Source organism: Balaenoptera musculus, chromosome 5 (assembly GCF_009873245.2).
Source record: "Balaenoptera musculus isolate JJ_BM4_2016_0621 chromosome 5, mBalMus1.pri.v3, whole genome shotgun sequence".
Classification (NCBI taxonomy): domain Eukaryota; kingdom Metazoa; phylum Chordata; class Mammalia; order Artiodactyla; family Balaenopteridae; genus Balaenoptera; species Balaenoptera musculus.
Window position 1 is genome coordinate 99,734,256 of NC_045789.1, and position 72,089 is coordinate 99,806,344.

The following is a 72,089-nucleotide window of genomic DNA, read 5'->3' on the forward strand; positions in this document are numbered from 1 at the left end:
AGAAGGAGAAGGACATCTGGGCAATGAACTTATCAACAAGTGTGAACAGTATGTGGTGCCGGTGCACCTGGTGTGTTTGAGAGGCTACAAGGAGGCCAGTGGGGCCAGGTGGTATGAGCAAGGGGGGGCAGAGTCGGAGCAAGTCACAGAAATGACAGAGGCCAGGACCTGTAGGCCTTGAAGCTCACTGTAAGGCCCTTGGCAGGTAATGAGTGACCTGTGGCCCCCAGAGGTTTCTGAGCAGAGACGGACATGATGTAGTTACAGTGTTGAGAAGAGATGGTAGAGATGGATTCAGAGGCCATTGCAATAATTCGGGTGAGAGACAATGGCATCAGTGGAGGAGGTGATGAGAAGGGGTCAGATTCTGGATATTCAGTTTCACCTCACAGCATGAATATTCAGTTTATGACTTTTCACTGCAAAATCTCGTGATCTAGAATCCCATTTTTTTACATGTCTCCTTTTTAAAAAATTTATAGCTTTTTTACTTAAAAATAAACTAAGTAAATGTGTTATAAGTAGTGATATTGCCACATTACATTTCAGGCAAAGGCAAGCTCAACATTTACTCCACCAGCAGTCTCTAGTCAGAATTACCCTTCATGTTTGCTGATGTGTGAAAGAAAGAGAGGAGTTAAGGATGGATCCAAGACTTGCATACTGAAAGAATGGAGTTGACCTTAAGTGAGATGAAGAAGGGTATAAAAGGAACAGGGGGAGTGTGGACAGGGAGGTGATATAGGGCCTCATTTATGGAAGCGTTAGGTCTCAGACATAGATAGATGGATGATTAGATAGATAGCTGGATAGATAAAGATATATGTTGAGTGGACAGTTGGATAGGTAATCTAGAGTTAAGGGAATTGGTCTAAACTAGAGATATAAATTTTGATGTCATCAAATATAGATTAAAGCTATGGATCTGGATGGAAGTGGAGAAGGGAAAAGCAACTTTGAATGAGCCCCAGTGCTTTCCAACGTGAAGAGACTGGGAAGATGGAGAGGTGACAGCCAATGAGACCAAGGAGCAGCAGTTGGTGAGGGAAGAGGGAAGACAGTGAGGGAAGATGGTTCCGGAAGATGTGAGCACCCACTGCTGTTGATAGGCCAAGGAAGATGAAGACTGACATTTAAACATCAGATCTAACAACTGGGAGGACTGATGGCACTTTAACAAGTTAGTTTTGGAGAAGGTGTGGGGGTGAAAGTAAATTGAAGTGAGACTATGAAGACATACTCAGAAGAGTACAAATGCTTTGATTCTATTTATAGGATGTTCTAGCAAAGGTAAATCTATTGGGACAGATCACTGGTTGCCAGCCTAGGGGCAGGGGGAGAGATGACTACAAAGGGGCATGAAAGGATTTGGGGGATGATGGAGCTATTCTATATCTTGTTGTGGTAATGGTTATACGGTTATGCCCACATGTCAAAACTCACAGAAAGGTACCCCCAAAAGAGTGAATTTTACTGTCTGTGAATTATAAATAAGAGATACTGTGAATGATCAAAAAAAATAACAAGTAGAGAATCTAGAAACAGTGAGCACAGACACTCTTTTAAGGGGTTTTGCTCTAAAGATGAGCAGAGAATTGAAGTCAAAGCTTGAAAAGAAAGTAAATTCAAGGCAGCTTTTTTTTCAATTAGACAAAGGAAGGCCCTGGAGGAATTTGAAGTCTATGGGAATAATCCAATAAAGACAGGACATTGATGGTGTGGGGGAGAGAAGGGAGACTTGCTAAAGTGATGTCTTTGAGGAGGCTAGAAGGATGAGTTCCAGACTCTGGAGGAACGGAAGCTGGCCTGAAACGAATGCTGGGATTAGGTAGACATGGTGGGAGGCAGGGGGCATGTACAAAGTCTCTTCTAACTGCTTTTATTTTTCTCAATGAAATAGGATGCCAGAAAGTGAGGAAGGGAGAAGGTTTTGGGGTTTTGAGGAGAAAGGAGAAGATAGGAAGTGGTTGTCTTGGAGGCTGGGAAATGGATGGTAGGAAAATGTACTGTGATCCCCGGGACATTGGAGCTAGGAGTTAAAGTGAGTCCAGGGGACACGATTCTGTGATTTTCTCTAGCCACTGAGAAAGGTGAGAGCTGGGTAGAACCTGGGCTGAGGCTTTGCTAGGTGAGTACAGCATACAGTGAGATGTGCGAGAAGTTGAGGGTGACTTCAAGTGGGTGATTTTAATGACTGACTGGCTTCTACAGCTCCAACTGTACTAGTCTCCTGCTATGGACTGAATTGCATTCCCCGAAATTTATGTGTTGAAGCCCTAACCTTTCAATGTGATGGTATTTGGAGATGGGGCCTTTGGGTAGTAACTAGGGTTAGATGAGGTCATGAGGGTGGATCCCCAGTGATGGGATTAGTGACATTTTCAGAAGAAACACCAGAGAGTTTGCCAAGTGTGGATGTAGTGAGAAGGGGCTGTCTGCAACCAGGAAGAAAACTCTCACCAGAAACCAAATCTGCTGGCACCTTGATCTTGGACTTCTAGCCTCCAGAACTGTGAGAAAATATATTTCTATTGTTTAAGGCACTCAGTCTATGGTATTTTGCTACAGCAGCCCTCTCCTATTTACCAAACATGCCAAGTATACTCCTTCTCATGACATCTGTTTTTTCTTGCTCCTTTGCTGGGAATGCTTTCTAATTCAGTCATCTGTATCTCCTTCAAGTGTGTGCTCAAATGTAATGTTTTCAGTTGGGTTTTCCCTAGTTATCTATTTAGAATTGCAGTCTCCTCCCTATAGGATATCTCTGTATTTGCTATCTCCCTTACCTTCTTCTCATAGCATGTAAACTTCCTAATATTCTGTATACCTTACTAATTTCATTTTAATTGACCATCTCTTCCCATTAGATTATAAGCTTCATGAAGGCAGGAGTTTTGGTCTTTAGCATGTTGCTACATCTCTAATATCTCCAACAGTGCTTGGCATATCACAGGCACACAGTAAATATTTGCTGAGCCAATGAATGAAGTCAGGACATTTTTACTATTTGACATTATGTCTGAATTGGAAATTAACATTCAAACATTCCACACTGTTGTCAATGTCTCTGTTGAATTTTGGTTTCTCTTCTTGGGTCCTGAAGCGTTCCTTGCCTCTGCGGCTAAAGTCTCCTAGGTATGATTTGAGGTCCAGACCTCCTAACTTCTTAAGGCTGTATATTGAGACAGTATAATATGTGGTTCCTGTACAGAGCTCTCATTAGAGAGAGTATCCAGGGTTCAGTTGATTCCAATTCCATTTTCATCTGTGGTTCTTTCTTGCAATTCCAAACCTGAGGTTGACTTTGGAACACCATCTTTCTTGAGTTCCCACAATATTTGCTCTAGACTAATGAAAAAATGAATGATCATAAATATAATTACTCTGAAGGCCTGAGGATATTTTTGGTACACTTGGAAGGAAGATGGGTTTGAAGGAAAAGTAATTGACAGCAGAGGACTTTAGGTATTTTTTCTCTGTTGGAACTTATAGGTACTGAAAATAAATAGCATTTTTGCATCCCCATTTAGGTTCTGAACAAATGGAGAAATAAAACATAAGGAATATGACATGTGTGGGTCAAAATATTACCTTAATTACTGTTAAAAGTTGAGGGGATAGGTTAGTGTGAGGGTCAAAGGGGTCTGCACAGGATGAGCTAGACCTTAGCACACTACCGCTACAGCGGGCAGAGCTGGGCTCCTCCTTCAGAGGGGGGCGGGGGTGCTCCCCTGGTGACGGCCAAGGCCACTGTCTCCCCACAGTCAGCTTGCTCCAGAGGAGAAATAAGGAAGGCCAGGGCTACTACACTCAGGGAGCTCTCAGGATATTTCTTTCCTGTGGAGGGAGCATTTCCCAAACTTATCTGTTCATGGGATCTTTTTATCATGTAGAATCTCGTGGAGCTGGTAAAGCGAGGAATGCACTTTGAGAAATGCTGGTATGGGTAATTGTGGTGGCTATATCTCTGAATATCACATAAAATAGCAGGGGTGTCAGTTTAGTTCTCTTTGTGACGTTGTATTGATTCTTCCTATTGGCAAACATTTAATGAACCCCATAATATGCCAGGCACTGTGCTAGGCATTGATCAGGTAAGGATAGGAGAGAGGAAGTCACAAAGACAAATAAGACAAGCCCTGGCTTTCAAAGAATCTCTAATTTAAGTGGGTGAGGTGGATACATAAACTCGTAAGACCCCCTTGGACATAGTTAGAAAAGATATTACCATGCGATGTGAAGGATGCCTCCGACTTTAGGTCATGGGCTAGATGACTTGAACCAAGGGGAGAAAATTTTCTTGAGTTTGTTTCTTGGTATGATCTTGACTCTAAAAATGGAAAGTAACATTGGAAAATATCCACTTATTTAGCTGTACCAGTGAGTTGAATTTTACTTATTTAAGATTTTTACCAGACTGAAAAAATAATCAGATGGAAACACCAAGTCACACATGGGCTCCAACTCTTGTAATATGTGAGCCAAACTAATGTAGAATAAACAAAGGAATCTGAGTTCAAATTCGAGCTTCACGAATAACTGGTTATGTGACTTTGGACAAATCACTCAACCTCTCCGCAAACTTTGCTTGCTTATCTGTGAGATAGGGGTAATTAAGACAAGAGCCTTCTTATCTCCCAGCATCCTGAAGGGCAGGTAGGAAAGGGATGTGAAATTTAGCCATTAACTGTAATATGCTAAAGTAGATATATTATTATACGCTTATGAAATTTTCTGGGAGTGGGGTGGGGAGTATCTACAGCCTATTTAATATCCTTGATTCTGAATTGTGATACAGTCTGCAAATACATAGATAGTACTCATCTCAGCCAAGTTTCATTTCTCTCCTAAATTTTGAGGTAAAGTCTATGACTTTTAATGAGATGCCTCTAATATGTGGATTATTTGAAAAGCACAGAGAAGATCACACTAAAATCCTATGAGAAAAATCTTTGTTTTATGCCCAATTTTATAAATTCAACTTTTTAAATGCATTAATATTAAAAAAACAAACCACCAACAACTAAAAAAGCCTTCTGGAAGGAGAGATATTTTACCCAAAATATCAGTATGAAGAGATTTTTATGGCTGGTTTAAAAACCCTTTAAATTAGGGGGTCGTAATGGAAAGTCTGACAGGCTTAAATAAGGCAGTTCAAAAATATATTCTTAACACTTAACACATACCATACATGAAGTGTATTTTTAATATGCTATATGTTTATTACAGGTTAAATACTTAAAAATGGAGAAACAGCCCAAATGTTTCTTAAATATTTGTTTAATATAGTCAGAACACATTGAGAATTGTAACCGTGAAGGGTATGTGTTAAGTGTTTAACTAACATCAAATGCAATAAAATGTTTCATTTGAAATGTTAAGCAGGTGATAAAAATGTCATGTGCAGCAATAGATTACAGTTTCACCCCAAATTTTCTCTAATTAAGGTGAAACTATGGAGAGACACTTGGTTGGCTAGCTACAAGTCCTGAACTTGTGAATATCTTGGGCTGATTTTGCCTTGATCTATTTCTCCTCTGAGGGACTTGTTTACAATCATCTGAAACATTGCTTTTCTGTCAGGATGTTGCCTCCTCTTGTTGCCATTCCTGACTGCTTTCAGGAGAGGTTAGGCACATCTTTTCTGTACCTTGTACCAATCTGTGCGACGTTATATGGTAACACATTTTTATCACATTAAGTTGGACAGAGAGTGTTAACTCTATTGTTGCTAGTTGTGTGACCTTGGGCAAGTTACTTAACCTCTCTGTGCCTCAGTTTCTGCTCTTGTAAATTGGAGATGATCATAGGACCTTGTTCACTGGGTTGTGAGGATGAAATGAATTGAAATGGGCTTAGAACATGTTCCAGCACAAAGTGTTAGTTCAATACTTAACATGTACTCTTCATTCTAAAATTTGCAGTGTGTTCTGGTTACAGAAAGCAAACAGTTAAGAAATACTTGGCATTCCCCTCATTTTAAATTATTTAATGTGCAATAAGCATATAACATGTTAAAATACTTTTTAATGTACATGTTAAGTGTTCGGTTTTTTTTTAAACAGTTTTGAGATTATCTGGTTAAAAGTTCAGTTCATCTCCCCCAGTAGAATGTCATTTTCATCATGATATTTTCTTCCTGTATTTCTGTTGGTAGTAAGATGTAGGAGCTCAATTACTGTGTACTGAAAAGATAAGTGAATGAATGAATAAATGTAGACACCCCACTAGATACATATTTACCTAAACAATCTGACTAGCTTCCTTTTTCTTTTGCCGTTCCTAGAGCTTCAGAGATTCCTGATTTTTTTAATCAGAGGTTCCTGATTAAACACCATTAATTAGAGAAACCACTTCCAAATTGCAAAAGGCCTGCCTTTTTGAGCAAAAAAACCAATGTAATTAACATGTCCATAAATCGATGTCTCAAGCAAGGCACACTGAAATGAGTTTTGGCAACTGATGCAGATATTGGGAAAATACTTCCTTATCCTGTGACTCTGGGCAGTTATATAAATCCACTGTGCCTTCATTTCTTTATCTGCACTGTGAGAGTAATAAAATATCTAGTATACAGGCTAAATGAATTAACGTGTAGCAAGTGCTTAAAATGGTGCCTGCCATGTAGTAAGTGCTCAACCAATGTAGGGTAATGTTATTAAAATGAGCATTATAATTACTTATAATTCTGTAAGTAGTAATTATAAGTAAAATATATTAAATACATTACTCCATAGTGCCCTTACTATTGTTTAGCATACTGAATATACTCTGTCTTGGTTTTGCTCTTGTATATTTTCATACTTGTTTTCCATTTCTGTCTTTGTCCATATGCTCCTGGAAGGAGAGGGACTGTGTACTTTAGTCTCACTGATAACTCTCCACAGTCCATCCCCACAATTCTGATCAGCATAGCTTCTTGAAAGGTGGCTACGTTCCCCTGTCTCCTCCACCCCCTGGACAAATACTGCCACGGAGTGAAAAGCCAGAATGTCATCTTCTTAGATGAAAAAATCTTCTTAATATAACTGATGAAAATTCTGCCTCCCTTTTTTTGAAGGAAAATATTGGTGGCTTAGAAAAATTAAAAATGAAACAGGTAATTGAGTCCAGCTGGCTCAGCTGGCAACAAAAGTCTGTCTCTCAGAGTAACTGTGGCTCAGAGCACTTGGAAATTAATTGTGTGGAATTTGAAGTTTACAGCAATTTTGTACACGAGTGCTTTTAACACTAATCTCAAATTTGGAGATTGTTGTCATTGCCTCTGACCTCATCCTTTTATCTCTGCATCACTAATAGGTCCATTATTTTATTTAGAAAATTTCAGGATTTACCCTCATTTTTGATAAATGATCACAGTTTATAACTGAACCCTTTCTTTCCTCAAATTCCTGTGTTGTTGTTGTTTAATTTAAGAAGATTTTCTGTGCCTTTATTTCTTTATCCTAAACATGTTAGTGATTTCTAGGACTGTGGGCAAAAAGTCAAACAGTTTCTGAAATCCAACTAATAATTGCTCCAACTTGTCTGCTTTTAAGGAAAATATAGGGAAGGCTGCGGGCTTAATTTTAAGCACTTTACCTAATACACACTTGATGCAATTAATGAAAGACCTTTGGGAACTATGGAGCATATACACGTCCCAGATTTTTTTCAAATAACAGTTTTATTGATATATAATCATATACCATAAAATTCACCCTTTTGAGGTGTACAATCCAGTGGTTTTCACTCTATCCACAGAGATGTGCAACCATCATCATTATCTAATTTCAGAGCAACTTCGTCACACACAACAGAAACCCCATGAACATTAGCAGTCACTCCCCAGGCTCCTCTCTCCGAGCTCTTGGCAACCACTAATCTATTTTCCATTTCTCTGGACTTGCCTTATTCTTGACACTTAATATAAATGATATCATACAATATGTAGCCTTTTGTGTCTGGCTTTTTCACTTAGCATGTTGTCTAAGTTCATCCACAGTATAGATGTCTCAGTAACTCAATCCTGATTTTCATTGCTGAGTAATATTCTGTTTGACGGATATACCACATTTTGTTTATTCATCAGTTGATGGCATTCAAATTCTTTTCTTTCTTTTTTTTTGGCTATTGTGAATGACGCTATTGTAAACATTTATATACAATTTTTTTTCTGTGGACTTACGTTTTTATTTCTCTTGGGTAAATACCTAGGAATAGAATGCTGAGTCAGATGTGGGAGACTGAATATACAGACAGAAAGTGTACAGAACATATATAAAAACAGAACTCAGACCCATAACCTTTAGCAATCTGCCCAGGAAACCAATCTCTTCAACAACAATAAACAGCTCAGAAAGCCAGCCTGATCTAAGATGCTAACTGTAGCAACAATCTAGGAAGCTAAATAATAACTTCTGTAGTAATCAACACCAAACAACCAGGACTTGATTAATAGCTAACAACTACCCAATTGTTTTCCTGCCTTACGACGTAGGACCAACCAGAGAAAGCCGTATTATGACCCTGCCAACAAATCACATAGACTGCTAGGCTTCTAGTTATCCTTCCTCCAGCTTCCCCATGTAAACAACTTCCGATCAGGGCACACCCTTTTTCCACTATAAAGCTTTCCCACTCCTCTGCCTGCCTTTGAGTCTCTGCCAAAACACGAGTGATGGTGGCTGGCTCCCTTGGTATACCAACCTCGAAATGAACAGCCTTTGCTCTTCCCATTTCGTTGGTCTTTATTTCCATATAGGTTAACTATCTGTTTACCATTTTGAGGAACTACCAAACTGTTTTCGAAAGTGGCTGACACGCCACAGATTTTAATTCTCCTTTGCTTAATTATTGGTGCAAGCAAGGGGCGAAAGAGAAAGAACGCAGAGTGACCGAGTTTGCTGGAGCAAATGGTTTTATCGTGGTTTTGTTTCATTCATAGGTGGAAAACAGAACTGGTGTCAGACTTGGGAGTCATAGTGGAGCCTTGGGGAGCTTCAGGTGGAGACCGTTAGGAGTCAGTTGAAAATTCAGTATTGGAGTTCAGAAAAATAGTCCAGTGTGGAGAGAGTCAGTATCTTCTACATCTTTCTTATAGTCACATTTGCTTTTCCAAAATCTTTCCTTTTGCCTCTCACACCTTTTCCTGGAGAGTCTTCCTTGTTGAAGGTCATTCTTTCAATATACCTTCCTCTTGGCTCACTAAGAATTGTAATAAGCCTTCTTTTTTCCTTAATAACTGAGTACAAGTAAAGTGATTTGCAGCTTTTGGTAGGAAAAGTCGGGGACAGGACAATAAACCAGGGAGATACCATGGCACCCTGAAAGTCTAGAGCTTTTAAAAAAATCAATGACTTTTTGTTTGGTTGGTTTGTTTGCTGTTATTAAGAGCTAACAACAGAACAGCTGTTTCAAAACTATCTCCCCTGTGGTGTGTGTATATATATATATATATATATATATAAATGGAATACTACTCAGCCAGAAAAAGAATGAAATAATGCCATTTGCAGCAACATGGATGGACCTAGAGATTATCATACTAAATGAAGTAAATCAGAAAGAGAAAGACAGATGCCGTATGATATCACTTATATGTGGCATCTAAAATAAGACACAAATGAGAATCCCTGGCAGTCCAGTGGTTAGGACTCCGAGCTTTCACTGCCAAGGGCCTGGGTTTGATGCCTGGTCAGGGAACTAAGATCCTGCAAGCTGTGCTGCATGGCCAAAAAAAATACATAAATAAAAACACTAGTTAAAAAAAATAAAATATGACACAAATGAACTTATCTATGAAACAGAAACAAGCTCACAGACATAGAGAACAGACTTGTGGTTGCCCAGAGGGAGGGGCAGTGGGAGAGGGATAGATTGGGAGTTTGGGATTAGCAGATGCTAACTATTATATATAGGATGGATAAACAACAAGGTCTTACTGTATAACACAGGGAACTATATTCAATATCCTGTGATAAACCATAATGGAAAAGAATATGAAAGAGAATACATATATGAAACAGAATCACTTTGCTCTACAGCAGAAACTAACAAAACATTGTAAATAAACTATATTTCCATAAAATACATTAAAAAACTACCCATAGAAGCCTCATTTTAACTCTAAGATTTGCATTTGTATTTGCATCCCTATTTTATGTTAGGGATTATTTTGGCCCTTTTATGTCTGCTGATATATCCCAAGTGATCAGAACAGTGCCTGGCACTTAGTAAGTGCTCAAACAATTCTTTTTGAAAGAGGACTCTTTTATTTGCCTACATCATATGGTAGCTCCTATGTGGTAGAGTTGGAATCCAGTGTTAGGTCATTTAATTCCAAAGGCTGTGTGTGTTGCTCTATCTATCCCACATCGTCTCCAGTTTCCCTGTCACTCTAATGAAGGGAATATGCCAGGTCAAGCTAAAGGCTACTTTACCCTTCTTAAACCTCTCTTTCTTCCATTGTGATTATCAATCTATCTATCTATCATCTATCTATCTATCTATCTATCATCTGTCTATCACATATGATATATATGATATTGCATATAAATTGTATATGTTTATTGTGATGTATATATCATATTATATATATATACACACATGATGTATACATCACTATATATATAATATATACATATACACATGATATATATATAATCAGTATATGTGTATGTGTATATATATATATATATATATATATATATATGAAATAAAGTTTCATGGCAATGATTAAATGAGATAGTTCATGAAAAGCCCCAAGTCCAGTGCCTGTCTGTGAGTGGCAGCTGCTTTTACTATGGGGTTAGACCCGCAGGCTCCACCATGGCTGCTGGGCTCCCCTCTGCCCAGTCTCCTCTCCAGGTCACCTGGTGTGGCAGAGCAGGAGTCTGAAAGCTGGCACCTCTGAGTCACAGCCCCCTTCCCTTTCTGATTGGGTCATTTTGCCAAACCAGACTTCTGCTTGTTTTTTCTTGCTTTAGTTTCTCTGCAGTTATCTTGTTAGGATCCCAGCCCCTCCAGACCAGAGTTCTCTGCCAAATGTGGGTTTGCACTCATATCAGGCAGGGCTCTTTTGGTTGTAAGTGACAGAAACCACTCAAACTGGCTTAAGCAAATAGTAATCATAGTAATAATGATGATGACGATGATAATGATTGTGATGATGTTAGGAAATTGAAGATACAGAACTGAGAAATCATGGCTGCATTGAGGGATGCAAATTAGATCAGAAACACTCTTTCCCTCCAATTTTTGGCTCTGCTTCTTTTCTGTTTTAACCTCATGTTTAGATTTACTCTTTCCCCCAAGGTAGCAAAGATCATTTCTGATAGCTCTAAGCTTATAACATTTCAACTAATAGCAATCCCAGAGAATAGAACGCAGCTCTCTCTTTGTCGTCATCTATATCAATTCCCTAAAATTACTCTAATTGGCCCAACTTGGGTCCCCCCAGATTTATCATTATTCCAAGTTTTGGCCAATCATGGCTGTGCCTCCTACAGCTGGGAAGATGAAGTCACATAATTGACAGCCCCATCAGGATCACACTGAGCAGGGAAAGGACAATTCCCCAAAGAAAGGGGAGCAGGACAGAAAAATAGCAGGTGTTCGTGATACAGATACCACCTTATCTAGCTTTTGCACTGATTTGGAGTTTTAAGTGTTTGGATTTCTGGTGATGAGAACGATTTGAATCCTATAATAGCTGTGCTTTTTGGATATCATGGTTTGAGCCTGCCTGGCTGGTCTTACCAGTTTTGCATGGGTATCTTTGCATGGGCAGAGGCCCTTCCATGGCTTTCATTAGATCCTCAAGCATGTTCAGGACCTGACATGTTTTAAAAACACTGCCCTAGAGAGTAGATCTCCACATGAATCCATAAGTACTGTGTGTCAGTTTTGTTCCTGGGTGCTAAGGATGTGTAAGACAACACTAAGGGACCTGGGCCTGGTGGGATTTCCCCCTCCCTGCTGACCCCCTGCTACTGATGCCTGATCAGCAGGAGACTTGAGGAGAAAGTTGGCTTTAGGGAGACAGAAGGGAATTTGCTCCCAAGTTAGAAAGTCCAGTGGGAGTTTGTGGCAAAAGGAGTCTGGGAAATAAATAAAGGTATGGGATTGGGGAGGGGAGGACCATGCATACGATGTTAGATCAGGGGCAGGTAAATTGTGGTCTTATTGTGGGGAGACCTGAATGCCCACAAAAGGCTCATAGAACAGGATTTCAGAGGTGTGAAGGTCCTTCAACTGAGGTGCAAAGAGGTGAAATAACTTACTTCAGGACCCATAAGCCAGGAATGCAGAAGCCAAATGAGAATTCTTCTCACCTCACAGCACAGCTCTCTTTCTGCTATAAGATTCTTTGTTGGGCTCTCCTAGCAAAGGTCTCTATGAGCCTTTGTGTACCTGTCCAAAGCCCACTATTCTTTGATTCTCCCTGCAATCACTCTTCCATGTGGCCAGCTCCTGAAGAATGGGTGAATTCAGCAGAAACAAATGACCCGGGAGTGAAGTGTGTAGATACCATTGAGAAGCTGACCAGGAATCCAAGCACTCAGTGAGGCTGGACCAGCATCTAGAAGCCTGTGGCTTCTCCCACAGGTCCCCCATCTGGCAAACCTCCCTGGATGCTTCCCACCCAGCAGGACCTCTCTAGACACATTTCCTCCAAGGTCCTCCGAGGGACTCAGAGAAAACAGCATGCATTTCTGATAGTCCTGGTCTTGTTCCAAATAAGAGCACCTGCTGCAGAGAAATGACGATGCCTTCTGCCTATTTGTGCCAAAAATGTATGCCCCGCCTACAAAATTACAGAATTATTAGTCCTTGAAAATGTACTACTTCTGCTCCTTCTATAGAAATTCAACCCAACTCAATTAAAACGTCGTGGCAGCCTCCACGAGGGCACAGATGCCCTGGAAAATGATTTTGGGGGTGTTTTCCCTGGCCGTGAATAGTTCTTCAACGTGGAGGTGACCACACACATGCTTAAAAATGAAAACAGTCCTGATGGTAATGGAGTGATTCAATAATACTAACTTGCATTTCCAGAGCAACTTTCTTTTAAGGTTAGATTTTGGTTAGGTTGATCATGAGCAGATATAACCTGGGCTTTATCTCAGCTCTAAGCTCTCTCTTCCTCTTTGCTCACTTCTCTCCCCACAATGCCTTTCCTCCGATGTCTGACTGTTTCTCCCTCCTTAAGGCCTAAGTGTTACTGATTCACAAATAAGTCACTCTAATGGCAGAATAACTGAAGCTGTAGAGATTCTCCATCTAGGCTGTGTTTCCAAGAGCCTGTAGACCAGGCTGGTGACCTCACACTGGCGTTTACACCAACTCCCTTTGGATCAAGGCTCTATCTCTTTAACAGACTCACTTATCACAGAACAGAGTGCCATTAGCTAGGAAATCTGGGGTATCCACACCAACCCTCACCCATCCTATCTCCTGTGTCCCACTGCTTCAAACAAGCCTGGCTTTTTCCTCTTCTGCCCTAGATTCAGAGCCTGAGTGACCCCATGGTCTCTTTTCCATCCATTAAAAATCCCATTAAAATCCCATTAAACACTGCCTCGTGCATTCGCCTTGCTCTGATCCTGGAGCCCTTTCTGAAGTTTCTGTAATTCTTTGCCATATATTCCTCACTGCTCCGTACTACTGGGCTTGTTTTACATTGCAGAGTGTGCCTTGCCTCCAGCTGAGTGTGAGATCTTTGAATCAGGGACAGTTTATCATATGGCCTGATATTCTTCACGTTTATGTTTAATGCGTAGTAGGTATTCAATGGCTATTCGTTGATTCATGGATTTTCATGAACTGAAATTCTCACCTCAGTAAGCAAAGTGTTTTGGAGGTAGATTTAGGCACACAGGGGTTTGTGTAACTTGGTTAAAACCCCACGAGGCCAAAAACCCACTTAGAGGACCATATAAGAGCATGGGCCCTGGAATCTGTAGGCCTGTCTTGTAGCAGCTGGGTTCTGACATAAACAAGCTATGGGATGCTAGCAAAGGCACTGCTCTTTGAACCCATTTGCTCACCTGTAAAATCGGAGAATAATAATAACAACAACTATAATATGCCTATCGCAGGTTGATGGTGAGGATTTAATGAAAACGTTCTCAAGACAGCATTCTCAAGACAACATGAGGTCTGAAGTTAAACTGCCTGGGACCAGCTCTGCTACTTTCTAGCTGTGTGACCTTGGGTAAATTACTTAACTTCTCTGTGTCATAGTTTCTTTTATCTGTAAAAGAGGAATTAAAAAAAAAGATAATACCTACCTTTTAGGGTTTTTATGAAAATTGAATCACATTGTTTTTTAAAGTAATTAGAATGGTGCTTGAAACGTAGCTTGTTAAATGAATAAATAATAATAATGCACAGAAGTCATTTATGGCATGCAGGCACACAGTCAGTGCTCAGTTCCTGTTGCTTCTTCTATGGGGAAAGCTGCCACCACTATTACTGCTACTGCTAACGGCAAACCCTTGAACCAGCTTGTGTAGTTCAACACACTCAAATCCCACTTTCAATGTCTAGGTTTCCATGTGATAACATATACGTGTTTGGTTCTCCCGTATTAGTAAAATTGATTCAGCTCTTTAATAGCTTCATTTTATGTTTTTGTGGGTTTTCCTTCTATTTTATCCTTTTCCCCTCTGGACCCAATTGGGTAATCTAGACTCAGTCATATAAGAAACTTAGCATACTTTCAGATTCTATTCAATGGTGGGGTGTTTCAATTTCTCACCACCTGACATTCTAAATCTCCATGCATTTTCAATGCCATTTCTCTTCCAGAAAAGTCACCTCTGCCCCTTGTCTACTAACAAAGTTCCACTTGTTCCTCAAGACAGCTAAGCCATCTTGTAATTATCCTTTTCACTTCTTGCAGAATAATTCCTCCCTTATCCACCTTTTTAAAAATTTTTTTAATTTTTTTTATATCTTTATTGGAGTATAATTGCTTTACAATGTTGTGTTAGTTTCTGTTGTACAATAAAGTGAATCAGTTATATGTATACATATATCTCCATATCCCCTCCCTCTTGAGCCTCCCTCCCACTCTCCCTATCCCACCCATCTAGGTCATCACAAAGCATCGAGCTGATCTCCCTGTGCTATGCAGCAGCTTCCCACTAGCCATCCATTTCACATTTGGTAGTGTATATACGTCAGTGCTACTCTCTCACTTCGTCCCAGCTTCTCCTTCTCTCCCTGTGTCCTCAAGTCTCACCTTTTTTTGTAGGAAGTTTTTATATGTCATTGACTGAAACTCCAAGAGTAGTGGGACAATTGTTTACCACTGCACTCTCTGCATGAATAAAAAGGTTGTCATAAAGTTAGCACATGTATTAGTCAGGAGAGACTAGGATATGCTGAGTAACAAACAACCCAAATTTCAGTGACTTAACACACCAGTTTATTTCTTACTTTTGTTAATGTATCATGAGTAACAGCAGTAGGCACTTCTCCACACAGTCATTTAAGGGGCCCAGGCTGAAGGAGGCTTGTGCATATCTCCTAGCTGTATGATCTGGAATTCGTAATCTCAGTGCTATGTCAGTGGAAGAAAGGGAGAGAGACTCAAGATTTATGCATAGCCTTTTCATGGTCCCAACTTGGAACTGATTCATGTAACTTCCACTCATGATTTATTGGAGATAATCAACCTCATAGCTACACCTAACTGTGCAAGGAGGATGGAAAATATAGGGAGAAGATTCAATATTTGGTGAATATGACAGTCTCTCCTATAGAACTCAATAAATATTTGTTTAATATGTGAAAGGGGCATTGTGGGCCCATGGAAACTGTACCTGTCATGTGTCAAATAGCAAGATGAGACTGGACAGTATAGATTTGGAAAAGCCACTTTATGTCCTGAAGTCTCAGCTTCTTCTTTTGAGAAGTGTGGGGAAATACACATACCTTATTCTCAGTTTTGTTTTGACTGTGAGAGATGATTTATGCAAAGCAATCAGCACAAGCACTGATGTATAGTAAAATGACCGTGGTTTGTTTCTTGTGCCAGTTAACCTCCATTTCCCCTTACCTGTATACACTCTCCCTTCTTTCCCTCTTTCCTGCCCCAGAAAGTTGGCTCTGAGAGCTGCTCCACCCAGGCTCCTTTGCTTTCCGCCTTCTGGTTGAGTCCAACCAGTGGGGAACACAGAGAGGATACAGGAGAGAGGGAAAACATGGAGGATGATACATTTATTTCTTTTCCTCCCTTCCTGATTCAGGATGCTTCTGGCTGTGTCAGATGATCCCTTTTCAAGGGCTCTCGTCTTAGCTGGGATCCCTCTAGTATCACTGTTTCCTTTCTTGCCCCTTCAAGCCTATGTGTGGTTACACTTTCCTGCTTTGCTGGTCTCTGGGTGATTCAGCATCCCAGGTGGTTTCTTTAGACCTGACCATACCTCTGTAAATAGTCTCTTTTACAAAGTCTACTCACAAATCATACTGGGAATATTGTCTGCTTTCTGCTCCTGATCCTTGCTGATACTTTATCCATCTGGACTCTGAACTACTTGGGGGTGAAGGGCAGCTACTCATTTCTCTTTATAATTCTCAAACCCATCACAAAGTCCAGGGTAAGGGATATATTCCATTTTTTTAAAAGAAGCTATTAACATAAAATTAATAAATAATAAAATAAATAATATGAAATTAATAAATAGTAAAATAAATAATAATACTAGCTAACATTCACTGAGTGCTTTCTATGTTGCAGACACTATGCAACATGATATACAATTTGAACCATCTGTGAGGTAGGTACCATCATTGCCCTCCAATTTCATTTGATGATAATGAGGTCCAGGAAGGCTGAGCTATCTGTCTTGTATCCTCTAGCTAGAAAGTGGTGGACCTGCGACTTGAACCCCAAATGCCTAATTATGAGCCTCCTGCTTGTAACTCCTATCCTATATCAGTTGCTAGCTTTTAAAGGGAGGTTAAAATGTTATGGCGACATTTCTAGACTTCTGAGATCTTTTGGGTAGACAGCACAAAGACTTACATTGACAATTACTCAGAAAACATGGAAAATAAGGCCATCTTTGTTTCTTGTGGGGTTCTAGGTCTATGGTTTAATTGATGTACAAATGAAATTTCAGTGAAAGCACAGGACACATTTAGCCTGAGGCCTTTCCTTTGCCTTCTCCAAGGTGCTGCCTGGTTAATGAGGCCATTGAGAGACGGAAAGCCTCTAAGTCTGTGGGTGGGATTTGGGGGTATAAGTGATAGCTCATAATGAAAGTCTGAGTATGCAGCTTTCATGGTTTGGGGCTAAGGGTGGAAGGTGGTCATTTCAGTCAAGATGGGAGAGCTAATGAGAGGAGGGCTACCTGTGTGGCTTAGGGATAGAGATGCAACTTAGAGTCTGAGAAAATGCTTTGAGACCCTGCTTTGAGACTCGCCCTCTCCATGCTGATCTTAAGTGTACCCTTCACTTTAGTGCTAGAATGAGCTCTCTAAGTCATAACTCTGCTCACATCATTTCCTGCAAAGGCCCTCTCAATATCTACCCACTCCTGATTCCATGCCCAACCAGACCTAGGTGTTCCCCTCCTTCCTATCTCTCTAACTTCCTCTAAATACCCCAATCAGAACTGTTATCACTCTGTATATCTATGCCCTGTCCTGCCTTCTCTGTTCCAAACTTGGATCCTATGAGGGAAAGGACTAGGATTTTTTTTTTTTTTTATCACTAGCATTTAGCACAGAGCCTGGCATAAAAAATTAATATTAACCTAATCTTACAGATGAGATACCTGAGACTTAGAGAGATGCAGGGTCTTGTCCAGCCTTCACAGAATTAACAGATGTTAAAATAGGATGGAATCCAGGTACATCTGCTATAAAGCACCCGCACCAACTCTGGGAAACAGAATTGTTTTACAAAAGAAATCACACTGAATTCATCTCACTTCCCTGTTTAATGGGATCACTTGACTGTTTTGAAGGGAACATAGCAGGTGTTCTGAAACAGAACATCTGCTTTGGGTCTTTCGTGTTATCCTCTCATCTGAGGTGGAGCTACAGTCAAGAATCAGATGCTGATACAGACATGCAGAAAAACTGTTGAAGAGTGACTACATTCAGAGATGCTGCTTGGCTTGTCTAGAAGTGTGTGTGTGTGTGTGTGTGTGTGTGTGTAACAGAGAGAGAGAAAGAGAGATGGTGGGAGGGATGGGGGCAGGGAGAGGGAGGAAAGGGAAGGGAAGAAAGGAAAGAGGGAGGAGGGAGGGTTAAGGAGGGAGAGAAGCTCTTCTGCCATCTTCATAGAGAAGAAAAAACTGAATTGCCAGAAACATATTAGGGCATGGGAAAATCACATAATATCAGCTACATAAAATACAAGTCATAGTTCCATTTTCTGTGGTTACACAAAACCAGTGATAGTTTCATCAAAGTGAGAAAAATAAAAATTGAAAGCAAAAAAGAAAGTTTGTATAGGAGTCATTCAGTGCACCAAGGTTTAAAAATTTTTAAATTTAGTACTCACTTCTGGTCAGACCCACACAGCCCAGGAATGCTCCTGCTCCTTAAACAAATGCCTAAGGAAAACTATCAATACAAATAAGCTACTAGGTTATGTCACTAATGAATCATTCATTCACTCAACAAATGTGTGTTGAATACCTACCTTGGATCAGGTGCCACAGGGCACTAGAGAGGCATCATGATGTAAACAGCATACCTCAATGTTTCACATTCTAGTCAAGACAGTCAATAACTTGACTAAAATGAAAATTTAAAGTGAACTTGATTTTATGTCAGAAGGTGATATTGATATGGGCTATGGAGAGAAGCAAAGCAGGGCACAGGGATGGGTGTGCCAGGAGAGTGTAGCTTTACATAGGTTGGCCAAGGTAGTCCATAATGAGCAGGTGGCATTGAAATGACTTGACGTGGTGAGAGATGAGCCATGGAGGATCTGACGGAAGGACAAGAAGGAAGAGCAAGTGCAAAGGCCGAAAGGACAGAGCTTGCCCAGTGTGTCTGGGGATCAGCATGGGGGCCAGTTGGGCTGAGCTGAGTGACTGAAGGTGAGCATGGCAGTAGGTGAGGTGGAGGCTGAATGGTGGACTTTGCCAGCCATTGAAAGGGCTTCAGCTCTTACTGAGATTGAGAAGGGAAGCTATTAGGGGATTGATAGCAGAAGAGAGATGATCTGGCTCAGTGCTAACAGAATCTCTCTGGCTGTAGTGTTGGGTATGGACTATGGGGGGAGCAAGGGCAGAAGCAGGGAGGAGGGTTAAACTTTGTGTTTATACTAGTCCTGTTGAAATATGATGATAGCTTGGAAGAGAGTAGTAGAGGTACAGTTGGTATGAAGGAGGTGGATTCTGGGAAGACTTTTTCCAGAACAGAAGGACTGTTCTTGCAGTGTGTTTTAGAGCTTGTCCTTAGCCCTGTCTTCACTAACACAACAACTGTAGCAAATCTGCTAAACATATTGGTTCACAAGACCTAGATGGAGGAAATGGACTAGGCTGGAAGGTTAGGTGACAGAATGGGGATACAGGATTAGTAAGACAAACTGGATAGGTGGGCTCAATATAAATTATTCTGTGGCAAATGGTTGGCTTCTCCAAACCAACCATAGAGATAAATGAATCTTGTCATCACATGGGCACTCTTAAAGATTTACGTTGCTGTAAGCTCCATATGTATGATGTGGCTCTCAAAACATTGAATGTTGTTTCACTAAAATGTAGTACTTAGGAAAAAAGAGGTGTGAATCAATTCTCCTCTACTTTAATTATACCACATCTCATATATTGACATTTTTTTTTCATATTCTCAAAAGAGTAGGCAATTTGAAAAGAATTAAGAGAAAAGTGAACAGAATAATTATGAAGAGACATAAAGCTATGTAACATAAAAATGATTCAAGGAATTAGAGAGATCATGACTGAAAAAGAGAAGAATTTTATAGGAGTACAGGTGACAAATAGTTTTAAGTAATTGATGCTCAACATGACTAAAAGAGAATACTTAGATTTTCCTAAGAGATTCTAAAGTAAACCTATTGGCAGATGGCCCAAATGGACACATTACAATTTTATGTAAAATGTGTTCAGAGTTGTTCAAAGATGAAATGATTTGAACTAAAATGTCACGACTTGCTTCACTCAGTATGACAATATCTAGGTCCATCCATGTTGCTGCAAATAACATTATTTCGTTCTTTTTAATGGCTGAGTAATATTCCACTGTATATATGTACCACATCTTCTTTATCCATTCCTCTGTTGATGGACATTTGGGTTGCTTCCATGTCCTGGCTATTGTAAGTAGTGCTGCAATGAACACTGGGTGCATGTCTCTTTTCGAATTATGTTTTTTTCTGGGTATATGCCCAGGAGTGGGATTGCTGGATCATATGGTATCTCTATTTTTAGTTATTTAAGGGACCTCTATACTGTTCTCCATATGATATTCACTTATATGTGGAAACTAAAAAAATGGTACAAATGAACTTATTTACAAAACAGAGATAGAAACAATGTAGAAACAATGTAGGAAACAATCTTATGGTTACCAGGGGAAAGGGCGGGGAGGGATAAATTGGAAGATTTGGATTGACATATACACACTACTATGCATAAAATAGATAACTAATAAGGACCTACTGAATAGCACAGGGAACTCTATTCAGTACCTTGTAATGACCTACATGGGAAAAGAATCTAAAACAGAGTGGATATATGTATATGTATAACTGATTCACTTTGCTGTACAGCAGAAAGTAACACAACATTGTAAATCAACTATTCTCCAATCAAAATTTTAAAAAAAAGTCACGAGTTCTCTGTCACTTGAGATGCTCAAGCAGAGGCAGTTTAGACTGTTAGACTGGGTGATCATTGAGAAATCTTCCAGCCCAGAGATCCCAGTCAGCTATGATTCTGGATTTGCTGGGGACAAAGTACTAGTATCTTAATTCCTCAGCTGGGTTGTAAATTCTATAAAGACAGTACACATTACTAATCTTTGTTTTCCTCACAGCACCCAGAACAATGTTTTAGTTATTTTCAATGTTAAAATAATTATTGTAATGACCTACATGGGAAAAGAATCTAAAACAGGGTGGATATATGTATATGTATAACTGATTCACTTTGGAGAGAGAACAAGCATACGGTTTATAAAACTATTGTAGACTTGATTTCAACATGATTTCAAACTCACTAGATTTCTAATATTTTTGTAAGGGTAGTATCTAGGAACATATTACCTTTATTTTTGACTGAAACATACCAGGAAGGGGGAAAATGGTTCATTTTTAATTTTAATCTCGTAGCGGAATTTTTTAAAGCCTCTACCTGCTTTCCTTTTGAACACAGCTCTGCTTCTGAAGAGTGTTCCCCAAGCAGAGAGCCAGATGAGCTGAGGAGACAGTGCAAGTATGTGGTGGTCTCAGTGAGGCAGCCAGGAGTGGGGGGAGCCAGGAACAGCACTCACGTTGCAGTCCTTAGGGCTTGTAGAGAGTCAGAGCTGCAGGAAACAAGTCAAAGTCCCAACCCATGAAGCTGGAGCAAGGCCCGAGCTAGATTGGCCTAAGGTTGATGTGCCAGATGGACCTGACTCAGAAAGGGAACAGACTTAAGGAGGGACCTGCAGTTGCTGGGAACAGCTGTCAGTGGTGTATGGGGATCACAACTTATGCGATGAGTCATCTTTGTGGATTTCCTTCCGTCTTAGGTTCTCAGATACCAGCTACTTTGTTTAGTCCCCTGAGGACCACGGGCCTGGAGCGAACTGGTGGCGCTCATAATGGAACACAGGTCTTGTTCTGTGTTCTCTCTGTCTTGTTTCTTCCTGGAGTTAACAAAAGAGGACCAAGTCTGTGACTGTACTTTCCCTATGAATTGATTCTAGTTTAGAGAGACGACAGATGCAATGCAGCAACCAAAGTCATGTCCCTTCATGCTTCTTTCTTCTTTTTGAGCATAATGAGAATCAAGAACTACTGGAAGACCGTCTTCTTGGTTCTATCCTGCCAGGGGCTTGAACTCCACCTTGCCCACTCACTGAAGTCCAGGCATCTGACATCTTTCAGGATTTCCCTTCTCTTGACAAGCATGTGTTATTTAAATGAGTATCTCCAACGTTTGGGGGCCATACAGTCATGACTGCTCAGCCTTCACAGGGTGCCTAGAAAAGAATCATTTCTGGGTCAGACTCGTCGACAAGGCTGGGACATGAGGGTTGGAACCAATTGTTCAGAGCCTCATTATCACCACGGACCATGTCTGCTAGCAGGGAATGTTCTGTTTATTTTCCCCAGAGTAGGTCTGAACGATTCTCTTCTGCTGTTGCACCATTTCCCTAAAGTTGAATGATGGACCCTGAGAAGGCTTACTATTCATCTAACATCTGTTTCTCCGATCTTCTAGGCTCCTTGTTTTTTTGAAGTGCTCAGAATCAGTGTTTTAAGTGCATGTGGGCATAATATTCAGTATATTAATACACACTAGAGACAATTCTGCCTACTAGAAAGCCAGGTACTACAGGGTTATAAAAGTCATTTGATACCTTGTAAAGCCCAAGACACCTCACCAATGACCAGGCCCTGTTACTTGATGTAGTCAGGTGATAACATGTGTACACTTGTACAGCCTTCTCCAGCAAGTGCCAAAAGTTCATGCTAAGTAATACATAAATTATCACCTAATTAAGTACTGTTATGATTTGGATCAGAGGGGAAGTGTAAACTCGATTCTCCTTGGAGAGCAATATGCAGAAATATGATGTGGAATTAATTGCATGGGTCCAGGTCAAAGATTAAAGTACAGTGGAGTTGCCTTTGTGAAGGGAGAATTTGAAAAGGACTTTCGTCAGCTTCTCTATAATTTCATGTTTTGTTATTAGGTTCCTGCCAGCCTGCAGCCCCATTCCCCTGCCCCTTTTTGCCTTAGTTCTCTGTAAATGGGTTAATTAGGCATCCTCCCCTTCCCTTTTGCAGTTTCTCTCCACCCTAGTTTCTTGGCCAATCCAAACTGAGGTAGGAAGGACTTAAGCTAAATTAGAAGGCTTTGGGTTTGAATTTTGGTTTTCCTAATTAGTGTTTGACCTAATTACTGAGTAAGTTACATGACTCTGGGAGCCTTAGTTTCCTCATCTATCAGATGGATATAATAATAGTCCCCATATCATTAGGTTGCTGTGGAATAAATGAGATAATTCCCATAATGCACTTGCATGATGCTGCAAGGGCTCAACGAACATTAGTCATCGTCTTCTACCCATCATCTTCTTTTCCTTCTTAGGCTGACAGGGGCACAGAGATCTTTGATGAAGGAGAGTCATCCCTTTTAGTTTTGGGGTTGAATATTTTTCTCCATCCCAGACAGTGTTCAACTTAAAGAGCCCATTCATCTATTAGTTCAATAGATTAATGTATTAAACACTTTATATGTACCAGGTGCTGTGCTATTTGCTAGTTCCTAAGGCTACACATTTTCTGTGCTTGAATCTGGTCCATGATTCTGTTCTTGGAACAAGGTACATTTACTTTGGTCCCTGGGAAGCTGTCCCTGCCCATTGCCCTCTCTACCCCCCAACTCTCCTCAACTGAGTTAATGTTCCCATTGCACAACACTATTTCTCCATGGGCTCTGGAATTCAACTCTGTGATTTTGGGCAGGTAATTTCATTCCCCTGTGACATAGTTTTCCTATCTGTATAATGAGCCTTATAATAGCACCCATGTCATTGGTTTTGTGCTGGTCACTTACCAGTTTGGTCTTAGATCCATTACTCACCTTTCCTCTCAAAATTTAATTCCTAGGCTCTCTTGCTCTTGCTGTGTTCAGTCAACGGTAGGCACTGGAAAGAGATTGGAGTGCCACGGAAGGGAGAAGTCATGTGGTTGGAGTCATTCTTCCAGGGTCCCAGCCCCTGATGGGTAGCCTGTATTGTGGATCCAGTTTTTTCTGTTGTTCTGGCTCCTCAGCTCTGATAACATACACCCTGGTCCTGTGTCTCCCACCCTACAATGCCCTAGGTGTGGTTGTGTCCTCATATTTCTGCTAATCTATGGGTTGCCTTCCCATTCTCTATTTGATTATTCAGATTTCCCAGTACATTTATAACTAGATTTCTGTATTAAATTCTTTCCATTGGACTACCTATCAATAGAGTGAGCCCTATGTTTTTCCCTGATATACAGTTTTTTGAGACTACAGTGGATTCATATATATGTATAAAGCTCTTTAGGTAGTTAATGGCACATAGTAAGCATTCAACACATGTTAGTTATTTCATTTTATTGGAGAATTTACCATGTTATACTATAACTGTTAGTTTATTTGATATGTATCTCCTCTGTGAGTTCCCTCTGTGAAGGACCCTGTACCCCAATGTTCATTCCCCTCAACATCTTAAGGGCACTCCTTACTGAAGCTGAGGTTTTTCTCTTTTTTCAATTGATTTATGATACTTTTTAAAACACTAAGATGTCCTCTGAACTTTGTTGGTCCTGCTTGAATGACCGTGTAATGTGAACTATGTGATTATGCACTGAGACATAATGTTTTCTATGTTTATTATAGATGGACTCTACCTATAATACCTACCTATTCCTTGAGAAGAGTAAAACTTCAAATATCAGAGCCTAGGCATTTGAAATTACATTTGAGCAGAGTTTTACCGTTCCTTATATTCTGTAGAAGGAGACAAATAACAAGGAGAGTCAGTTAAGTGCAATGGTTTTTAACTGAACTTTTACTATTAATATGATCTAGGTACTCTGTTGAATGCCTGAAACACCCACATGAATAGGACATGAATCACAGTCTTCAAAAGGCAACTGTCCAGAGGAAAGACAGAAATCTCTACAGTTATGACAGAGAACTGTGCTCATATCAAAAGTGCTTTGTGAGCAGACGGAGGAAGTGATGATTTTGCCAGAGTAGAGATTTAGGGAATTTGGAAATGAGGCTTGAAGGAGATGGCAATTGAGTTGATAGCAGAGATTTTTTACAACTACACTTCAGGTACCTTATCTCTGAGGTTTCTTTACCTCAACTTCTCTGATTAGGTTAAAGTCTCCCATAGCATTCAGTTACACACCTGTAAAAAGAGCATTACTACTTTTAGTAAGGACTCTAAGATTTTGCATGGTTCAGGGCCAACAAAGCAAAATTATATTTTGCTTGGTATGTTACACTTACTATAATACTAATATTACTGTAACTACTACTATACTGCTATAAATACTGCTACTGCAACTACTTCTACCATTGCTACTATTAGTATTTTTAGAAATACTTTCTACTACTACTATTACTGCTACTACTACTACTACTACTACTACTATTTTTACCAGGCATCATTTTAAATTTTTATATATTTAATATAAGAGATTGCATCAATTTTTAAGGAGGAGTTTCAAGAGTACTGATGAAAAAAAATGATCAATTCACTAGAAAAACTCAGTCAACAAAAGTATTCCATTTTCCAGAGAATTCTAACAATTCCAGTTCCAATTATGAGTGGTTGTCCTGTTTCTCCTTTCTTTATGTTTCTTGGTAAATATTATTTTATTCATGACAATCATCTGTCCCAGCAAAATGGTAGTCTTTTTTGGGTCAATAACTAAATCTTTTCTTTGTATCTTTCCAAACTACTATACAGTATTTTGCATACTAAATCATGCCAATTATCTGCTGGAGGATAAACTATTTATGTACAGTTCTCGCTAGTCATGAAATTTTCTTCTAGTTCCTCAAATGTAATCTAATGACTTGCCATTTGATACCTCAGTGTCTTGCACATGTTCTTCTCTCAAATGGGAACCTCCTTTTCTCTTCTGACTGGTCAACCCCCGGGCATTCTAATGTTCAGTTCAAAGGTCTTCTCACCTGAAATTATTTCCTTAGCTTGAGGTGTGGGTTAGATGCCAACTTTCCATTTCCTGCACGTTCTGTGTTCCCTCTTTTCTATCCTGTATTACATGTTCAATGCATGAAATACAGTAGAGCCTTGAACAACACGGGTTTGAACTGCATGGGTCCATTTATATGCAGCTATTTTTCAATAGTAGATACTACAGTATTACACGATCCACAGTTGGTTGAATCCACAGATGTGGAACCGAGGCTATCAGAGGCACCGTGTACATGGAGGGCCAACTATAAGTTATACGCAGATTTTCAGATGTTCGACCATGTGATGGGTCAGCGCCCCTAACCCTGGCATTGTTCAAGGATCAACTGTTTAACGATTTATCATATATGATCATATACTCAATGATTTACTTGGGTATCAACCCCTCTATACTATAAACTCTTTGGGAGAAAGGATTCTGTATTCTTGGTACTAACTACCCTCCTTGGCACACAGTAAGTATTTGTGGAATGAATGAATGAATAAATGAACTTATGTCCAAAGACCACACTGAACAAGGATAAAATTTTTTTTTTCCCAGTCTGGATCTTTCTATGGATGGAATTCATCTGGTTGCATTGCAATTGTTTTGTTCATTTCCAAATCCGGCTCCACTAAAATATATATAAATACATGTGTATGTGTATGTGTCAGTCTGACCCACCCTATTTGCTATAGGCGTTAGCGATAGTTGTGAAAACATTTTACTCAATTTGGCAGAGCAAGAAGAATGAGATAGGAGAACACATCAAACATTAGCAGCTCACTGAGGGAGCTGGAGTCTTGATTTCCAATCCAAGAACTAGATATGTTCTCAAGATGGGAAGGACACAGTGTAATAATGTTATGTGAGAATCTCAGTGGCAACATTAATGAGAAATTGTCTCGCTCAGGTTTGAATGGCGTGAGTTCAGAAAGGCCCTGTGAGGTTGAGTCTGTTTTAAATATCTCTCTGCTTGAATCATCTTGGTACCAGCTCCTCCAAACTCAGGGTGACTTGGAGAGTTTTCTCTTTCTGGAATGAAGTGTGTATGTTGGCCAGGGTAGGTGAGGCAAGGGCAATCCTGGCTTAGCTATTCCCGGAGGAATGCTATAATTAATTGGGTAAGAAAGTTTGAAAGAAGTGACTCAGAAAAACAAGATGATGCCTTCAAACAAGTTACCTTCAAATGAAATTACCTTCATTTTACCTAGAAGCCATCTTTTGGCTTCTAAACAACTAAGAAGTTTGGACTGAGGTCTGCAGTGCAGAAGAAATCTCATGGCCCATAACAGAAAAACAAAAGCTGAGAAGTACTAGGGCTCAAGAGATGCGATAGGAGCAGTAAATACTACTTTTCCCCACCCCCACTCTGGTTTCACTATCTGGGTTGAAAAATATGATAAAAGGGTAAGGCAAATAGGGTCTAAATATCACCTGTTGATTGATAGTGGCAAGATCGGTGGACATGGCTTAGGGAGACAGCCAAACACACTGCCTAACTGACTTAATCATAAGCAATGCTGGATTGCAAGACAGAAGCATCCTCTCTTAATCCCATCCCAGCATTAAGCACCTACCACGTGTCCCACACATTGTATAAATGATCCAAAGTGGTCCTCCCTACAACCTAATGTGTTCTAGATACCACTCATACCCTCAGACTCAGGCACAAATCCACATTCTGATTATCTGAGTTTGTAACTGAGCTCCACCATTTGCTAGCTTTGTGACCATAGGCAAATTACATAATTCTGTGACTGAGTTTCTTAAGTAAGGCATAAAATGGAGATAATAGCAGTACCTACCTCATAGAGTGTCATGAGGATTAATTAATTAGAACATGCAATACAGAACATAGTTTATATATTACACTGCACTTAACAAGCAGTGTGTGTGATATTATTATTTTCACAGATTAAAAAGGAAGAGAAGAAAATCCTGCACATCCTTTTCCCCTAAACCAGCCACTGTTCTGATCTATTTCACTGTTGGTTTAGCTTTGCCTAGAACTTCATATAAATGGAACCATACAGTATATATCTTTTTGTGCTTGTTTTTATTTCACTCAGCACAATGTTTTGAGATTCATTCCAAATTGTTGCATGTATCAAGAGTTTGTTACATTTCCAAAACAATTTGTACCATTTGACACACTCACCACAGTGTATGAGAGTTCCGGTTGCTCCTTAAACTCAACACATGGTATGTTTGGTCTTTAAAATTGTAGCCATTTTAGTGTGTAGCAGTATCTCCACGTGACGTTAAGTTCTATTTTCCTGATGACTAATTAGGTTGAGCACTTTGTCATGCACTTTATGATCATTTGCCTATCTTTCTTTGTGAGATGTCTGTTCAAGTATTTTACTTTCCACCCACCCCTGCCATTTCTCTATAGGTTTCTTGACTTTTTATTTTTGAGTTTTAGATGTTCTTTATATATTCTGGATAGAATCCTTTATCCAATTTATACTGCAAATATTTTCTTCCATTGTGTGACATTAATCATTTTGTTGATTGTGTCTTTTGATTAATAAAAGTCCAAATTAAAAAAAAATCTTTATTGGAATATAATTGTTTTATATTGTTGGTTAGTTTCTGCTGTATAACAAAGTGAATGAGCTATATGTATATATATATCCCCATATCCCCTCCTTCTTGCATCTCCCTCCCACCCTCCTCATCCCAACCCTCTAGGTGGTCACACAGCACCAAGCTGATCTCCCTGTGCTATGCAGCTGCTTCCCACCAGCTATTTTATATTTGGTAGTATATACATCAATACCACTCTCTCACTTCGTCCCAGCTTAACCTTCCCTCTCCCTGTGTCCTCAAGTCCATTCTCAATGTCTGTGTCTTTATTCCTATCCTGCCCCTAGGTTCTTCAGAACCAGTTTTTCTTTTTTTAGATTCCATATGTGTCAGCATATGGTATTTGTTTTTCTCTTTCTGACTTACTTCACTCTGTATGACAGACTCTAGGTTCATCCACCTCACTACAAATAACTCAATTTCATTTCTTTTTTATGGCTGAGTAATATTCCATTGTATATATGTGCCACATCTTCTTTATCCATTCATCTGTTGATGGATATTTAGGTTGTTTCCATGTCCTGGCTATAGTAAATACTGTTGCAATGAACATTTTGATACAGGACTCTTTTTGAATTATGGTTTTCTCAGGGTATATGCCCAGTAATGGGATTGCTGTGTCATATAGTAGTTCTATTTTTAGTTCTTTAAGGAATCTCCATACTGTTTTCCATAGTGGCTGTACCAGTTTACATTCTCACCAACAGTGCAAGAGGGTTCCCTTTTCTCCACACCCTCTCCAGCGTTTATCATTTGTAGATTTTTTGATATGGCCATTCTGACTGGTGTGAGGTGACACCTCATTGTAGTTTTGATTTGCATTTCTTTAATGATTAGTGACATTGAGCATCCTTTCATGTGTTTGTTGGTAATCTGTATATCTTCTTTGGAGAAATGTCTATTTCGGTCTTCTGCCCATTTCTGGATTGGGTTGTTTGTTTTTTGATATTGAGCTGTATGAGCTACTTGTATTTATTGGATACTAATCCTTTGTCAGTTGCTTCGTTGGCAAATATTTTCTCCCATTCTGAGGGTTATCTTTTCATCTTGCTCATGGTTTCCTTTGTTGTGCAAAAGCTTTTAAGTTTCATTAGGTCCCATTTGTTTGTTTTTGTTTTTATTTCCATTTCTCTAGGAGGTGCGTCAAAAAGGATCTTGCTGTGATTTATGTCATAGAGTGTTCTGCCTATACTTTCCTCTGAGAGTTTTATAGTGTCTGGCCTTACTTTTAGATCTTTAATCCATTTTGAGTTTATTTTTGTGTGTGGTGTTAGGAAGTGTTATAATTTCATTCTTTTATATGCAGCAGTCCAGTTTTCCCAGCACCACTTATTAAGAGGCTGTCCTTTCTCCATTGTATATTCTTGCATCCTTTGTCAAAGATAAGGTGACCATATGTGCATGGGTTTATCTCTGGGCTTTTTATCTTGTTCCATTGATCTATATATCTGTTTTTCTGCCAGTACCATACTGTCTTGATTACCGTAGCTTTGTAGTATAGTCTGAAGTCTGGGAGCCTGATTCCTCCAGCTCCATTTTTCTTTCTCAAGATTGCTTTGGCTCTTCAGGGTCTTTTGCATTTCCATACAAATTGTGAATTTTTTTCTTCTAGTTCTGTGAAAAATGCCATTGGTTGTTTGATAGGGATTGCATTGATTCTGTAGATTGCCTTGGGTAGCATAGTCATTTTCACAATGTTGATTCTTCCAATCCAGGAACATGGTATATCTCTCCATCTGTCTATATCATCTTTAATTTCTTTCATCAGTGTCTTATAGTTTTCTGCATACAGGTCTTTTGTCTCCTTAGGGTAGGTTTATTCCTAGGCATTTTATTCTTTTTGTTGCAGTGGTAAATGGGAATGTTTCCTTAATTTCTCTTTCAGATTTTTCATCATTAGTGTATAGGAATGTAAGACATTTCTGTGCATTAATTTTGTATCCTGCTACTTTACCAAAATTAATTGATTAGCTCTAGTAGTTTTCCGGTAACATCTTTAGGATTCTCTATGTATAGTATCATGTCATCTGCAAACAGTGACAGTTTTACTTCTTCTTTTCCAATTTGGATTCCTTTTATTTCTTTTTCTTCTCTGACTGCCATGGCTACGAATTCCAAAACTATGTTGAATAATAGTGATGAGACTGGGCAACCTTGTCTTTTTCCTGATCTTAGTGGAAATGGTTTTAGTTTTTCACCTTTGAGAACAATGTTAGCTGTGGGTTTGTCATATATGTCTTTTATTATGTTCAGGTAAGTCCCCTCCATACCTACTTTCTGGAGAGTTATTATCATAAATGAGTGTTGAATTTTGTCAAAAGCTTTTTATGCATCTATTGAGATGATCATATGGTTTTACTCCTTCAATTTGTTAATATGGCTTATCACATTGATTGATTTCTGTGTACTGAAGAATCCTTGCCTTCCTGGGATAAACCCCACTTGATCAAGGTGTATGATCTTTTTAATGTGCTGTTGGATTCTGTTTGCCAGTATTTTATTGAGCATTTTTGCATCTATGTTCATCAGTGATATTGGCCTGTCATTTTCTTTTTTTATGACATCTTTGTCTGGTTTTGGTATCAGGTGATGGTGGCCTTGTAGAATGAGTTTGGGAGTGTTCCTCCCTCTGCTATACTTTGGAAGAGTTTGAGAAGGATAGGTGTTAGCTTTTCTCTAAATGTTTGATGGAATTCACCTGTGAAGACATTGGGACCTGGGCTTTTGTTGGAAGATTTTTAATCCCAGTTTCAATTGCAGTGCTTGGGATTCATCTGTTTATATTTTCTATTTCTTCCTGGTTCAGTCTCAGAAGGTTGTGCTTTCCTAAGAATTTGTCCATTTCTTCCAGGTTGTCCATTTTATTGGCATATAGTTGCTTGTAATAATCTCTCATGATCCTTTGTATTTCTGCAGTGTCAGTTGTTACTTCTCCTGTTTCATTTCTAATTCTGTTGACTTGAGTCTTCTCCCTTTTTTTCTTGATGAGTCTGGCTAATGGTTTATCAATTTTGTTTATCTTCTCAAAGAACCACCTTTTAGTTTTATTGATCTTTGCTATTGTTTCCTTCATTTCTCTTTCATTTATTTCTGATCTGATCTTTATGATTTTTTCCTTCTGCAAAATTTGGGGACTTCTCTCCTTCTTTCTCTAATGTCTTAGGTGTAATGTTAGGTTGTTTAATTGAGATGTTTCTTGTTTCTTGAGGTATGATTGTCTTGCTATAAACTTCCCTCTTAGAACTGCTTTTACTGCATCCCATAGGTATTGGGTCATAGTGTTTTCATTGTCTTTGTTTCTAGGTATTTTTTGATTTCCTCTTTGACTTCTTCAGTGATCTCTTGGTTATTTAGTAGTGTATTGTTTAACCTCTATGTGTTTGTATTTTTTACAGTTTTTTTTCCCCTGTAACTGATATGTAGTCTCATAGCATTGTGGTTGGAAAAGATACTTGATACAATTTCAATTTTCTTAAATTTACCAAGGCTTGATTTGTGATCCAAGATGTCATCTATCCTGGAGAATGTTCCATGTGCATTTTAGAAGCATGTGTAATCTGCTGTTTTCAGATGGAATTTCTTATAATTATCTATTAAGTCCAACTTTTCAATATGTCATTTAAAGCTCGTGTTTCCTTATTTATTTTCATTTTCGATGATCTGTCCATTGGTGAAATTGGGGTGTTAACGTTCCCTACTGTTAATATGTTACTGTCAATTTCCCCTTTTATGGCTGTTAGTATTAGCCTTATGTATTGATGTGCTCCTATGTTGGGTGCATAAATATTTACAATTGTTGTATCTTCTTCTTAGATTGATCCCTTGATTATTATGTAGTGTCTTTCTTTGTCTCTTGTAATAGTCTTTATTTTAAATTCTATTTTGTCTGATATGAGAATTGCTACTCCAGCTTTCTTTTGATTTCCGTTTGCATGGAATATCTTTTTCCATCTTCTCACTTTCAGTCTGTATGTGTTCCTAGGTCTGAAGCGGGTCTCTTGTAGACAGCATATATACGTGTCTTGTTTTTGTATACACTCAGCCAGTCTGTGTCTTTTGGTTGGAGCATTTAATCCATTTACATTTAAGGTAGTTATCAATATGTATGTTCCTTTTACCATTTTCTTAATTGTTTCTGTTTTGATTTTGTAGGTTTTTTCCTTCTCTTGTATTTCCTGCCTAGAGAAGTTCCCGTAGCATTTGTTGTAAAGCAGGTTTTGTGGTGCTGAATACTCTTAGCTTTTGCTTGTCTGTAAAGGTTTTAATTTCTCTCGAATCTGAATGAGATCCTTGCTGGGTAGAGTAATCTTTGTTTTAGGTTTCTCCCTCTCATCATTTTAAATATGTCCTTCCACTCCCTTCTGGCTTGCAGAGTTTCTGCTGAAAGATCAGCTGTTGACATTATGGGGATTCCCTTGTATGTTATTTGTTGCTTTTCTCTTGCTGCCTTTAATATTTTTTCTCTGTATTTAATTTTTGATAGTTTGATTAATATGTGTCTTGGCATGTTTCTCCTTGGATGTATGCTGTGTGAGACTCTCTGTGCTTCCTGGACTTGACTGACTATTTCCTTTCCCATGTTAGGGAAGTTTTCCACTATACTCTCTTCAAATATTTTCTCAGTCCCTTTCTTTTCCTGTTGTTCTTCTTGGACCCCTATAATTCGAATGTTGTTGCCTTTAATGTTGTTCTAGAGGTGTCTGAGACTGTCCTCAATTCTTTTCATTCTTTCTTCTTTATTCTGCTGTTCCATAGTTATTTTCACTATTTTATCTTCCCGGTCACTTATCCGTTCTTCTGCCTCAGTTATTCTGCTACTGATTCCTTCTAGAGAATTTTTAATTTCATTTATTGTGTTGTTCATCATTGTTTGTTTGCTCTTTAGTTCTTCTAGGTCCTAGTTAAACGTGTCTTGTATTTTCTTCATTCTCTTTCCACGATTTTGCATCATCTTTATTATCATTACCCTGAATTGTCTTTCAGGTAGGCTGCCTATTTCCTCTTCATTTGTTTGGTCTTTTGGGTTTTTACCTTGCTCCTTCATCTGCTGGGTATTTCTCTGTCTTCTCATTTTGCTTGACTTACTCTCTTTAGGGTTTCCTTTTCACAGGCTGCAGGTTTGTAGTTCCTGTTGTTTTTGTTGTCTTCCCCCTGTGGGTAAGGTTGGTTCAGTGGGTTGTGTAGGCTTCCTGTTGGAGGGGACTGGAGCCTGTGTTCTGGTGGATGAGGCTGGATCTTGTCTTCCTTGTGGGCACAACTGCATCTAGTGGTGTGATTTTGAGTGTCTGTGAACTTATTATTATCTTAGGCAGCCTCTCTACTAATGGGTGGGGTTGTGTTCCTGTCTTGCTGGTTGTTTAACATGAGGTGTCCAGCACTGGAGCTTGCTGGTCGTTGATTGGAGCTGGGTCTTAGCATTGAGTCGGACATATCTGGGAGAGGTCTTGCTGATTGATATTACATGGGGCCGGGACCTCTCTGCTTGTCCAGTATCCTGAACTTGGCTCTCCCACCTCAGAGGTTCAGGCCTGACACCCAGCTGGAGCACCAAAACACTGCAAGCCACATGGAATTATCAAGATAGTGCTCATTGATAAGTGAAACCTCAAGAGAAGAGGACCATGCTATGTCTTGTCCTGTTGAACAATTTTCAGACTTCAGCTCATTCTGGCAACAGGCCAACTGTGTCAGTGACGTGAAGCAGGATGGGGTCCATGAGGTGGGCATCAATCAGCTAGTGTGCAGCCTGATGCATCCAGTCGAAGCCCTTGGGTAAGGCTGACAGTGGCCAGGGCTCTGGCTTCCTGCGGCATTAGCCTCTTTGGGGTGTCCCTCCCGGCGTCAAGCTGCTCTCACTCTTGCTTTGGCGGCCATGCCTTTACCCTGAGCTTCTTCATGAGGCAAGCACTCCCTTAGGTGACGTGTGAAAAACACAGGCCTCATCAGTTATGAAGGGATCTTTATAGTCCTTTCTGGTGTCTAAATTCTTCTCCTAGTTTTCAGCTGGTGTTCTGTGAGAATTGTTGCATCTATAGATGTATTCCTGATGTATCTGTGGAGAGAGATGAACTCCATGTCCACTTACTCCTCCACCATCTTGAATATCTCCAATAGAAATCCAATTTTGATGAAGTCTAATTTATCTTAATTTTTTTTCTTCTTTTATGGTTAGTACTTCAGAGTTCAGCCCAGAAATCTTTGTCTACACCAAGGTTATAAAGGTAGTCTCCTATACATCATATTTTGCCTTTTACCTTTAGGTCTGTAATTTATTTTGAGTTTGTGTGTGTGTGTGTATGGTGTGAGGTAAGGGTTTACATATTTTCCCACATATCTAGTTATTCCAGCACAATTTATTGAAAAATATTCTTATCTCATTGAATTGCTATCAATATTTTGTCAAAACTTAATTGACTATATAAGTTACTATACCACTTTGAGTTGGTCCCATTCTTGGGGAAAAGCTTTACATTAGTTGGGCTGTTAATCTTGCATTTCTCAGATGAACTTCTCTTAATCATGATACATTGTCCTTTTAATATATTGCAGTATTTGAATGGCTAAAATTTCAAAATATGTTTTCTATCTATATTCATGTGTAATATTGGTCATTAGTTTTCTTATAATGTCTTTGAGCAGTTTTGGGATCATGGTTTTGCTGAGCTTATAAAATAAGTGTGCAAGATTGTTATTATTTTTTACTTACTTATTTGATAGAATCCGCTAGTGACACTATCTGGCTCTGGAGCTTTCTTCATGATATCCTTTTTATTTACTAATTCAATTTCATTGATAAATATAAGACTACTTAGATTTTCTATTTTTTCTTAGGTCTATGAGATTATGCTGTTATTCCCTCTTTCATTCCAGAAACTCATAATTTGTGTTTTCTCTGTTTATTTCTTGATTAGTTTAGGTAAAGATTTATCAATATTATTGATCCTTTCAAAGAACCAAAATTTGGTTTTATTGATTTCCTCTATACTTTTTATTTTCTATTTTATTGGTTTCTATTACATTTATTTTATTTATTCCTTCTACTGACTTCAGATTTAATTTCTTCTTTTTTTCCAGCTTCCATAGTGCAAGCTTAGATCACTGATTTTCAACTTTTGTTCCTTTTTTTTTCTTGGCTGCTCCATGTGGCTTGCAGGATGTTCCCTGACCAGAGATAGAACCCAGGCCACGGCATTGGCAGTGAAAACCCAGAGTCCTAATCACTAGGTCACCAGGGAGCTCCTTAAACCTTTATTCTTTTCTAGTATTAGCATACAGAACTATAAAATTTCCCTTAAGAGGTGATCTAGTTGCACCCTAGTGCACTTTTAGGTGTGTCTTAATTATCATTTAATTCAAATTATTTTCTAATTTCGCTTGCTATTTCTTCTTTGACTTTGGTTAATTTGCAGTGTGTTGCTTAATTTGTAAGTATTAGAAGATTTTCCAGGTCTATTTTTGGTATTGATTTCTATTCTTATTCTGCTATATTTATAGAATATGCCTTGTATGATTTCAATCCCTTAGAATCTGTTGAAACATTTTTTTATGGCCTAATAAATGTTCTATCTTGGTGAATAGTCCATTGACAAGTGAAAAGAATGTGTATTCTGGAGTTGATGGTTGTAGGGTTCTGTAAATAAAGAATAAGTTCAATTTGGTTGATAGATAGCACTGTTCTGATTTTCCAGATAATTTTTAAATTTTTGTATGTTTTTTGCACCAAATACTAGCACAATAGTGTTGAGATCTCCAGATATTATTTTATGCTTATCTACTTGTTCATTTAGTTCTTTAGTTCTTGCTTTCTGTGTTATAAAGCTTCCTTATTTGGTAAATATATATTTAGTTGGTATTGCCATTTTTTCTTGATGAATTGACCATGCTATCATTTTAAAATATCTCTCTTTATTTCAGATAATATTCCATGTCCTGACATCTATTTTGTCTAAGAATAATATAGACATTCATCTTTCTTATTAGTATTGGCATGATATATGCTTTTCTATTTGTTATCTTTGATGTATTGTTTTTCAATTTAAAGAGCATCTAAAACTATGCAGCATATGGTTGCACCTTGCTTTTTGTTTTTAATTCAATCTGAAAATTTCTGCCATTGTTTAGTGTTTTTAATTCATTTACATGATTACTGGTATTGTTTTACTTTGTTTATCATTTTGAATATTTGTTTTATTTTTGTTTACTATGAATTAATAGTGTCCTTCACATAAGATCCTTGCAAAAGTATATTTCCATTTGTCCTTCCTATGCTATTTTTTCTATACAGTTTACTTTTGCATATTATTTTTCTTTTAAGAGTGAGTTATTTTTTTTTTGTCTTCTACTGCCTTGGGATAAATATTTGGTAAAGTTGCAGTTAACCTGAACTTTCAACTTCTTAGATTTCTTCATTATTAAGCAAAAACAACAACAACAAAATTGATGTCATTTTTTTTTTTTTTAATGGCAGTCTCCATGGTGTGACCTGGTTTCCTACACATTCAGCTCAGTACCATTACCTTTGCAGCTCTGAGAAGGAATGGGTGTTTGTTTGAGTGCAGCCTGAGGTATTACATGCTTTTGGGTCATTTAGCTTAGTGGCAGTAATCTTTAGGAAGGTGGTAAAGCAGGTCACACATAACCCAGGCTTGACCCAAAGGGGTTTTAAATTTTATTTTATTAAATAGCACATTAATTTAGCCAAAAAAGAGTCCATTATTTTTTTAAATAAATTAAGGAACAAGAACAAAAATATTTTATATTTACCATGTCTTTTCAGGTGGGGAGTTCAGAGAAGTAAACTTACTATTATAATACAGTTTAATAAGTGCCTTGAGAGGGTAGGACAGGACATTATAGGAACCCTGGATAGAAGTGCTTACCACAACCACTTGGTACAGAGCAAATATTCAACAAGAGATTGTTAAATTAAATCCGAATGCCTTACTTTGTTCTATGAGATTTCAAAAGTACTTCATTAGTTTATTTATTTAACAAATGTTTACTCAGTACCTACTATGTGATAAGCTCTGTTTCAAGAATACAGGAAACAGCTGCAAACAAGAGAGCCCAAAATGTTTCTTAAACAAATTCATAGATGCAAAATACCTTATTAATACATTCGTTACATAGACATTTGTTAAGTGCCTACTATGTTGCAGGCACAGTTCTAAAAATCTTACATATTCTCTAAAGCAATTGATAAAAATGATCTATCACTGATATTATTTGGGAACAGAATTTTAGGTGTAAAAATGTAATAAATATGATAGATTTTGATAAAATGAATATGAGGCAGACTGCCCTGGGGGAATCTTCCAAGGAGATAATCAGGAGCCAGTTCTATGATTCTTGTATTCTGTCATCTACTTTGAGAATATAAAAAGTTCAAGAAAAAGGAAAAGAAAGAATGATGGTGGGTTTTCTTTGTGGAGAGTTTCTCCTGCATATGAATTCCAATCCTTTCCCCTGCTGAGAGTGATGGGTTGAGGGTGTACATCTTTCTCATGCTTGGAAGGCTACAATGGGACCAGTCACAAAGTTTCAGTTGTGTTCCCTGCAGTTGGTAGACACCAAGAACGGAGACATACTATCACCTCAGAAAAGTTATATCAACCTGTGACAGGCCAGAGGAATAGAGTACAGTGCTTGGGAGTTAACCAATGGAAAAAGAACAAGAGAATGTTTCATGGATGAGATGGTGACAGAGCCAGCTTGGAGTCATTTCATGTCGCACCCAAGAGGGCTTCCTGGGAGGACACTTAGGCTCAAATGCCACAGTGGATGTGAACTTCATCCCCAAGAAATCTAGCGGTGGGGGAAGCCAACTGAAGGAGAGACATTGTCCATGTCAGAGAAGTTATAGTTGGAGGCTCCAGCAGAGAAACTTCTAAACAACTTTCAAAGTATCCATGAGCAAAGTTACTGCTGGGTGTTTGCCAAGTCCAGAGACTGTAAGACATTCACACCCACAAAACTGCCCTTCCTCCTTCTCTTCTCCTTGGTAGCCCATTCTCTTTGACTTTTATGAAATGTGGAGCAGCAGCTAGTGAGTGGGGGAAGAAATGGAAGATAAAGAGGATAGAAGCCAAATATACCTTCTCTAAGGACAGCTGCCCACCTCGCCTTAGTGGGGGGTGGGGTGGGAGAAGGAGTCTAATCTTGAATGAAGATTGACATGGGAATAGTGCCTTGGGCAGATACCTTCAGTAACTGAATTGAGATTGTGTTTTGTGACTTAATAAGGCAGAAGAACTATAAGAGTGAAATAAAAAGTTATGATTCCACAACTGTTTTCAGATATTGGACAACATCATGCAGTGCAGGACCATGATCCCTGAGAAAAAGGAAGCAAATGAAGTGAGCCCTAAAACTGCCGCTATTTTCTGCCTAAAGATGATTTCTAGACTGTAGGAGCAGGAAGAGGGAATCCAAATAGACCCTGGACATCTCGATAAAGAACAGAGACAGATAATGGCATTGAGGGAGGCCAAGTTACATGTGGCTAGTGGCTACCATATTGGACAACACTACTCTAGATTGACGGGTTAAAATGGAAACAAATCCACTGAAATTGGACAGTGGTTGTCTCCAGCTGGTAAGATTTTGCTTTATTTATATCTATGTTTACCAAATTTTTCTAGAATAAGTATATATTCCTTTAAAATATTTTTTAAAACCCTATTTAAAAATGTATACATTAAGTTCCTAATACCTAAAAAAAAATTATTGTTCCAGACAATATTTCATCTCCCTTCTCTGAATAAATTTGAAAAAGGTCCTAAGAGACAAACAAACAAACAAACAAACAAAAAATGTTTTTGGTTACATCCAGTGAGCTGTGCTTGTCTAATCAACTGGCTGCACTTTGAAAATTATTTTCAACTACTGACAATGATTTCCGACATCTCTTCTGTAATCCTCATACCAGATGAGTTCTGTCAATACTGTCCACACAGATTTAAAGCACATTTCACTTGAAAAATCAAGGATTTTATAATATGCTTGCCAGTGTTGTCACAAGACTCAAGTTTGAGTGTTAAAGAAACTAGGTGTCCGTGAATCCCTTTCTAGTCTCAGAGACTTTTGTCAGCGATCTTGGGAGGGATTGCTGTGTTTGGTGGGAGAAAAGCAATGTTGATTAAATGACTTGGAAGTTCCCTTTCAATGTTGAGACATTTTATTCCCCAAGGGCAGGGATGGACAGAAAGGGGGCAGAAACTAATAAGCCCACTTGTGATGATGGACAGGTAGTCATGAGGGCTATACCAGCAGCTACTTTTTGGTGACTCCTGTGCACAAACTGCCTCTCTTTGCTATTTTTGGGGTAAGTGCCCCCAGTTAGTTCCCCTTGGAAAGACAAACAACATTAAAACTAAAGAAAGTTTCACAGCTCACTCTATGGCATTAGAATTATCACCCAACAAAATCACTGTCTGCAGCCAAAGGACACCTTGTCACAGTCAGAGCAAGTCTGGCTGAAGGCATCTTGGGGAAAAAAAGAAGCCTGTCTAGACAGATTGGAATGTCTCGTGTGCCTAATTAAACAGTCCCTCTTAGAGTCCGTGCTGTGTGAAAAGTTTGCTTGTTTATTAATGACTTGTGGAACATACCTTTAAAGAGGTGCCATGTACTTCATCCCCTTCCATGGATTCATGGGAATTGGGAGCCCAAAAGGGCTGTAGGGATCAAATAATCCAATCTTATAAGTTTCCAGAAGCGAAAAACTGAAGATCAGAGAGATCAGAGAGAATAACAAGACTGAGCAGAGAGTTGGTGGCAATGACAACATGAGAATCCAGGTTTCCGACACCTGGTCCAGTGTTCTTTCCACCATGCCAGCCTACCTGTTATGTCAACAGATGATGTGACCACCCCCAAGGATGCTGCTGGAAAGACTCCATGTGGCAAATTATTCCCCTATAAGACTATATTATTTATTAAAATTCCTGGTATCCTTTTGGGCTGTCAGTCTGGCTTTTTGCTTTAAAACTATAAATGCCCCTGAATGGAGTAACAGAACTCAGTCTTGTATTCTCCTAGAAGCAGTTTATTTTGGAGATGATTCTGGGGAGCACTCGTGTGGGAAAGGGGAGGAGACAGTTAAAAGGAAACCAAGAGAGGTTTGCTGTTGAAAAGGTGACTGCTGTAGGTGACCAAAGCTCAAGCCCTTTGGGGAATTCTGAAGTATATTCAACATTTCCTCCAAAGTTGTTCCATCAGAAGGGTGAGGAAGTTAGGGCAGTTATCTTCCCACTCTTATCTGTCATTGGTTGACAGCCACTCCCAGGGACCATAGACTCCCACGTCTGTCTGTCTTGCTTGAGCCAGGCTCTAAGGCGGAGCTACCAGTGTTTGCAGTATGTTCCCATGGACACATCCTGGACAGGGAATACAAGGAAGGCACTGGCAATAACTGTGCTGAGTTATCTTTCAGTCCTCAGCTTAGCATAAACTATACTGATTGCTTGCCCCCATGATATCTAAAGACAGAACAGTGGGGAAAATGGTAGATTTGTTGGGGGTGGGAAGAATTGTGACAAAGACTTTGGGTAAAAAGAGCAGTGCCCAGAAAATAGCAGGTTCATATGGTTTCAGATGAGTTTACAACACAGGGTTCTGGGGGTCTGACCTGTTTATAGGTTACTTGACACATTTTAATGAATTAAAGCCAGTGATTTATAATCACCAGCCTGCCTATAACCTTCCTCCCCACTTCTACTCCCAGCACCAATTTTAGACAAAACACAGGGAACCAGGGAGTAAAAGATACCATAAAACTCACTTTAACTTAAATTATCTCAGTCTATTTTAGTTCAAGCCAAACATTTCCATTCTATTTTATTTTATGTAATTCAATTCAACTCAATTCATTTATCGATTACCTTTTGTGTGTTTTATAAATGTGTTTTTAAGATTTTTCTTTGAGTAAATCACCTCACAGTAGCTTTGTTAAATGAATGGGGCATCTTGTGTCTGTTTACTGTTTTCAATCTCCAAATATGTTCCTACCCTGCTAATCAATCAATCAATCCATCCATCCATCAATCCATCAATCGATCAATCAGTATTGCTTAGGGGGAAGCAAACTGGACTCGAAATGAAATTTAGTTCTGAGGCATCACTCAGTACCTATTTAGTCAGCACGTCATTGGGAAATACATATCACTAAGCTTTTCTTTCTGAAAAATAAGGTAGTCATACCTAATGCTGTTTGTATTCTGTGAGGGATTCATGGCCTAAGAGCTAAGAGAGCACTTTGTAACCTGTAATGCACTTAATATTTGTATTTATTCTGCAAACATTATCTCAGTGCCTGCTATGTACCAGGCACTGTGATAGTTGCTGGATACAAGGTGATAAAAAAAACCCTGATCCTCACTTTCATGAAATTCACAGTCTAGAGATATTCATTGACATTGTGACTATTCACAACACAGTGTAGGAGGCACAAATACATACAGCATACCATCCCTGTTTCTATGGATTTTATGATCTAGGGAAGAGGAGGGAAAGTTAAGGAAAAATAATAAGGCAATATGTGTGGTTCTAGTGTAGTGCTAAGGTACATAGAGAAAGAATTATTTGGGGCATGAGTAGGATTTCAATAAAATAAACTGGGGAAAATACGGGTGTAGGATCCCATAACTCACTCTTTGCTCCCCTCTCCCAGCTTCTGAGCTCCTTTGCCTCCAAAGCCTGTACCTGTGTCTCTTCATTGGAGACCTGCCTTTGGCTCTCCCCACACTTGCAGACAGCTATAAGTACCTGGGAGTTTACATCCCTGGGGCAGCCCTAGTTGATGACGAATTAGCATGGGAGTATGAAAGCTGGACTCTTTTGCCTAGGATTGGGACTAAGTTGGAGGCATAACTTATACTTAAGAGCTCCCCAGTGGTAATAACTGAAGTTACCCTCTCTGGGACTCTGCCTGAAATCACACCCTTGCCTGGCCTCTTCTCCTTTTTTGTAGTGCTTCCCCTGCTCTTACTGGTTTCTCTTGGGCACACATTCTTCATAAATTGCTTGCATACAAATTCTTGTCTCACAGTGTGTTTCTGGGGAATGCAACCTAAGACACAGGACATTTCAGGTGGAATTGATGACCTTGGGGAGACTGCAATTTTAGGAAGGTAGAAGGTATGAGTGAGCGAGAGTGTGGTTTACGGCTTGTGACTGGAAAATGTGAATTTGACATTAAACCATGTCAAATTCACTCATTCATGAAATATTTTGGGGGCATTTTCTATGAACCTAGCACTGGTTTTAGTCCTTGGGATATATAAGTGAAAAAAAAAAAAAAAAAAAGATGAAATCTGTGACCTGGTAGAGCTTATAGTCTGATGGGAGAAAAAGAAAATAAAGAATAAACATGATAAGTAACTCAATTTTATATGCAGTGTTTTAGAGGATAAGAGTTGTATAAAGAATACGGAGGTTTATTGACTTCAAATAATTTGGGGGAAGATTTTGTTAATAAGTCATAGGGAGATGATTTGTGATCTTGGATTTTCAATTTTTAAAAAAATATTTTTTGAAATATAGTTGATTTACACTGTTGTGTTAGTTTCAGGTGTATAGTAAAGAGATTCAGATACATATATATATGTTTTATTTTAGATTCTTTTTCATTATAGGTTATTACAAGATATTGAATATAGTTCCCTGTGCTATGCAGTAGGTCCTTGTTGGTTATCTACTCCACCTACAGTAGTGTGTATATTTTAATCCCAAACTCCTAATTTTTCCCTCTCCCACGTTTCCCCTTTGGTAACCATAAGTTTGTTTTCTACGTCTGTGAATCTGTTTCTGTTTTGTAAATGAGTTCTTTTGTATCATTTTTTCAGATTCCACATATAAATGATATCATATGATATTTGCCTTTGTCTGTCAGACTTATTTCACTTAGTATGATAATCTCTAGGTCCATCCATGTTGCTGCAAATGGTATTATTTCATTCCTTTTTTTGGCTGAGTAGTATTCCAGTATGTATATATACCACATCTTCTTTATCCATTCATCTGTGTTTTTTATCAGTGATCTTATTTCAACAGCTAGAGTTTTAGAGTAGACCTTAGCAGTGACTTAGAGACACTGCCTTAAAGTTGGGAAGAGGGTTATTGTATTATTTATGTGTTGTTGTATAACAAATTATTCCCAAATGTAAAGAAAATTTAAAAGAACAGCTTAAAATAACACTTATTACCTTGGAGTTTTGTGGGTGAGGTTTCTCTGGCTCGGGGTTTCTCACAGGCTTCAGTCTAGAGATTGGCCAGAGCGGCAGACATTTCAAGGCTGGACTGGGAGAAGATTGGAGGATTCGCTTCCAGGCTCACTCAGATGCCTGCTTGATGTAGACAGCAGTTCCTTGTTACATGGCTCTATCTATAGGGCCTCTCACAACATGGCAGCTTATACCCCCCAGAGTAAGGGCCCTGGACAGGAGAGAGACAGAGAGAGAGAGTCACAAGAGAGGGGAGCAAGTTACAGTCTTTTTGTATCCTCATCTGGGCAGTGACATCTCATCACTTTTGCCATATGCTATTCGATAGAAGCAAGTCTCTAGGTGCAGCCTATAAACAAAGGATAACGCAAGAGGATGAATACCAGGAGACAGGCATCACTGGGGACCATTTTATAGACTACTTACACAATGATATTTTGTTTATATTCTAAATACTAGAGAATTTACTAGATCCTTGTTTTCTGAGAAATGGGGACTTGATATTCAGTTATCTCCAGCATAATTACTGGACTGATTATTGCACAGAAGTTTCAAGACAAGTTATCCCAATTCAACTCAATCTTATAATAATACTTGACTTCAGGAAACCTATTTCATTCTCTAAAATGTAATGTTTGTCATACAGCTAGGCCTTTGCATTGGAGTCTGCAAAGTTGATTACTCAATATAAAATTAAAAATCTTTTGGTAAACATTGTAGTGTAGGCTTTACTGGGTGCTACTTCTCAAAGTAAGACAATAATCAAGTTTAGAATAGAAGTGGATTCTTTCTTGATGAAAATTGCCATTCCTCCTAGGGATCTCCTGTCCAAGCATTACAATGTGGTCAGCTGGTGCTCCATTCTGTACCTTCTGGATTGTTAGTTTTGATAATTAACTTGGTGTGGGCTTAAGCATCACATTGGTATTGGTTCCAGGTATTTGGTGGTTGTAAAAAGGTGAATTTGGGTCATTTCTACAGAGGTCTTATTTATAATGAAAATTATAGTAAAAGCTAGGGATTGAAAGATAAACCACTGAAAATCAGGGGTTCCTGAAACCCCAAAATCTTGTTTTAAGACTTACAAAGGTTTAATGATGAATGTCATATTATCAATAAAGTTGCTAAAAAATATACACTATCCCAACCTCATCACCCAAGCGACATTTCCTTTGGAAATTATCCTTCTTTTCCCACGTTTACCCAGATAGAAATAGCTTCAAATTGTGGAGCAGTTTTGAGGTACAGATTTTGGGAGGAGGAATTGAGATTGGGAATTATTTTCCAACCTAATCTTCCTTTTAGTGAATACACATTTGGAACCAGTGACCAATAGAAGGGTCATGTAAACGAAAGAGAAATATTAGGGTAGGCAAGGAAAACACAGCCACACGGAGTAGAAAGGCAGGGAGCGTTTCTGAAGGAAAAGTATAAATCAAGAGTTTCTTTTTTCCTTTTATGAGAGGCCACCCGGATGGTCAGGGTGCCAAGCAGGCCATGATGTTGTGAGAAATAACAATGGAGGTGGCAGGATGTCATAACGCAAACATCATCTTGAATAGGAGGGAGGGGAGGCAGTCTCTCCTCCTGCCCCGGGTCCTCACTGTCCTCTCCCCACCCCATACCTCTCCTCTGACAGTTTCTTCACATGATCCTGGTTGGTCCTGGATGGCCCCCGACACCAGGTTGAATGATAAACACAAATGACTGTGGTGGTCCTGTCAGCCCCAGCTTTCTGTAAAATAACCACTGATCTATAGCACAGGATGGAATTGTTTTCCCATACTACCCCACATCTTTGCAGGGACATGCGTTGGATTCTACCTTGCACTGTCCTTCCCCACATCATTGTCAGATCTTAAGTAGCCCGGAGTCATGAGAAACACATCTTAGCGCTCCCCCCAGAGTCAGTTACAAATCAAATACTATGCTTACAAACTCTTACATTTTGAAAAGAACACTTTACAATGATTAAATATTTATGCATGGCATGCACTTGGAACTTTGATGATTTATTCAGATTTTATAACTTAGAGTAAAATATAAATTACTGTTCAATGATATATGCGTGTGTGTGTGTGTGTGTGTGTGTGTGTGTGTGTGTATTATATAAAAGATTTCTTTTCCCTGCATATGGAATGTCCAAGATACTGGAAGAAAAAATGCATCAGTTTTCTTGCATGTTTTTTTTTTTTTTTTTTTTTTTTAATGGTGTCCATAAATCCAGGGAACTCCTTCTTGGACCACTAGCCTCTTTCAATAGAAGCATGTTTTCACTGGGATTTCCACGTTCATAATTATTCCTCTCATTTCTCTGCTGTGAGAAGACAAGTTGGTATTTCATTGCTTTGGGGAAGTTAATAATATGGTAGGCAAAACATCAGGAAAAATTATAATGAATGAAGCTATACAAATCAGGGGGAAACACATGTCGCTGTTCTAAAATGTTCTTGTCATAAATCCTGGAAATTTCACTATGGTCACAAGCAAATAACTCTTTAAGGCATAAACACTCAATTAATTAAATGTAATATGCTGTATAAGTTTGGAGGAGTTCTAAATAGAGAAATGGTCAAATAATGGTACTTGAAACCACTGGCAAATAGGAGTTCATCTCTTATTTGAAATTTCTCAACTGGAATGAGACCTTTCCACAGCCCTTGTTAAAAGAACTGCATACATAGTTTATAAATATAGTATTACTTACTCCTTATTTAGTAATGGTGATCAAACCTCACACCCAGACTTAAAATAAAAATCTTTTCTTGTCTTAAATTTCTATCTCTTGGGATGTCTCCTGAGAAGTTGTTTGAAGAGTTCTGTTTTCTCCATTATTTCCAATTTATGGAAGCTTGGGTTTTACTATCCTCCTGCTCCTCTTAAGTTTCTTGAACCATTTTTATATGGTGCTTAAGAGGACACATCTCACCTGACTGATATTTTGTAATCCTTAAATAGCTATTTCTCAAATATGACTCTGAAAATATTCTTAATAGAGGGGCAAACATTTCGAGAAGCAAAAAGCTTTTTTGGATACCAAGCTGAGTTAGGTGGCTATTCTGCGGGGATTCATATCACTTCGTGCCTCTCACTGTATTCACTGTAATTAATTGAAGGTAGTTTTTAGTATATCTCTGCTTCCCACATATTGGGGACTATATCTCCTTCATCCTTGTGATCATAATGGCTAACACTTTACCTGGAAAAGAGTAATGTTCAATATATGTTTTATACTTACACTTATTCATTCATTCAGAAAATATCTATTCCATGCATGGTGCTGGGCCTGACACTGGAGAGCTATGATGAACCAGATACAAAAGGATCCACTGGATCTGGGTGTTCACTATGTTTTTGTATGTTTAGGTGAGTAAAATAAAATAATTCTATAAAAGGAAGGACCTTGGAGATTTGTTCTTCAGCTCCTTCACTGTGTAACAAGGAGACTTCGACCTGAGTCAGAGTGTGTCTTATTTTTAGTGTCAGAACTGATTAGACCCAGTTCTTTTTCATTGTGTTTCCCCCAAACCATGCAGTCTCTACTTACTATCTTTTAATTGTACAACAACATTTATAAAAACTATGCAAATGTCATGGAACAGATGAAACAACAGGCCTCTTTTGGGAAGAGTTTTGGGGCCAATTTTCTTCTTTTAGAAACCAGGAAAATCAAATCCATTGATACAGAAGCATTGACTTAGCCTTAAATTAAGAAAAAATTAAAGTAATTATAGAAGTGATAGCTCTTAGTATTACGCTTACTGCATTATACTGTATAGAAGTTTTAGAACTATAGAATATTTTTCTATGAGGTAGAGAGAATAAAGAAAGGAAGATTTGTGTGATTCAGTTTTGCTGCATTAAAAACAACAACACATCCCCCACCCCTCAAATCTCAAAAGCTATAACAACACATGTTTATTTCTCACATGTTGGCGACTGTGGGTCAGTAGCAATCCAGGAAGCAGGATGAAGGAGCAGCTCTTCTTGGGGACATGCTGTCTTCCTGGCAGAGAGAATGAGCAAGAGAGAGCCTGTAGAAACGCATGCAATAGATTTGGAATCTTCTGCATAGAGAGGGCGTGCATCAGGTCAACTTGCAAATGAGATGCCCAAACTCAACATCCATGGGGTGGGGAATGTGTGCAATCCACTTACAGGAATGGAGAGAAGATGTTTAGGAATGACAATAAAATCCACCTCAGAGGAATAGAATGTTTTTGAGGTGGAGTGCTGTCATTTTGGGCCCTCTTGCTTTTTCCCTGCCCTGAATAGCTTCAGCTTCTTTGCTACACAGTGGACTCCTTTATAAAAAATACAGTCATTTGAGGAGGCAGGATTAGCATCTCACTCCTCAGGATTCTAGGGATCCAGACTTCTTGTGAAATTTGTCATGTTCTCTTGTTTTCTACTCATTTTGTTTCCTAAGAGCTTAACATTGTCTCAAATATAATGTAGGTTCCTCAGAAATGGGTGTTGTATAGAGTATGGTGGAAAGTTTGTAATTCAGAAAAGGCTTAAAAGTAAGCATATTGTGGTTGTAGGGAATAGAAATGATGTTTACAGGCAATTTTAAAAACTAATATCCATAGTTTTAATTCTCTGTACTAAGAAATGGTTTCCTGTGTGACTGTCTTCTTGTAATTCCCCTTTTACTAGAAACACAAGCACTGCAGAAGCAGAAACTTCTTCACATACATTTCTGTCATGTCAAGTTAGTATCTAAATACCCTGAGGTACCCAGAGAAAAATCACCCCAAAGTACTAACCATGTTGCCTTGAACATAGTAGGTCCTTCATAGATTTCTATAAGCTAATTTGCATATGATTTTAAAAAGGAGAAAAGCAGGACCTTTACTAATGAATCTATTAGTATATTCTGATATCTCTTGACAGGAGGAGCTAAGATACAATGAGCATTTCTGAGGCTAATTCCTCTTAAAAAAGAAAAAAAGAAGAAGTATTAAAAGGAGGAGGGGGCTTCCCTGGTGGCGCAGTGGTTGAGGGTCTGCCTGCTAATGCAGGGGACACGGGTTCGAGCCCTGGTCTGGGAGGATCCCACATGCCACGGAGTGGCTGGGCCCGTGGGCCACAGCTGCTGAGCCTGCGCATCTGGAGCCTGTGCCCCGCAACGGGAGGGGCTGCGATAGTGAGGGGCCCGCGCACCGCGATGAAGAGTGGCCCCCGCTTGCCTCAACTAGAGAAAGCCCTCGCATGAACCGAAGACCCAACACAGCCAAAAATAAAATAAAATAAATAAATAAAGTAGCTATAAAAAAGAAAAGTGCTTTAAAAAAAAAAAAAAAAAAAAAAAAAAAAAAAAAAAGGAGGAGGAGTAAGAGGAAACAGAAGGAAAATATTACATGGAAGAAGCCTGAAAATTTTAGTAATTAACCGATCACTGAAATGGATTGTTGATATCAAGCATGTTCTGAGCATCAGAGTGACTATGAATATGAAAAGAGAGGGACCAAGAAGTCCATCTTCCTCGTTCTTTGACACCTGGAGAATCATTCCAGAAGTCTTCAGGATGCTCAGTACTGCAAATCCTGTCTACTACTGGACTCATGCTCTATTTCCTGAATTCTCCATCCTATCTTCTGCTGAGAGTTCTTGGAGACCAATCTTTATGGGCAGATGTTTTTTCTCATGTCACAGATGCTCTGTAGTTTTAAGGGGTGCTGTCTTAGGAAGAAGAAAGCAAGCAAAAAAGAAAGAGTAAAGTAGGTGAAGGGAAGGGAAGGGAAGGAAAGAGGTCACCAGGAGAGAAAGAAAGGAAAGAGATAAGGAAAGGGATAGAGAGGAAAGGAATAAAGATGCTGATTCTGATTTCAATGAAATGAAGTTCTGAATGATGTGTGTACATCTATTGTATACGGACAATGAAAAGAAAGAAACTCCCACTTCTTGAAGACTTCCTGCTTGCTAAGTACTTTGCTAGGTGTTCTGCATCTATTGCCTTACTCAGTTTCTCTTTTCTGATATAAGTATTATGACATCCTCTTAGAGGTGAACACATGGTGGCTCAGGGAGGGTGAGTGACCAGAGGGCTAGTGCATGGGTCACACATATTGTTCCCACTGCCATGGAGTTTGAACCCAACTGCTAGTCAATGTCCTGATTAAACAGACAGAACATAAATTATTTAAATAGGCATGTGAGCCTGAAAGGCAGGTAGGAGATGCTGAGTGTCCTTGCTGATTTCAAGGAGCCTGTTTGAGAAAACTGGGTCCAGAGTTGAGGGCTCTGAGTGACGACTATTAGAGTCAACCTGGTTTAACTGCAGGTCTCCAGTATTTGGGGTGGACATTAGTGTTCTGAGAAGAGGTAGCCTGTGGTCAAGACTTGGTATGTGCTAGGTTATCTGCAGGGCTTCTCAGAGCCTTTAACATGCTAACCTGTACCGTTGCTCTCTTAAAAGGAGGGGCAGCCTGCCGAGATTCTCAAATTTATCTTACTCTAGCCCCTTTCCATCCATCTCTTGAGACTACTTGTTCACAAAACATACAGTGCATTATAGTCCCTGGCTGAGACTTACAGTGGGAACTTGTCAAAACAGCTGCCCAGGACTCCATGCTCCTCCCTGGGCACTGTCTCCATCTCTTAATCCCTCCACATAGTTTCCATGACACACACCAAGTTCATGTCACATGGTCCTGAAACTTTGCAACATCAGTTGTTTCAAAAGTTAACACCTGACCAAATTTGAGCCATTCAGGATGTTTCTTCAGGAGTTTTACAACAGAAACTGAGCTTAGTATCTCTCTGGGTGCCTGGAAAAGAAGCAACTCCCTTTGGATCCCACTGGCTAGAAAGTGAGAGACAAGGATGAAGCAGATGTACCAGGGAAAGTGGGTGGTGAGGCAGGAATAGTCTCCAGCCCTCTGCAGAGAACCAGCCCCAACTCTGTTCTCTTCCATTGCAATAATTCCCAGGTCTGGAATCCCATAAGACACCTGACATCCTTCCATGGAATCCCCTTAATGTTTTAAGCTACTTTACTCGGAATTTCCATTACATAAATAACAAAGTAATACAATGGAATCAAAATGAATACCATGTAATCAAACAAAATATATCTCTATCTATCTATCTATCTATCTATCTATCTATCTATCTATCTATCTATCTATCTATCTATCTACCTATCTATCTATCTGAATTATTTAAAAGAAATACATCAGTTTTGCTTGCATGGAAGAAGTAATAACAACAACAACAACGACAACAAAAACAAAAATGAAAGAGGGACATAGAATGATAACAGTAAAGTGTAAGTGGGACGGGGAGAGAAAGCAGTTAGTAAGCCATCAGTGAGGTTCTAAAGATTTAACAGGAGCAGATTGCATTTCCTCCGACAGACTGAAAAATCCTTGTATTATTCAAAAGTATTATCACATATATTTATTCATAATTGTTGTCGTCTTCTTCCTCTCCCTCTCCTTCTCGTCCTCTTCCTCCTTCTTGTTTTACTTATTCACAAAGATCCAGGTGAAGAAACTGTCCATGGTGTTGAGGACATACAGATGTGTAAGGCATGGTCTCTGCCTGAAGGAGGCTCGCTGTTCATATGTAAAAATAACAAAATCTATACAACTGAACGATGGTGTGGTATTTTCTGCTTGTTGCATTCAGATCCATTCCACACCTTTCCCCTAATCTGCTCTGTATCACAGGGAGTGACCTCTATAAACTGCATGGCCAGCCTCCCTCATCAACTGGCCAGCAAAGACCCTTTCAGGAGATTGGACAGCAGGGAAAGTGAGAATGGCAGTCTGTCTGCTCTCCTCTCTGCTGGCAGTATTTGTGACTTCCCTGGGGTTCCAACTCTTGCGGGCAGCTGCCCACTTCAGGGTGGATTATAGATTCTGAGTTCTGGTGACACAGCCTCCAGCATTTGCTCCTCTGGCTCAGCAGGGATAATGGCTTCTGGCATTGTTAACCTCTGCATGGTCTCACTGTGTCCTGTTTGCTCTTCTAGCCCTTCCAATGACATGGTAACTAGTTCCTTATATTAAATGCCCCACTGTGATCTCTGGCATGGCTTGCTTTTTCTCTGACTGGGCTCAGATTGAAACATCATCTGAATGAGCTAGGAATTCTAATAGAAGAAACCAGAAAGGGGGGCAGATCAGAAAATTCATCGTAGTGAAGGTGACTATGAACTGGCTTTTGAGAAATCATAGACATTGAGCACACAAAGAAAAAAGAGACAAACTAATAGTAACTGTATTTTACCTTGACTCTGGGGTTCATTGGGTAAAGTTTTTTATATAGAAAAGCTGGGGCCAGTCTGTGAGCGCCCATGCATATGATATCTGTCCAATTATAGTTTGGATGTACTCTAGGTACAATGAGAGAACCAACATACCAGGGAAGCAGGGAAAGGTGACCTCATGGGACAATAAATAAATTTTGCTGACTGGAGCAAAAGGAACAGCCAGAAACAGAAAAGATGCATAAGTATAAAAGACTTTCAAAGACCAGAATCAATAATACTGTTTTTGATGCTTTGTTATTACTTTGGAGAGTTTACCCATCTGCTAGCTTATGTAATGTGTTTATTCCTTCATTTATTCTTTCATTTAGCTGACATCCACTGAGCCCAGGCCCTACATCAGGCTCTGTGCTAGGCGTGGGCACATAGTGACCAAGGAGACTCAGCCTAGCCCTCACAGCACTCAGAGCCTCGTGTTGGAGGATGGAAGGTGACGGGGAATGAAATGCGGGCATCGTGTGCTGCGGAAAGAGGGCTGGGAAGTTTTGAGAGGTATGCAGACGAAACTGCCAAAACTTGGTAACAAGTTTGGTATTGATAGAGAGTGGAGAATCAGGAATAAATTTTCAGAGATTCAGGATTGCCACAGGCTGGGTAGGTAGTGGCACGTGGCAATCCTATGGCAGATATGGATCAGGGAGATGAGTGAACCCTGGGGCTGACAGGTGTGGTGGTCATTGAGCGACTGAGGAAAGGCTAGAATTCACACCAAGAGGCAGAGCACTGATAGCTAGTTGCTTTGTTTTCGTTTTACAGATTATTGGGGGATGAGAAAGGGATGGAGACTCAAGGCCATAGGTGCTTGTGAAAATGCATATTCTGTTTTGAAAGGGCAAGGGTTTTGTGTCTTACCTTGTGGGGGTTAAAACCTACTTTCATCACTTAACTATTACATGGCTTTGAGCAAATTGCTTCTCAGCCCCAGTTTCTTCACCTCCAAAGGATGATGTTCCTGGATAAGATGAGTAATAACAACACTGTCCAAGAGCTGAGGTATGGTTCACTGGGATATTGAAATGAAAAGGGCCTGATTACCTGCCTGGTACATTGTAGGTGTTCTCAAAATGTTAATTTTCATTCACCACTTGCTTTGTTAACCCTGATGTAAGGTTTCATATTTTAAAACATCAAGGGAATAAACTACTCTCTTTTTTTAGAAGATGATAGCTATGTGCCTCATGAGTACTCAATTAGGGAGGATTTCAATGGAAAATTCCATATTTTGAATGAAAAAAATAAAACAACAAAGTCCTTAAGTGTGTCCCAGACATGCAGGCATAACTAGAAATTAAATACATATAAAAAAAAAAAAAAGCTCAGTTGGCTCCTCAAACACTTGGAGATATTTTCAGGTATTTGAATTTCTTCCACGTATAAAATGTACAATCTTTGTGTAATACTGGCAATTTGGTGACAGATGCTGCTGAAATTCCATATAATAGAGTATGTAAAAGCGAGGAAGCAATTAAGGCATTTTTAGTTCCCTCTGAGGCTTGCAAAAATTGCTTAAATATAGCTATCCAAAACAACATACATTTTTTATCAAAGCCAAATTTAAATGTTATTTAATGCTCAACCTTTTGGCCGGGAATAGATGTCAAGTTTTCCTTTTTATTGTTATTTTTAATTTAAACAAATGTTGCCTTGGATTGCTTTCCCTTTAGTAGAATGTTTGTGGGTCTCAGAGGAAACTCCAAGCATGCTTTTTTCTTGCTGTAACGTTTACAAAGAATACTGGCTTCTCTAGTTGAAGGGAATGCTGCAAATATCAAATGCATGCCATAGCAAATGGTTTGGTCATTTCCCACTTTTTTCTCCTTTATGTCTCTGCCATTTGGAATCCCAGCCACCTTTCAAGGCCCAGCTCAATTTGCTTGTAGTGGAAAGAGCCTAGAGTTTGCCACTACAGGGACAATTGTAATAGTGATGCTCTCAGGCTCTAAACTCAGGCAAGTTCTTCGTTCAAGTTCCTTGGGCTACTTGCTTAAACTTGCTGAGCATCACTCTTTCCTTCCATGGTACTTCATAGGATTGCTGAGAGGAGAACAAATGTAACGGTCAGCTCTTGTTATTGTGGCCCAGCATCTACTCCTCCTTTGGGAATAGCACTACAATTGTACTTTGGATATCTCCATGATGAGACCGCCCATCAAGGTGACCTCCCTCTCCTGGCCAAGAGGTGGCCGTGTGACAAAAGTGAAGCCTATCAGAGGTTCTCTCCCTGGAATTTGAGCCTTAAGGGGTGGGACACTAAGACGGAAAACACTTGGAGCTGTTCCTGTGGATGACTGTGCCTTTAAGTCATTCGTAAGCCCTACCTGGATCTCTAGAAAACACCCTGGGTCCTGCTCTTTGCTAAACCTAGTTCTTCAGTTTTTCCTTCAATTTGATGAGCTACTCCCTGTATTTCCAGTCATTTTTCTTTTCTTAAATTATACATAATTTATTTCTATTTCTTACAAAGAACTGCCAATAAATATTAGCTCCTTCACCTTTTTCTTTCCTTCAACAAAAAAAAAATTTGTGTTCCTCTCAAATGAATAGGCATGCTTTCCTTCCCAGTGTCAGAGAGGGTTGCTTGTATCACTATCGATTCTTAGTCCATTATGCCTTGTGGGAGCAGGGAGTCTGTGCTCAGTGTCAGTGCTCTGTGCCTGCTGGAGCCCTTGCCTTACTGACTTGCTCATCTTCCCAGGTGTGTGGCCCTGCATGAGAACACACATCCTGAAGGGCTGGTTTCCCAACAAAATGGCATCCAGGCCAAATGTCCTTGGGAAATCCCGAGCTCTGCAGACTCTGGGGCTGGGTAATCCCAAGGTAAATACAAATCAAATCAAATGAGAACAAAATGTTTCACACTCAGAATTTTCTAAATTAATTTGACCAGAGATACCACCCCCTACCTTTAATATTTCTTTGGGTAAGGATGCAGGGAGGATGGGTCTACTGAGAACACAGTCACAGATGCGGCATTTTCTGGTCTTCTAGAACCTAGGTGCATAGTACCGGTGTTTTTGGATCAGCCCAGTTTTCTCAGTACAGTCCAATTTGATTCACTATCATTTCAACTCAATATTTTTTCAATAAATATTCAATGAAGATCACTTTACTCAACAGCTAAATAGCTACTTTGTACTAGGCTTTGCTCTGGGGTCTTGAGATACATGGATGAATAAAATGCAGTTTCTGCCCTCTCAGGGCTTACACAAAGTGGGGAGCACAACACAATGATGGTGATGTCAACAAACTACAGCAAGTGCTGGCACATAACAGACATGGGGGTGAAGGGAGAGCAGGAAGCGTGTCATAGCTGGGTAGGGATGGCTGGGGGAAGGCATTGGGGTTGGCACCATGACTGAGCTGAGATGGTGAATAGGGGGGATGAATAAGAGTTATTGTCTCAACTCACAGATAGAGGACAAACCAGTGGTTACCAGTGGGGAGGAGGGAGGGGCACCATAAGGGTGGCGGTTGAGAGGTACAAAGTATTGGGTGTAAGATAGGCTCAAGGATGTATTGTACAACATAGGGAACATAGCCAATATTTTGTAATAACTGTACATGGAAAGTAACCTTTTAAAATTGTGTAATAGCTGATTCACTTCATTGTACAGCAGAAACTAACACAACATTGTAAAGCAACTATACCCTAATAAAAAATATTTTTAAAAATCTAAAAAAAAGAGGTATTGTCTTTAGTAATAATGATATCATACATATATACTGAGGGAGGCCCTTTATGTGTGTTTGTACATTTAATCCTTACAGCAACCTCACCACTAGGTACTGTTGGTATTGCACATTTTACTCATGGTTACCAAAGGGAAAAGGAGGGAGAGGGATAAATTAGGATTTGGGATTAACATATACAAACTACTGTATATAAAATAGATAACCAATAAGGACCTACTGTATAGCACAGGGAATTATATCAATATTTTTTAATAACTTGTAAGGGAAAAGAATCTGGAAAAGTATATATATATATATATATATATGGGGTGTGTGTTTGTGTGTGTGTGTGTGTATACATGTGTATATATATATATACATATATATATATATATATATATATATATATATATATATATGAATCACTGTGCTGTACACCTGGAACTAACATGACATTGTAAATCAATACAAACTGTACTTCAATAAAATAATAAGAAACTGAGGTGCAGAGAGAAATCTATATTTGAGCCCCCATGCCCTCAGGCTCAAGACAGAGTTAAGTATTTTCTCTTTCACTGTACCTCACACCCACGTTTACTATGAATCTTACCCCATGGTTTTAACTTTTTTTTTTCTCTTTAACAGAATGTTTTTGTCTATCTAGGTCATAGGGATAATTCCTCAAAAGAAGCAGCCCTGCCCTTTCAGTATTTGCTGCACCAAGAGTACTGCCTCGTATTTGTCAGGGTTTTCATAATTGCTTAATTATTTTCAACCTTGTAAAAACTGGTCTTAGAGCAGTTATAGACTTACATGTCCTAAATTCTGAATTAAGATAGATTCTCCATATTTGAAGACTAAATCTTGATTGATATTTGGCCAAATTTCAGCCAATATTAAGCCAAGTATATATATATATAAATATATTTATATTTATATATTTATTTATTTATTTCAGGCATAAATATTTGTTGGGTGGGTCTGAACTGAGATAAGGAAGTCTGTACAAGGCTTACATCCAGAGACGATAGAGGCCTGGTTTCCAAAGCAGAGAGAAGAGGATGTGAAATTCTGGGGCAGTGGTGGCACTAGGGCCCATGTGACTGTCATCACAGGGCCCTTCTCCAGGCTGAGCTAGACCTGGCATGGCTGCTGTCAGTTGTGAAGATTTGGGGTCCAATTTTAATGATTAGCACTGCAGATGGTGACATATTTTTCTATTTGAGGTTACCATCTGAAATATCTTACCTCTATTAAATCTAATAATCTATAGTCTAGTAATTGTAGTTTTCCACTAATTAGATTGCTTAATTGAGGACACGGATATTCAGAAAAATAAGTTGACTTCCTTGACCAAATGTTGGGCTATGATGATTTGTAATACTTCTCTTCTCTAGTATAAATTGCTATGCTATGCCGATCTTACCTGACACATAATCTAGAAAGTGTAACCAAAGAAGAAAAGAAATAAGTGACCGAGGGCATTGCATGGCAGCTGAGCTTTAGCCTAGAGCAAGTTGGGAATGGATTCTACATTTTCCATGCTGACCTCCTTTGAGGTCATGTCAAGTTCGACATCAAGAATCTCAACTCTAAGTTTTATAACAAAAAAAAGAAACATATTCTCTATTCCTCTCCAACGTTTTAGGTTTCTAATGTTCAAAATGTCCTACAGTCTTGGATTGTAATTACCAAGATAAATGACAAACTTATGTTAAATAAGTATGTTTCCTGGTAGAGGCAGCCTGACAAGATGTTTTGGTCTATTTTCATGTGTCCTCGATGAGGTGCTTTGGCAAGGGCCTCTGAAGAAATTTTCATCCCTCTTGAGCACAGATCCTAATTTTCTGAAAAATGTTTCTACATCTTCTATATGGATTTTTCACATGTTCCATATCATCTTGGGCCAAAGAGGTCCAAGTTAAAAACCTAGATTAGCGTTTTTACCTGAGAGGTTGGTACTGCCATCATCATTGGGTTCATTACCTTCTCCTTATCCTTGGCTTCTACCTAAACTGCTTTACCCATGGTCCTTTTTTCTGGTAGTTGTTTGATATTTAAAGCATGCACACACACACACACACACACACGTAGTGAGCTTAGAAAGTTGTAAAGGGAGTCAAGTTCAATGCCCAGATTTGTACAGTGGTAATAAAATGTCCTTGAGCATCAGATGATGCTTATCTACCCCACCCACTGGATGACCTGGGAAGAGACTTTACCCATAAATATTCAGTGTAACAAAGACCGATGTTGAGGAGGAGTCAAGATGGTGGAGGAGTAGGAGGATGTGGAGTTCATCTCTCCCCACAAATGCATCAAGAATACATCTACAAATGGAACAATTCTCAAAGAGCACTGGTTGAACACTAGCAGAGGACCTTGGACACCTAAAAGGACAAGAAAGATCCCAGCATAACTGGGTAGGACAAAAGAAAGAAGAAGGGAAAAGGAAGAAGACAGGAAATGGAATGGGACCTGTGCCTCTGGGGGGGAGCTGAAGGAAGGGAGAGGTTCCTGTATCCAGGGAAGCCTTCTCACCAGCAGAGAGATCAGTTGGGACAGAAAGGGAGCTTCAGATATCAGAGGAGAGAGCAGCAACCAGTCTGTGGCAGGCAAGACAGAGTGAGACATACACAGATGGTCCATGCCACAGCCCTGAGTGCCCCAGCTTGAGACGTGTGTCCGATGATGTGGATGGGGGCTGGGTGCTGGAATGTGGGGTTTGGAGAGCAGACCCAGGGAGAGGACTGTTGTTGGCTATGAGAAGATCGCCTGAGGGGATGGGAGTGAGGCAATCTGCAACTGAGAATGCTTGTGGAGGAAAATCCAGAATGACATAGTAGTGAAGAGCTACTGCTGAGTTATGTGCAAGGAGTGGGGCTGCCACTACCCTTGCCCTTGCCCATGCACTGGCCCCTGCCTCCCTGGGCACTAGGAAGGGCCCTCACGAGGGCTAGGCTCCCCCACATGCACTGTCGTCACCTGGACTGGCTTTCTTCCACCCATGGTAGGACACTAGGAAGTGCTTCCACCAGGGCCAGCTCTCTTATGCCCGTGGCTGTCAGCTACCCCATACACCCCATCCCCAGTGGGGTTCCTATGACCCTGGCCATCATGGCCTCCACAAGGGTAGGGCTAGGTCAGAGTCTGAGCTGCCTCCATAGCACCCACAGCAGGTCCAGATCCATGATTACTGCAATCCTGTGACCTGACTTCAGTGGATCTATGCTGGTGGCCTGGTGAATGGTGAAAACACCTGAGACACACCAGGGTCAATTGCTGGCATACCTAGGTAGGTTAAGGTAGGTTAAGGTAAGGCTGAGAGCAGTGCCAAAAACAGTGTAGTCTGAGAGCTCACACAGTGGGTGTAAGGTGACACAACAGAGCACACCCACTGGTGAACACTTCCAGAGGAGGAATACTCAGTGTCTTCCGTCCCAGTGGGAGTGCTCCAATCCCACCTACCTCTCACTGCAGATCAGAAACACAGGTAAGAAACAGATCTGGGGGCCTCTACTCCAACAACTAGGGAGCAGACCCTGCCCCTGAAAGGGCAGTGACAACCACAGAGCAAGGAGGAGGCCCTGTTCAATATCTGGTCACCACAACATCAGTCACACCTCTATAAAGGGTATAACAGCCAGCATACACAGAGGAAAGAGGTGGCAGACATCTACACTAAAAACAACCCTCGCACCAAATAACATTAAACCCATGCAGGCTATACAGGGATATTTGACATAAAATAGCCCTCCAAGAGAGTCTGAGGGTCTGGCATCAGGTGGAAGAACCCCCAGAGCATTTAGCCTTGAAGACCAGCAGGACGTGAGTGCAGGAGCTCCACAGGGCTGGGGGAAACAGAGATTCCACTCTTGAAGGGCGCACACAGGCCTCATGTGCACTGGGACTCAGTATAAAGCAGTACGTCCATAGGAACCTGGGCTGCACCTACCTAGGGGTCTTGGAGGGTTGAGGGGAGGCAAAGGTTGACTATAGCTCACTGTGAGGGTAAGGACACTTGTAGCAGAAGCCCCAAGGAATATTGATCACAGTGAACTCTCCTGGAGGTCCACATTTTGGCACCAAGTCCTGGCCCCACCTAACAACTTGCAGGCTCTAACGCTGGAAAGCCTCAGGCCAAACAACCACCAAGATAGGAACACAACCCCATCCATCAGAAGACAGGCTGCCTAAAGTCATACTGAGCTCACAGTCACCTCTAAATGCACCCCTTGGCATGGCCCTGCCCATCAGAAGGATAAGACCCAGCTCCACCAACCAGAGGGCAGGCACCAGTCCCTTCCACCAGGAAGCCTGTACAAACACTGGACCAACCTCATCCACCAGGGAGCAGACACCAGAAGCAAGAGGAACTATGATCCTGCAGCCTATGGAAAGGAGACCATAAACACAGAAGTTTAGACAAAATGAGATGACAGAGAATTATGTTGCAAATGAAGGAACAAGATAAAAACCCACATGAACAACTAAATGAAGATGAGATAGGCAATCTACATGAAAAGATTCAGAGTAATAATAGTAAAGATGATCCAAAAATCTCAGAAAAAGAATGGAAGCACAGATTGAGAAGATACAAGAAATGTTTAACAAGGAGCTAGAAGATTTAAAGAACAAACAGAGATGAATAACACAATAACAGAAATGAAAAATACACTAGAAGGAATCAATAGCAGAATAACTGAGACATAAGAATGAATAAGTGAACTGGAACACAGAGTGGTGGAAATCACTGCCACAGAACAGAATAAAGAAAAAAGAATGAAAAGAAATGAGGACAGTCTCAGAGACCTCCGGCACAATATTAAATGTACCAACATTCACATTAAAGGGGTCCCAGAAGGAGAAGAGAGAGAGAAAGGGCCTGAGAAAATATTTGAAGATATTATAGCCAAAAACTTCCCTAACATGAGAACAGAAACACTCACTCAAGTCCAGGAAGCATAGAGAATCCGATACAGGATGAACTCGAGGAGAAACATGCTGAGACACATATTAATCAAACTGACAAAAATTAAAAACAAAGAAAAAATACTAAAAGCAACAAATAACATACAAGGGAATCCCCGTAAGGTCATCAGCTGATTTTTCAGGAGAAACTCTGCAGGCCAGAAGGGAGTAGTGTGATATATTTCAAGTGATGAAAGGGAAAAACCTACAACCAAGGATACTCTACCCAGCAAGGCTCTCATTCAGATTTGATGCAGAAATCAAAAGCTTTACAGACAAGCAAAAGCTAAGAGAGTTCAGCACCACAAAACCAGCTTTACAACAAATGTTAAAGGAACTTCTCCAGGTGGGAAAGAGACCAGCAACTTAAAAAAACTTTTTACATATATAGACTGCTATATGAAAACCTCCTGGGAACAGCAAACCCAAAAACTACAATAGATACACACACAAAAAAGAAAAAGCAACCCAAACACAACACTAAAGATGGTCATCAAACCACAAGAGAAGAGAATAAAAGAGGAAAGGAAGAAAAAAGACCTACAAAAACAACCCAACACAATTAAGAAAATGGCAATAGAAATATACATATCAATAATTACCTTAAATGTAAATGGATTAAATGCTCTAACCAAAAGACAGAGACTGGCTGAATGGATATAAAAACAAGACCCATATACATGCTGTCTACAAGAGACCCATTTCAGACTTAAGGACACATACAGACTGAAAGTGAGGGGATGGAAAAAATATTCCATGCAAATGGAAATCAAAAGAAAGCTGAGTAACAATACTCATATCTGATAAAATAGACTTTAAAATAAAGACTGTTACAAGAGACAAGGAAGGACATTACATAATGATCATGGGATCAATCCAAGAAGAAGATATAACAATTGTAAATATATATGCACTCAACATAAGAGCATGTCCATATATAAGGCAAATGCTAACAGCCATAAAAAGGGAAATTGACAGTACTGCAATAATAGTGGGGGGCTTTAACCCCCCACTTACACCAATGGACAGATCATGCAGACAGAAAATTAATAAGGAAACACAAGCCTTAAATGACACATTAGACTTAATTGATATCTATAGGACATTCCATCCGAAAACAGCAGAATATATTTTCTTCTCAAGTGCATGTGGAATGTTCTCCAGGGTAGATCATATCTTGGGCCACAAATCAAGCCTTGGTAAATTAAAGAAAATTGAAATCATATCAAGCATTTTTTCTGACCACAATGTTATGAGATTAGAAAACAATTACAGGAAAAAAAAACTGTAAAAAAACACAAATACATGGAGGCTAAACAATATCTTATTAACAATGAATGAATCACTGAAGAAATCAAAGAGGAAATCAAAAAATACCTAGAGACAAATTTCAATGAAAACATGACAATCCAAAACCTATGAGATGCAGCAAAAGTAGTTCTAAGAGGAAAGTTTATAGCAATACAATCTTACCTCCAGAAATAAGAAAAATCTCAAATAAACAACCTAATCTTACACCTAAAGCAACTAGAGAAAGAACAAACAAAACCTAATGTTAGTAGAAAGAAAGACATCATAAAGATTAAAGCATAAATAAATGAAATAGAGATGAAGAAAACAATAGCAAAGATGAATGGAACTAAAAGCCAGTTCTTTGACAAGATAAACAAAATTGATAAACTGTTAGCCAGACTCATCAAGAAAGAAAGGGAGAGGACTCAAACCAATAAAATTAGAAATGAAAAAGAAGATACAATGGACCCCACAGAAATGCAAAGTATCATAAGAGACTACTACAACGAACTATACACCAATAAAATGGACAACCTAGAAGAAATGGACAAATTTTTAGAAAGGTACAACCTTCCAAGACTGAACCAGGAAGAAATAGAAAATATGAACAGGCCAATCATAAATACTGAAATTGAAACTGTGGTTAAAGAACTTCCAACAAACAAAAGTCCAAGGCCAAATGGCTTCACAGGTGAATTCAAACATTTTGACAAGAGTTAACACCCATCCTTCTCAAACTCTTCCAAATACCTGCAGAGGAAGGAACACTCCCGAGCTCATTCTATGAGGTCACCATCACCCTGATACCACAACCAGAAAAAGATATCACAAAAAAAGAAAAATATAGGTCAATATCACTGATGAACATAGATGCAAAAATCCCCCCAAAATACTAGCAAACTCAATCCAACAACACATTAAAAGGATCATACACCATGATCAAATGAGGTTTATCCCAGGGACACAAGGATTTTTTAATATCCACAAATCAATCAGTGTGATACACCATATTAACAAATTGAAGAATAAAAACCATATGATCATCTCAATCGATGCAGAAAAAGCTTTTGACAAAATTCAACACACATTTATGATAAAAACTCTCCAAAAAGTGGGCATAGAGGGAGCCTAGCTCAACATAATAAAGGCCATATATGACAAATGCACAGCAAACATCATTCTCAATGGTGAAAAACTGAAAGCATTTCCTCTAAGATCAGGAAAAAGACAAGGATGTCCACTCTCGTCACTGTTATTCAACATAGTTTTGGAGGTCCTAACCATGATGATCAGAGAGCAAAAAGAAATAAAAGGAATCCAAATTGGAAAAGAAGAAGTAAAACTGTCACTGTTTGCAGATGACATGATACTATAAATAGAAAATCCTAAGGATGCTACCAGAAAACTACTAGAGCTCAGTGATGAATTTGGTAAAGTTGGAGGATACAAAATTAATACACAGAAATCTCTTGCATTCCTATACACTAACAACAAAAATCAAAAAGAGAAATTAAGGAAACAATCCCATTTACCATCACATCAAAAAGAATAAAATACCTAGGAATAAACCTACTTAAGGAGGTAAAGACCTGGACCCAGAAAACTATAAGATAGTGATGAGAGAAATAAAGATGACACAAATAGATGGAGAGCTATTAAATGTTCTTGGATTGGAAGAATCAATATTGTCAAAATGACTATACTACTCAAAGTAATCTACAGATTCATTGCAATCCCTATCAAATTATCAATAGCATTTTTCACAGAACTTGAACAAAATATTTTACAATTTGTACGGAAACACAAAAGACCCCAAAGAGCCAAAGCAATCTTGAGAAAGAAAAATGGAGCTGGAGGAATCAGGCTCACTGACTTCAGACTATACTACAAAGCTGCAGTAATCAAGACAGTATGTTACTGGCACAAAAACAGAAATATAGATCAATGGAACAGGATAAAAACCCCAGAGATAAACCCATGTACCTATGGTCACCTGATCAATGACAAAGGAGACAAGAATATACAATAAATAAAAGGCAGTCTCTTCAATAAGTGGTGCTAGGAAAACAGGGCAGCTACATGTAAAAGAATGAAAGTAGAACATTCTCTAACACCATACACAAAAAGAAACTCAAAATGGATTAAAGACCTAAATGTAGGGTCAGACACTATAAAACTCTTAGAGGAAAACATAGGCAGAACACTCTCTGACATAAATCACAGCAAGATCTTTTTTGACCGACCTCCTCAGTTAATGAAAATAAAACCAAAATTAAACAAATGGGACCTAATTAAATTTAAAATGTTTTGCACAGCAAAGTAAACCATAAATAAGACGAAAAGACAACCCACAGAATGGAGAAAATCTTTGCAAATGAAGTGACCGACAAGGGATTACTCTCCAAAATATACAAATAGCTCATGAAGCTCAATATATTAAAAAAAAAAAAAAAAACAACTCAATCAAAAAATGATCAAGAGGCACATGAAAAGATGCTCAACATCACTAATTATTAGAGAAATGCAAGTCAAAACTTCAATGAGGTATCACCTCACACCGGTCAGAATGGCCATCATCAAAAAAATCTACAAACAATAAATGCTGGAGAGGGTGTGGAGAAAAGGGAACCCTCCTACATTGTTGGTAGGAATGTAAATTGGTACAGCCACTATGGAGAACAGTATGGAGGTTCCTTAAAAATCTAAAAATAGTGCTACCATATGATCAAGCAATCCCACTCCTGAGCATATACCCAGAGAAAACCATAATTCGAAAAGATACATGTACCCCAGTGTTCATTGCAGCACTATTTACAATAGCCAGGACATGGAAACAACATAAATGGAATTGATGGAGGAATAGATAAAGAAGTGGTACATGTATACAATGGAATATTACTCAGCCATAAAAAAAACAAAATAATGCCATTTGCAGTGACATGGGTGGACCTAGAGATTGTCATACTGAGTGGAGTAAGTCAGACAGGGAAAGACAAATATATGATATCACTTATATGTGGAATTTTAAAAAATGGTACAAATGAACCTATTTACAAAACAGAAATAGTCATAGATGTAGAAAACAAACTTATGGCTACCAAGGGGGAAAGGGGGAGAGGGATAAATTGGGAGATTGGGATTGACATACACTACTATATATAAAATAGATGACTAATATGAACCTACTGCATAACACAGGGAACTCTACTCAAGACTCTGTAATGGCCTACATGGGAAAAGAATCTAAAAGAGAATGGATATATGTATATGTATAACTGTTTCACTTTGCTGTACACCTAAAACTAACACAACATTGTAAATCAACTATAATCCAATAAAAATTAATCAAAAGTAAAACCCAAAGACCGATATTGAAACAAAGTGTACCTACCCTTTCCTCCAAGTCTCTCCATGTAGCCATAGGGAGTAGAATCTATAGAAAAGTATGCTGCATGAGGCGTCTGGAAGACAGAGTCCCCAACTCAGCCTGTGCATTGTTGCCTAAAGTGCTCTGTGGACCTTGGTGAAGTCTCTTGATCTTCCTACCAGTTCCTTCAACTTTCAAACAGTCCTTGTTTTACCTGTTTCAAAGATGTCGCATTAAAATGTCAGTTCTCTTGGGATATGTCAAATATTACACATTAACACATTTTTATCTCACCATGAGCAAGTAATCATTTAAACATCAGAGATTTTGTTGCTTATCAGAAATTGAAATTCTCATCTCTCCTTTCTTAATTGTGTTCTGTACGCTGGCCAGAAAAAAACAAATTATTTTAGGTGGCGCAGCAAACTCAGGCTGTTTGCATACAATGACCGTCATTTATCAAGAAGTACAATACATAAACCAGAGAGTGCTGAGTAAATAATAAAACAGAGAAACATTTTAGTTTGCCTTTTCTTTCAGTTAACCTTTTGCCCTCATTCTTTTTGATTAGTTTAGCATTTGAATAGTCTATGTTCACAGATTTAAATGTGTTCTTGACTTTACATAGTGCATGAGAGAGTGACCTGGGCAGGATATTTTTCCCTACTGAGTACCAGTTTGATTTGGCTCCTCTCACTGACTGGGAGGATGGTTGCTTCATTGAGGTAGTGACACGCCTCACTAGAGAAATTTCTAAGTCAGTCAGATGCATGTGAGAGCAATGTATCTTCCAACGGGCGAGATTTCTAATGCAATTGTCTGCTTTTTGCTTAGAGTCGTCAAACTACAACCTTCCTTGGTGTTCTTCTAAGAACTATTTCCTTTTGGAGCAACCCCCATTTGGTACCAATTTGAATAGTAATGTTTGTTATGGGTTGAATGTGTCTTCTCCAAATTCATATGTTCAAGTGTAACCCCCAGGACTTCAGAATGTGCCCTTTTTAGGAGATAGGCTCTTTACAGAGGTAAATGTTAAAATGAGGTCATTAGGGTGGTGGGCCATAATCTACTATGACTGGTATCCTTATAAAAAGGGAAAATTTGGATACAGATATCCAAGTAGAGGGAAGGCTATAAGGGAGAAGACGCCATCTACAAACCAAGGAGAGAGGCCTGGAAAAGATTCTCCCTCACAGCCCTCATAATGAACCAATCCTGATGACATCTTGATTTTGGACTTCTAGCCTCCAGAATTGTGAGACAATGAATTTCTGTTTTTTAAGCCACCAAGTTTGTGGTAGTTTGCTACAGCAGCCCTTGCAAACTAACACAGTGTTAATAGTGATATAATTAATAGTAATGGTTAATTCTAGCTAATAAATGTTGAGTGCCTACTACATTTCAGGTCTCCTACATACATAGTAATGTCACTGTTACCTAGGGTAGTAAGTGAAGATCTCTATCGGGGGTGGCTTTAGAGGATAGAAAATAAAAAGGAGATAACTTTTGAAATTGTGAAGAGAAGAATAGTCTTAGAAAGGGAATAGTAAATTCAAAGACTTTGGCAGGATATGTAGCTCAGCATATTAAAGAAACAGGAAGGTTAGTGTGGTTAGATTAAAATTACTGAAGAGGAAACTGACACCAGAGAGATCAGAGATAAACCTGCTCAAATCAGTAGGGCTTGCTCTGCTGTACTAAAATTTAGCTTAACTCACTGGTATCAGCTAACATAGGAAGGTCTCTTCTTATAGGATGTTTCTCATATCAACACATTTCTACAAAATACTAGGTTTAGATTTGAAGAAAATCTTACACATTTTTGAAGCACCTTTACATTCAATACCTCAGGTACTTCTTTCCCAAATACTGTGGTAGGTTGGAGGTAAGGGAAGCAAAGATTAAAGAGGAAAAGGATGATTCCTATTTCAAATGAGAAAACAAAGTCTCTGAGAATTTAAACATATCTTAGAGACTGAGTCAGGCCTGGAGCACATAAATCCTGACCCTCAAATCAGTATGACTATCCTTCCTCACACTGTGCATAAATAAGCACACCACTGGGGATTTAGCATAAAAAGATCTGCATTGGAAATGTCCAGCTATTGAAATCCTGTTTATTCTTCATGATCTCTACACAAGTGCTACTTCATCCAGAAAGTCTTCCTATTTTTCTACTGAACCCAATCTCTCCACCTCCAAATCCACCTCTCTAGGACACCACTTTATATGTTTCTGTGTGCATATCTTACTTCCCCCACAAGAGAATAAATTTCATTCCCTTAATACCCTTCCACAGGGTATGGCCTACTTTATATATATATATATATAGACAATGAATTAATTTGTGTGGAAGGATTGAATAAAAGGATTAAATAGACCAGAAATTTCACTTCTAGGTATCTACCCCAAAAAAGTGTTCACACACAGACTTGCATGCAAATGTTCACAGCATCTTTATTCAAGATGGCTCCCAAACTAGAAGTAACTTTTTCATGCCCATCGACTGGAAAATGGATAGACAAAATTTGGTGTATTCATGCAACGGAATAAGAAGGAATAGGCCACTGATGTATGCTATGTTATGAATGAACCTCAAAAACATGCTAAGTGAAAGAAGTCAGACACAAGAAGCCACATATTATGACTCCATTTATATGAAGTGTCCAGAAAAAGAAAATTTATAGAGACATAAAGTAGATCAGTGGTTGTATGGAGCAAGGGGTAGGAATAGAGATTACTATAAATGGCACAACGGATCTTACTGGGGGATGACCATTTTCTAAAACTGACTTATGGTAATGGATGTATCACTCAGTAAATTAACTACAGATTATCAAATTGTACATGTGAAGGGAAGGGATTTTATGATACGTAAAATATACCTCAAGGGCTTCCCTGGTGGCGCAGTGGTTGAGAGTCTGCCTGCTAATGCAGGGGACACGGGTTCGAGCCCTGGTCTGGGAAGATCCCACATGCCGCGGGGCAACTGGGCCCGTGAGCCACAACTACTGAGCCTGCGCGTCTGGAGCCTCTGCTCCACAACAAGAGAGGCTGCGATAGTGAGAGGCCCACGCACTGCGACGAAGAGTGGCCCCCGCTCGTCACAACTGGAGAAAGCCCTGGCACAGAAACGAAGACCCAACACAGCCAAAAAATAAATAAATAAATAAAAATGGTAAAAAGGCCATAACTTGGGCCCACATATCTGAGGGGTGAGACTAGATTATAAAACAAAAACAAAAACAAAAAAAATTCCTCAAGAACCTGTTTAATATTTATTTATTTATTTATTTTGGCTGCACCAGGTCTTAGTTGCAGCACACACAATCTTTTTTTTAGTTGTGGCCTGTGAGCTCTTAGTTGTGGCATGCATGCAGGATCTAGTTTCCCGACTAGGGATCGAACCTGGGACGCCTGCATTGGAAGTGTGGAGTCTTACCCACTGGACCACCAGGGAAGTCCCCAAGAATCTGTTTAAAAAATAAAAATGGTATCCAAGTCTATGGTAGCTATTCTAGAATTTAAAAAATTACAGAACAGTCTGTCAATTCATGTAACTATCAATAGTACCTGAAATCAGCTTAAGAAATTGTGACTCAGTAATCCTGTTTCTACTTTGTCTGTGGTGGGATAATATTCACATTTCCTCTTAATATAAAGAGTAAATACTTGTCACACCACATCAGAGTGACCTGTGGTCTCCCTTCAACTATTTTTTTAATGTAAATGTATGAATAGAAGAAGAATCAATGAATCCTGATAACACTTGAAAAAAACCAGAGAGATTAATTCTACCAATGAGAGGTCCACGGCAGAAGATGGCATTGGAGTTGGCATTCTTGCTCTAAATTCATTCATTGAATGTTTTCCTAGAAAAGACTGTAATGTGGTATGCCCTCTCTAGAAATAGCTCATTAAGGCTTTTGCATAATGGAAGGTGGAGTAGTTTGCAAAGGAAAACATAATTAGTCACACAACCCCGTCCTTCAACCTGAATGACAGGACCATTTCCTAAAAAACAAGGCCACTCAAAATAGCATTAGAGTGTTCCCTCTTCTAGCGGAAAGGAGACTGGATCTTTTCACTGCAGTGCGTTTCAACTCTCAGAGACAACATCCTCTTAGGCTTCAAGAATTGCTCCAAAAATCTACAAACTGTGTATCATATTAGGTTTTGAGCTATGTAGAAAAGGAAACACTTGCAGCCAACTGGAAGAAACTATTTACTACTATCAGGTAATGGTGCTTATTATTCTTGGGAGTATCAGCAGCAATCTTTGCCATGGTTTACCAGCCAACCTCCCCATGATATTGAAGGGAAGCTCTGGCAAAGTACCCAAGTCTCTGGCACACTTTGCCTGGCCACTTTCATTTTCAATATTGGGGTGAGAGTGTAGTAATTATGAGCATTTTCTGGTGGAGACATGATTTTGGCTTTTTTTCTTCATAATTTTTTGTGTGGTATTATAAGACCTACTACTTCAAAAATAGTTTAGAATATCTTTTGGATAACTTGAAATTGAAAATTACATATACACAATTATATATATAACATATTACATGTTATATATATAATGAAATAATCAGAATGTAGCCAATATCAAAGAGATTTGGAAGTCTTGGAAAGTAAGAGCTGGTTAGGGTTTTAGAGATCAAAGTCCAACTCCTTCATTTTTGAGAAGAGGAAATTGAGCCTGGAGAAGTTGATTGCTATCCTAAGGTTACACACATTACATTAGTAGCAAAGCCAGTACAAAGTGAAATCATCCAGACTTTCACCAAGAATCATCATCCCCACAGCACCAAGCACCCTGCAGGCCAAGTCCCTCCCACTTCTTCCTAATGCACTTACTCCGTAGATGTGGCACTGTCTTCTAATAAAATCTAAATGCATTTACCCATTCATTCATCCACATATTTATTCAATGAAGATATATTTAATGATGGCTATGAGTCAGATGTAGTGTTCGGGTCAATTCATAGACACTTTAAATGTATAGTAAAGGTAAACATTTTGTCCCTTGCCAACCAGCTTGTTATAAGGAGTCATTGGAACTGCTTATTTTGTCTATGAATCTCAAGGTTGGTTTTTTGGATTTAACACTTAGCTCACCCATGATTAAAAATGCCTGATATTTTTTAAGGAAAGTTTAGAGAAATTGCCTATGAAATATTTGGTTTTGTTTTAATCTTTTTGAAATACTTGCAATTTCCTTCTGTCATCAGAACAAATTATACACAGTAAGGGTCACAAGGTAATACATTTGCATTTATTTGCACAACAGGTATTCTGGAATGCATTGTATGGGCCACTGTGATAGGGTCTAGACACAATGGAGAGAGAAAGCAAACCTGATCCCTACCCACCTGGTCCTTACCTCATGGATTTTAGGGGGGGAGATTAATTTCATTCAGATAATCACACACGTGAATGGAACATTGCAACCATAGTGCATTCCCCAAGCAGAATTCAGGTTGCTCTGGGTCTCTGAAAGGTACAAGGTGCTATAAGAGCTGATGATGAGGGATTTGACATGGTCATAGAGGGGAGATGTATTTCCCCTGATGTAGAGATGGCTGAAATGAGAAGTAGGAATTAACATCTTTTGCAAAGGTCTTGTTCTGACTATGGCAGATGCTCATGAGCATGAAAAAGAGGGTGACATGAGATGAAGCCCAAAGCACTGTAGGACTTTTGCTTTATTCAAAGAATTATGGGAAAAGATTGGAGGATTTTAGCTATGAGAGTGAACTGTAGGAGAGCAACAGTGAATGCAGGTAGATCAGCTGGGAATTTTTTGTAGCCTAAGCTACATGATAAATAGGGAGAAAAATGGAGATAAATAAGGAGAAAATGATAAATAAGGTGATAAATATGGAGAAAAATGGAGAGAGTAAAGAACTATTTAGGAGTGATTATAAAAGGAGCAAGTGATAGTGGAATTTGAGGGGTATGGGAAAGAAGGGACTTAAGATAAATCCTGTTTCTGGCTTGCATGATTAAAAGTGGGTTAGTGTGTTACTCATTGCAACAATGAACTCTGACAAACAATCAGGTTTGGGGCAAAGAGTATGAGTCTGGCTTTGGACATATTGTGTTGTAGTAGCTTTAAGATATCTAAGAGGTGATGGCAATTAGGCAGTTAGATATAGGGGGCTCTAGATGTAGATTGGCTCTCTTCCAAAAGTGGGCCCCTGAGATTTACATCTTATATTATTTGCCCAGCAGAGAGCTAATCTGGATGTTTCTGATCCCAAGACAAAAAGTCCTAGGAAAGTTTCTCTTTGTCCTGGTTTCTGCCAGTCAGGAGCCCAGACTTTTTAAGAATGATTCTATTAGAAAGTAGGTATAGATAGGGTCATGGAATAGCTTGTAGCTTTTATGAGAGTGATATGGCTTTTGGAAAGGGGCAACTACCAAGAGGAGGGGAAGGAGGAGGACAGATAAAAATATAAAATTTAACTCTAATAGGGCTAGGCCAATTAAATATATGAAACTAACCTTGTGGTGGATCTACATTTCCAGTATCTTAGGTATTCCCAGGAACACTTGGATGTGGGGAATGGGAGAACAGAAATCTAAAAGGATATAAAGACAGCCTAGGGAAACATAAAAAGGAATGCTGAAGGTTGGGATAATTTCTTACTTATCCCTGTGTTTCTAGTGACTAGAAAAATACCTGCTCAAAAATTCTTGATGAGTTAATTATTGAATAAATACATTAAGAAAAACACATGTATTCTGGTTACCAAACAAGAAAGGGTGGGGTGGGGGGGGAGGGAATTAGCAGTATGGGATTAACAGATACAAATT